The sequence below is a fragment of the Pan troglodytes genome, chromosome 5 (assembly GCF_028858775.2).
Source record: "Pan troglodytes isolate AG18354 chromosome 5, NHGRI_mPanTro3-v2.0_pri, whole genome shotgun sequence".
NCBI lineage: Eukaryota > Metazoa > Chordata > Mammalia > Primates > Hominidae > Pan > Pan troglodytes.
In genome coordinates, this window is record NC_072403.2 from 71,720,496 (window position 1) to 71,792,584 (window position 72,089).

Sequence of the window (72,089 nt, forward strand, 5' to 3'; positions counted from 1 at the left end):
TATGATGACATACAAAATGTTTAGGTATATATGTGTGTAGTACTTATGTCTGAGTTCTAAAATAATCACTCCTGGTGTTGTAGAGTTAAAATGCACAGGAAATCACAAGAGTTAGTAAACTTTGCAAGGGCCTTAAATGTTACTCCATTTTTTACATCTCTGTATCCTCGTCCCCTCATTCATGTCTTTTTATTTTTTGCCATTCTCAATGCTTTCCACTTAGTATAATTTAAAGGTGCTAAAATGATAGTTTATGTGTTATCTTTCATCACCTGGACACTTACACCCCAAGTAGCTCACTCTTTGGACTTCACTCCTTTAGAGATTTATTCCCCTCCTACCCTTTGACATAATTGTCATATTTGGCAATTTATTTAACACTCGCAGCAAAGATACTCACTCTTTTGATTTTATAGCTGATAAAATTGAGATAACAGAGAATCTATGTTAACTATGCTGATTGCTGTGATTTTGACATATAACATTAAGCCTTTGAATGGAATTACATCTAGTATAATTAACAGTAATTAAGAATTAAGTATAGTACATTTTTATGCCATAGTGAGTTTTGATGACATTAAAAAGTTTATTTAATAACGTGAATTAGAAAGCTTCGATTTTGCCCAAGTATTAAATGTATAAAGAAAATATTGTATGGTAGAGGGATAAAAAATATTTTGCAGTAAATACAACAGACCACAAAATAATGATATGGTTCGTATTTAATAAAGTATGGTGGGGAGTCAAACATTTTCATTATTACATACAGGTAGCTAAAATATGTCAAAATGTCAGGGCCATAAGAGACTTTTATGTTACTTTACCTGAACCCCGCATTGAGGGTGGACTCTATACATCTGCACATATACTCACAGCTGTGGTAAATAGTTATCTAGCAAATTTCCAGATAATTTTTTAATGAATATCACTACTTCCTAAGGTCATCTCACTTATTTGTTGCACAGATTTAATTATCAGACATTAGAAATGGTACATATTTGAAAGAGAGCATAATCTTTTCTTCAAAGCTCTGGCATTATAGCAAAGGTCTTCATTCTTTTTAGTGTTAGCACATAATTTTTTTATGAATATCATAGTTCAATATATGTTAAGGAGAATATTTTGTAGACAGAAAATGAAGTCAACTATGAAATAAGCTTAAGAACTGAAATAAAAATGACATGGATAGGTTCGAAAATGATTTTAAAAAAGTTATCAGTGAAGAAAAGTAGTCATATGACAAGTAGGAAAGCAGAAAATATGAAGAGAATTAAGAGGATTACTAAATGAAGCTGAGTTTATAAAAGGCTAAAGTGACAACAAGCCAAAAATTGGTAAAGAATCCTACAATTCATGTAAGGATCAGTAGTGTTCTACTATATTCAGCTTGTGTCTACCCATAGCTACTAGCTCAATTTTAACTGTAAATAGTTAATTCATGTATGATTATTTTGTTATAAACTCAAACTTTCTGTGATTTTCATCAAATGCAGGAATAATGATATCTATTTCAATTATCTTTATATACTGCTAAAAATCTTGGATCATGATTCAACCCTCACTTAATTATAGTTTAGGTGATAAGATTATATCAACATTTAGTTGGGTTTTAATCTTAGAGTTCTATCTCTATATATAATAGCGTAGTATGGCAGGTCATTCAAGTTAAGTTAATTTCTGCTTTGATAGTCAAGTAGGTAATTATCAGCACTTGTAAAACATTCTAGATATTTTAGCCTCCACTTATGAGTGAGAATATGAGGTATTAGTCTTTCTTTGCCTGGCTTATCTTAACATAATGTCCTTCAATTCCATCCATGTTGCTGGGAATGACATGATTTTATTTGTTATGGTCAAATAGTATTACACACACCATACATATGTGTGTGTATACATATACACACACACTATACACTGTACATATATATTCACATATACACATATATTTTCTTTATCCATTTTTCTATTATATACACATACACAAACAACGTTTTCTTTATCAGTTTATCTGTTGATGGACACTTGGGTTGATTGCATTATCTCTGCTATTGTGAATAGTGCTGCAATAAACATATGAGTACAGGTATTATTTTTATATATTTATTTTGGATAGATACCCAGTAGTGGGATTGCTGGGGATCAAATGGTAGTTCTATTTTTAGTTTTTTGGAAAATCTTCATACTTTTTTTCAAAATGGTTACACATTGCCCCCAACAGTGTGTAAGATTTCTCTTTTCTCTGCATCCTAACCAGCATCTGTTATTTTTTTATATATATATATTTACAAATAGCTATTCTGATTGGGGAGAAATTATATTTTATTGGTTTTATTAAATTTGCATTTCCGCAGTGATTAGTGGTGTTGAGAAAACCTTCATATACACCTATTGGCCATTTGTAAGTATTCTTTTCAGAAATGCCTACTCATGTTATTTGCCCATTTATTAATGGAATTATTTGTCTTTTTTGTTGTTTAGTTGTTTGAGTTCCTTGTAAATTCAGCATGTTAGTCCTCTGTCAGATAAGCAATTTGCAAATAGTTTCTTTCATTCAACAGGTAGTCATTTCACTCTGTTGATTGTTTCTTCTGCTGTGCAGAATTTTTTAGCTTAGTATGGTCCCATTTATCTATTTTCGTTTTTGTTGCCTGTGGTTTTGAGGTCGTAGACATAAAATCTTCACCTAGACAAATGTCGTGAAGAATTTGTGCTACGTTTTTTTCTTGTAGTTTTACAGGTTGGGTATTACCGTTAAGTCTTTATTACATATTGAATTGATTTGTTGTATATAGTGAGAGATAAGCATCCAGTTTTATTTTTCTGCATATGGTTATCCAATTTTCCCAAAACCATTTATTGAATAGGGTGTCCACCAGTGTATGTTATTGATGACTTTGTTGAAGTTCAGTTTTCTGTAAATATGTGGATTTATTTCTGTGTTTTCTATTCTGTTTTTTGGTCTATGTGTCTACTTTTATGCCAGTACCATGCTTTTTACATTACTGTAGCCCTGTAATAACGTTTTAAGTCAGGTTGTGTGATGACTCCTTTTGTTCTTTCTGCTCAAGTTTGCTTTGGCTATTCAGACTCTTTTTTGGTCCCATATGAATTTTAGAATGGCTTTTTCTATTTCTATAAAAATGACATTTTTATTTTGATAGGGATTGCTTTAAATTTATTAATTTTAGGGGGGCAGTGTGTCATCTTAAGATTATCATGTTCTCCAATTCATGAGCATGGAATGTCTTTCTATTTGTGCCTTCTTCAGTTTCTTTTGCCAGTGTTTTGCAGTTTTCCTCATAGAGAGCTTTCACCTCTTTGGATACATTTATTCCTACGTATTTTACTTTTGTAGTGATTGTAAATGGAATTGTCTTCTTGATTTCTTTTTTGGCTACTTTATTACTGGTGTATTGAAATGTTACTGATTTTTGTATTTTGGATTTGTGTCTTGAAATTTTACCAAATTTGTTTTTCTGTTCTAAGAGTTTTTTGGTGGAGTATTTTTTTTTTTAAGATAGAAGACATAGTGTTTGCAAAGAAAGAAAATTTGGCTTCCTCTTTTCCAAATCAGATGGCTTTTCTTTCTTTCTCTTGCCTGATTGCTCTGGTTAGGACTTCCCCTACTATGTTAAATAGGAGTGGTGATAATGGACATCCTTGTCTTCTTCCTATTCTTAGAAAAAAGGCTTTCAGATTTTTCTCCATTCAGAATGATTTTAGCTATGGGTTTGTCATGTATGGATTTATTATTTTGAGGTATGTTCCTTCTATGACTACTTTCTTGAGAGTTTTTGTCATGAATGATTGTTAAATTTGCTAAATTATTTTTCTGTATGTATTGATTAACATATGCTTTTTGTCCTTCATTATATTGATGCAGTGTATCGTGTTTATTGATAATTTGCATATATTGTACCATCCTTGAATCATTAGGCTAAATCCCTCTTGATAGTGGTATATTATTTTTTATGTGCTATTGGATTCAGTGTTGTTGAATATTTTTGTGGCTATGTTTATCTGATATTTTATCTGATAAAACTCTGCGGCGATCTTTTGTATTTCTGTATATCAGTTGTAATGTCTCCTTTTTCACTTTTTTTCTTCATTAGTCCAGTTAGCCATTTATGAATTATATTTATCTTTTCAAAGAAACAACTTTATATTTGATAGATCCTTTGTGGGTTTTTAAGCCTCTATTTCATTTAGTTCTGTCCTGATCTTTATTATTTCTCTTTTTTTCTGCTAATTTGGGGTTTGGTCTGTTCTTGCTTTTCTAGTTCCTTGAGGTACATCATTACATTATTTATATTAATTGTTTTTAGTTTTTGATGTAAGCATTTATTGCTATGAACTTCCCCCTTAGCAGTATTTTTTCTGTGTCCCACAGATTTTGGTATGTTGTATTTTCATTTTCATTTGTTTCAAGAAACTTTTTTATTTTCATCTTAAGTTTATTTATTAACTCAATGGGCTTTCAGGAGCATGTTGTTTAATTTCTGTGTATTTGTATTGTTTCCAAAATTCTTCTTGGTATTGATTTCTAATTTTATCCCATTGTAATCTGGAAAGATATGTGATGAGATTTTGATTTCTTAAAATTTCTTGAGACTTGTTTTATGACCCTAACGTATGCTCAATCTTGGAGAATGTTTCATGTGCCAACGAGAAAAAAAAATGTATTCTGAAGTTGGATAAAATGTTCTGTAAATGTCTGTCATGTCCATTTGGTTTAAAGTCCAGTATAAGTACAATGTTTCTTTGCAGATTTCCTGCCTTAGTGATCAGTCTGATGCTGAGAGTGGGTGTTGTGAGAGTCCCCCATTATAACCATATTGTGATATGTAATCTAAATAATAATTAGTTTTTCTTTAGATATAATAATATTGGCTTTATGAATCTGGGCACTCCAGAGTTGGAAGCCTATCTATTTAGAATTGTTATATCCTCTTGCTGATTTCTTTATCATTATATAATGACTATCTTTATCTTCTTTTTTCCATTAAAGTCTGTTTTTATCTGATACAAGTATTGTTACTCCTGCTCACTTTTGGTTTCCATTTGCATAGAATATCATTTTCCATCCCTTTACTTTCGATCTAGTTATATCTTTTCAGATGAAGTGTATTTTTTGTAGGTAGCATATTGTTGGATCATATTTTTAAATCCGCTCACTGAGTTTATATTTTAAGCCACTTACATTCAAGGTCATTATTGATATTTAAGGTTTTGTTCTCTTCATGTTGTTTTCTGGCTGGTGTGCATATTCTTTCCTTCTTTCTTTTTCTTATTGACTCTCCTTGTGGTTTGCTGATTTTCTGTGGTGGTACCATTTGAGTCTTTTCTTCATTTGTGTGTTTGAAATACCAGTGAGTTTTATTTTGTGTGTGTGTTTTCTTGGTAAATGTCATCCTTTTGCTTCTAGGTTTAGAGCTCCCTTAAGCATTTCTTGTAAAACCAGAATTCCCCTATCATTTGCTTGTCTGAGAAAGACTAAATTTTGCCCTCCTTTATGAAGGATAATTTTGCTGAATATGGTGTTCTTGACTGGATTTTTTTTCTATCTGCATTTTGAATATATCATCCCATTTTATCCTGGCCTGTAAGGTTTCTGCTAAGAAGTCTGCTGTTCGGGGCTCTTATGGTGACAAGATGTTTTTCTCTTGCTGCTTTTAGAATTTTCTCCTTATCATTGACTTTAGATATTTTCACTATAATATTTCCTGAAGAAGGCCTTTTGGCATTGCATCTGTTTGAGTATTGTCGGGCCCCGTATCTGAATGTCTAAATCTGTTGCTAGACTTGGAAAAATTTTATCTATTATTTAATTAATTAAATTTTGAAAACTTTTCATTGAATAGATTTTGAACCTGTATCATTAAATGGAGTTTGAAAATTCTTTGCCTACAGGCCTATTTTGTATTTTATTCAAGGAGTTCTTCAACTCCAGAATTTCTGTTTGGTTCTTTTTTTTTTACGATATCTATCTCTTTGGTAAATTTCTCATTTATATCCTTATATGATTTTCTGATTTTTGTATTTTTTAATACTCTGGGATTTCATGAATTTCTTTGAGATTAGGATCTGTTGCTAGAGAATTATTTTGTTCATTTGGAGGTGTCATATTTCCTTACTTTATTTATGCCTCCTGTGTCTTCATGTTGATATCTGCACATCTGGTGTAATAGTCACTTCTTTTAATTTTTGAATTTACTTTCATAGAGGAAGACTTTTTTCATGAGGATATATTTATAATATTCGTTGAGTGGGGCCCTTTGACTTTCCTTCTGAGTGTGTTCAGTAGTGCAGCCTATGTATGATTTATTCAACTGTAAACAGCATAAGTAGTATATGCAATTTCCTTGGTGGTTTACGGTTTGGTTATTAGCAGAGGCTATGGTGAAGTTTTGCTTGGAAAATGGATCCCTGGTTGGCCAGTTTTGGGGCACCAGTGGTGGCATCAATGGACTTAGTGTGCCTGTTCTTGGGCCCCAGGGTGGTTTATGCTGGCACTGGTGTTAACAGGATTCAGTGGGCAAATTCTTGGGACTCTGGATTGCCTCATGGGATGCTGGTAATGGCAGTGTTGGGACAGGCAGAGCGGGTTCTTGGGTCCCTAGGCAGCTGGTGTAATGTGGGTAATGGGAGTTGTAGTGGTGAGATGATCCTTTGGATCCTGAGTCATGTATGCTACTGTCTGCGGTAGCAATGCAGGGTGTTGTCACTCACATCCCCATAAACACAGTTTTCAGACTTGTCTGCTCTTGATGGCAGTAGCACTACAGCACTGCACAGATAGAGGAGGGACCCCGCTGTTCACACACAAGCCAAGCATAAGGATCACACCACCAATGAAGGCATAGTCACCACTTACAGCCCCAGTCAGCCCTCTAGCTCACCCACCTCAGCCTTTGTCAGCAGCAGCAGAAACTATGCCTGCAGTGGTGTGCAAATGTGCAGAAGAAGTCCCGTTCTCTCCACGTGAGTCTGAGCCCAGAGGCTGCTATGCCCATGCGAGGGGATCTCACTCTCTGCTTGTGAGGCTTAGCACAGAGTTTGTGTTGCTGCTGAGCATGGGACCACTTCTCACAGACCCCGACAGGGAGCACTCAGGCTCTGGGAAGCATATGTTTTAGTTTTCATTGTCTCAGTTTCCAAATTTTTTAATACATTGTGTTGTCCTTTCCCCAGAGAGTAGTACTCTCTGTGGGCTAGAGTACTGGGGACTCCACAGCACCTTTTGTCCAGCCAGTGCTGTGCCACTGTAGCCCTCTATGTAGACACTAGGGGTTGTTAGTGAGGAATTTTGGGATGTGGAGATATGGAAGCTGTGGTTTCCAGGTCAGGATGCAGCCCCATTATGGCTATACTCTCACAATGGTGCTTTATTTCAGATGCTTAGGTCTTGGGAGTGTAAATGCCCTAGCACGTGTTGCCTGTCTGGTACAATGCACTCTTGGGAATTTCAAATCACTACCCATGCTAGTGTCAGGGACTGTGTGGGCAGTGGAGCTCTCTCATGGTTCTGATTACAGCAGCCCAGAGCGGGGAAGTGGAACACTGAAGTTCTCTCTCTTACCCTTTCCCCGTAATAGTGAATCCCTCAAGGCTCTCAGACTGTCGTGGGTGAGTTGACCATTTATTTCCTTCTCTTTCTATGCCTCAGTGTATCCCCATAACTTCTCTGTTTCACTCTAGTGTTCTCTCCTAGTGTTCTCTCCTAGTTTGAGGAGTAATTATCTATTTGTAATTTGGGTTTTTCTTTCTGGAGAGGATGACTGTTCAATTTCTCTAGGCAGCCATCTGGAGCCAGGATCTAGTTTTCCATTTATGTACATCATATTATTTAAAATAAAACCACAATCACATTTTTAGTATTATACTACAACACAACTGCAGCTGTAATACATATTCATATTTTATAAAAGTGTTATATTATTGTACATTTATTTCACGTTTGTAATTTAATAAAATTTATTTTGTAATAATTTTGCATTTTTTCAGATATCATAGATATAATGTAGAGGTTCTTGCATACTCTTCAACCAGCTTCCCCTAATGTTAATATTTAATGGTTCATTTGTCAAATCTTAGAAATTAACATTAGTCTAATATGATTAATTAAACTAGAGACTGCAAATTTCACTAGTGTTTCCATTAATGCTATTTTTCTGTCCTGGAATGTATTCTAGGATACCACATTGTGTTAGATACATTAGGATGTCAAGTTCCTTTTAGTTTTTATGAAGTTCTAGTCAAATTTTACGGTCTGAGTTTATGAACTAAACCTTCTCTAGGTCACGTTAAATTTTGTATTTGTTCCATAGTGCTTGAAATTCCTATGAACTTTACTCATGTTTGAAGCTCCTGATAAGTGATAAATATGATTTTTCTATGCCATTGATATAAACATATTTAATATATATTTTTTAGATAATATGCCTGTAGTTTTCCCATTGAGTTTTTTATTTTTAAAACTGCTTTATGTAAGAATACACTGAGGTACTTGAAGTCAAAGATTGTTCAATTTATATGAGATTATTTTCCCTTTTCTCTGGACATTTAAGAGTTCTCTGGGGAGAAATAATTTAATTCGGTGATATTAAATAGCTTTAATGACATAGGAAAAAACAGTCTTCCCTGTTCACAATTTGTAAACCCCTCACCAACCTCCACATTCCCCTATCATCTCAGACAAGCTTTTCTCATATTCTTATTTGCTGTTTTTGGAATCAGTGTTGACACATTCGTTGAAATACAAACACATTCAGTCATTCCAATTATCCTTGATTCCTTTTTCCAACATTGGTCTTTGCTTCATATCTGTAGTTAGTTATTTGTGATTCTAGTTCAAAGTCTTATATCCATCTAAACATTTATCTCCTATATTACTTATCGTGCCTCAGTTCAGGCCCTCCTTGCAACTTACCTCGATGAGCTTAACAAACTTCTGCTCTGATTTTCTGACATTAAATCCTTTAGCTCCTAATTTTATAATTTTTAGAGTGAAGAAGATGAAGCAATGTGAAAAGAGTGTGAAATAGGGTTGATATTTCATTTGAGACAAGCAATAAAGACTTCTCTGATGAGATAATATTTAAAAAAATCTGAAAGAACAGAAATAAAATCTCTATATTCATATGGAAAAATGAATTCTAGGTATAGAGTTTAGCATTCTACAACAACCTCAGAGACTTACTGGGCATTTAAAGAAATCACAAGTGTCTGTGTGACTAAAAACAAATGAACATGAAGAGTATTAGAAAATTGAACTAAGAGGGTGGGGAGTAGGGCATGGAAGCAACAAATTACCAAAATACTGAAGGAGAAGGTAAGAGTTTGAGGTTTTGCTTTGAGTGATATTGGAAGCCATAATAAAGATTTGGGTATAAAATGACATGTTATATATCCGTACAATCACTATAGCTCTTATTTATACTGCAGGCAGATGTGAGTGGAAGTAGGGAGATTAAATTGAATAAATTATGGGAAATTTTCTGATTTTATTTCTCTAAATATACAATGATTTTGCTTGGAAAATAACATTTGTGTGAGATCTTGATAATCATCTTACTAACTTTTACATGAGTGAAGTTTTCAGGGGAGAATGGCTATAGATATGTCTTAGAATAGTTAAAATAATACTTAGAATATGGTATGTCAAAGGATAAGATGTGAATAAATCCCCAATGGAGTTAAGTCCAAAGAGTGAGCCATTTCAGGTGTAAGTGTCCAGGTGATGAAAGATAAGTTAGAAATATTGCTGTTGCTATGGTGACTGTTGTAAGCACAATGGTGGGGCTGATGGGATTAGCATTGTTGGCACTTAATGCAAATTGTGATTTTGAACTTGTGAGTAGTAGTGAGGCAGCATGGATTATGGAATGGTCTTACCAGAAGCATAGAGTTTGAAAAATTCCTCTGGGAGTTTGCTAAAGGCCATGTAGAGGTCAGTGGTAAGTTTGCCTCGCTAGAACATGAGGGCTTTTGTGGGTCATTCCAATAGAACTCCCAAGAGCAATGACAAGACTGGTTAAATAGCTGGCTTAGGGTTCTCTGAGCCTCCCTAACCTCGTACTTCCTATTCAGTTTACTTTCTAGGCTCTATTTTGTACTTTTGTTTTTCTAGTCCCAGCAGTTCCTTAAAGTTCTGTTTTATTGTCATATTCTCCACACTATCTTTATGATACTATATTTGTTTCCTTGGCCTCATCTGTCACCTCTATGTTTAGAACACTCGCCCTGTGTCTTTAAATTTTTTTATTAATTTGATCCTATGTCTTAATGGTGATGACGCACAATGCTGCAAAGTAAGTGTGTTTAAAAATAAACTCCTTCCTGAAAACTCATAAATAAAAAGACAGAAAATAGCTGATGGAAATGAACAAAACATTTAAACATACATACAATGATAAAGGTGAATAAATATGTAAAAAAATTCAAAACTTTATTTTTCCAAAAAATTCAAATTAACACCACATTTGGAAAAATTATACAAGTGTATCAGAATAACAAAAATGGAAAAAATAGAAAATTCCAAATATAAGTAAGAAAACAAAGCAATTGGTACTCTCATGAAGTGCTGGGAGCAGTTTCAGTGGCACAACTGTACTTGGGAACTGTTTATTAATATTCTCAGAAGATGACTATATGCTGTCTTCCAACCTAGAAATTTTACTCTTTGGTATATACCCAATGGAAATATGGCATATATTCCCAGAAAGTATTGAAATGCATATTTAAACATTTGAAATAGCTCTGAAATGGAAAATTGTCAAATGTCCATGAAGATAAAAATGAATAATTAAATTAGGAAATATCTTTATGATAGGTTACTGTATAGTAACTATAACTATATACAACAACTTGGGAGACTTTCATAAGAAAACTTGGATTAAAAAAATCAGATATAAAAAGATGCACTTGTCATATGGTTTCAGTGCTATACAGCACAAAACAGCTAAAATGAGTATATAATTTTAAAGTCAAGATAGTAGTTACTCTCTGGGAGTCATGACTAGAAAGGGACATGATTAGTTTTTGGGGTGCTTGTAATATTCTGTTCCTTGACAAAATGTAGCTGGAATAAGATCTTGGTTTTCTAATAATGGTGTATATTTACCAGTGTTCCACAATGTTTTTGTGTGTGTTATCAGCTACATTTTAGATTAGGCTTAAAAACAAGCTTCAAGGACAGGATTACAAAAAACAACTCTGAACACAGAAGAACATCATTAAAAGAGAAGTACAAAAGAATAGAATCTTTTGAGTAAAATAAAAACTGTGTAACAAATGAATTCTTCACAAAAAAATGTATACACCAAAACAGATTAGGTCTATCAAACCTGGCAACTGCTGAAAAAGAACAAAAGCCTTAATTTTTAAATACTCAAATAAGCTAAGGTTTCAGCAGCCTCAAAAGTAAAGGAAATCTCAAAGCAAAAAATATGTATGGTTTATCTTTGAAAGTAATCTATTTATATGCTGAATAAATTATAGTTAAACCTGTTTGCCTAGAAAACCAATGAAAGCTCTGCAGATGTAGTTTCCTTTTGGCATGAAGTGCCTTTGAAGTTAACCATAGTTTAACATGCTGAGTGTGAAATAAACATCAGGGTAATGCAGGCTCATTACAGATACAAAATCTAAAAATAAGCTTACAAAAATGAGAGAAAAAGGCTTTTTCCTAAATATATGAGTATATATAATAAAACTCATTGGAAAACCTCAATATCTGTAGACTGCTTAGGCATGTTCAAAGGATGGCATACATATTGTGAGTATGAGAACTGTGGTTTTCTAAAATTTACATGGGCCTGGAGCTAAGCTTTTGTGTAGCGTCTTGATTTATTCTTCACTTGTTCCCTTGTCATTTTTAATCAGTGTCATGGATTTTCAGACTATCCATACACCAATAAATGCTCAAATGTGTGCTTAAATGTAGGTATCTCCAAATTAACATGGCCCACTGCTGTCTCAGCATAACTACCTGGGAATCTAACAGGCATCTCAAACTCATCGCATAAAAAACAAACACCTGTTCATCCTCCCCACCTTCATACTCATCTAAGAAAAATAAGCTTAAATTTTTACTTCTTCAGGTTAAATGGCTTTGTGTCAACGCTGATATTTCTCTCATACCACATATTCAGTGTGACAGAGTGACAGAGCCTTTGACATTTTAACCCACTCCACTTGTCGGTGAGGATTGAACTCTTTGAGAAGGGATAGCCAAAATTTCATCAGATCCAAATTATTATACTTTCACCTAAATTCCCATACTGTCATTTATTATTTAATTTAGTATATTTTCTTCTATTAACTCTAAGTTTTAAATTGATTGGCATTCCTCTTCTAAGAGCCAAGCACCCTGCCAACGTCCCAAATGAGAATCTGCATTTAATAATGTAGTTCACAATTGGGACTGAAGGAACTTGCTAAGCATAATTTCATGGTTTAGTAACAAGGAGGTTCTAATATTTTAAAAACCCTTTGCATATTCGATAATTTTTTACGTTTATAGTTTTTAGGGGTACATAGTAGGTGTGTATATTTATGGGGTACATGAGATATTTTGATACAGGCATACAATATGTTATAATCATATCAGAATAAATGAGGTATCCATCACCTCAAGCATTTATTATTTGTATTACAAACATTCCAATTATACTCTTTAGTTATTTTTCACTGTACGATAAATTATTATTAACTATAGTCACCCTGTTATGCTAATAATACGTCTTATTCATTCCATCTAACTATATTTTTGTACCCATTAACCATCCCCACTTCCCACCCCAATTTCCACTACTCTTCTCTGCTTCTGGTAATCATCATTCTACTCTCTATCTCCATGAGTTCGGTGGTTTTAATTTGTAGCTTCCACAAATGAGTGGAGAAAGGGGAGTCTTCACACATGGTTGGTGGAAATGTAAATTAGTACAACCACTGTGGAGAAGAGCATGAAGTTTCCTCAAAAAACAAAAAAATAGAGCGACCATATCGTCCAGCAGTCTTACTGCTAGGTATGTACCCCGAAGAAAGGAAATAAGTATATTGAAGAGATATTTGCACTTTTATGGTTATTGTAACACTATTTAAAATAGCCAAGATTTAGAATCAACCTAAGTGTCCATCAACAGATGAATGGATATAGAAAATGTAATACAGAAACACAGTGGAGTACTATGCAGACTATAAAAAAAGAACTATAAAAGGAATGAGATCCTGCCATTTGCAACAACATGGCTAGATGATGATTTTTTTAAACCTTTGGCTTATCTAATAAGATAAAAAAAAATCCTCCAAGATCAATCCAAAACTGAATCATGAATACTGAAAGGCAAGCACACCCTGAAACTGGGTCATGTCCTAAGGGAATGCTGATCCTAGATAAAACAGAGCTTTTTGAAGACAATTGTTTTGTTTTAGAGAAGTTTTATGTTCATCACAAAACTGTTACGGTATAGAGATTTCCTATATCCCTTCTATCCCCAGGCAAGCATAGCCACTCATATTATTAACATCCCACACAAGAGTGGCACATGCTACAATTTATGAAAGTATGTTGACACATCAAAATCACTCAAAGTCCATTGTTTCATTAGGGTTCTCTTTTGATGTTGTATAGTCTATGGGTTTGGATAAATTTATAATGACAGTTGCTCATCAGTATGGCAATACAGAGTATTTTCACTGTCGTAAAAGTCGTCCGTATCTTTTTGACTCTCCCCACGTTGGCCCTAACCTCAGGCAACCACTGATCTTCTTACTGTCTCCATAGTTTTGTCCTTTCCAAAATGTCCTATTTTTGAAATAATAAATTATATTGACTTTTTAGATTGGCTTTTATTCACTTATTAATATGCGTTTAAGTTTATGTATTTGTAAGACTTGGTAGCTAGTTTCTTTTAGTGCTGAATAATATTTCATTGTCTGGCTGTACCACAATTTATTTATTCATTTACCTAGTGAAGAATACTGTGATTGTTTGATTTCAAGTATTTGCAGTTATGAACAAATCTCCTATAAACATCTGTGTAAAATTTTGCTATAATTGCTGGAGAGAATACATATGTAAAGGTTAGAGCCCTTGAAAAGTGAGAGAAAGCTCAGCAACTTTCTGGAAGGAACACCAAAAATCCAACACCTATAAGCTAAAGAATAAAGTGATATTAAGTACCTCAATGGATGATAGAGAGAAAAATATATTCTTTAAAAATTCATAATCACAATCTAACCTTCATAAATACATCAGATTCAGATTAAAAGTAACCAATTTCAATCTATTTCTTGGGCATTTAACTTATGAGAAATTACCAAAGTATGTAAGAACACTGAAAGCATCAATAAATATCACTGCCTGTTCAACATTATAAATATCTAAAAATAAACACTGGAATCAACCTCAATGTTTCTTAATTTGTTTGCAGATTTTTTGAATAAATGACAATAAAAATGAAATATGACACTGTTTTGCTGAAAGAGGAATTAGATTGAATTTCGCCTTTCCAGAAAAAAAGGTAGTCTAGAAAGATTGAAAGAAAGATTCTGATGGGTCCTAAAGTTAAAGGGACTGTGTCTGCTTCTGGACAGTTTCATTACAGAGTAGCATAATTTCTGGAAATTAAAAATATCTAGTTGATGTGGTGTGTCTATATTAAATGAGATAAAGGATATATATATATGGATATATATATGGATATATATATGGATATATATATATGGATATATATATGGATATATATATATGGATATATATATGGATATATATATATGGATATATATATGGATATATATATGGATATATATATGGATATATATATGGATATATGTAGGATATATATAGGATATATATGTAGGATATATATAGGATATATATAGGATATATATATGATATATAGGATATATATATGGATATATATATGATATATATATATGGATATATATATGTTGCCTGTAGGCCATGCTTGGCATATATCTATGGATGTATCTATGGATATATGCCAAGCATGGCCTACAGGCAACATAAGATGGAGCAGAACAAGAGAATGAAGATAATGAATGTCTTCATGCTAGCTTATAAGTACACCAGCGACTGAGAATATCTAGATGTCCCCTATATCTAGGATGCTTAAACTGTGACATGCATTTAACTTAAGATATAAGCCCTTACTTATTGGAGAGATTCTAACTATAATGAATGTGAAGCTTATAATCAGAAAAGTGTACTATTATACATGTATGTATATACGTGAATATTTCAATAAATTTTACTTTACATAAACCTATTATATATGTTTATATAGAAGTTATATACCTGTAGGCTATTTAATCCATACCTCAGATTGCAGATTGAAGTTTATACCATGCAGCTACACACACACACATATGTAGTTGCATATATGTTTATACGATGCAGCTACATATATGTGTGTGTATGTGGCTGCATTGTATAAACACAATGGAGTACTATTCAGCCATAAAAAATAATGAACTGAAAGTATATATATATATATATATATACACACACACACACACAAACATATATATATGTAGCAGCATAGTATAAACTGTATAAATATATAACGATATGTAAAACAAAATATATAGCTAGAAATATGTGTGTGTATATATATATATATATAATGTCTTATTGGTATAAAAAATCTAGTCTCAGATTAATACATGTGGTATGATAACATTTAGTGGGAGTCTTGATTAGGATTTTCCTCAAAGCAAACCCAGAGGCAAAAAGTTGACTGCAGATAGATTATTTAGAAGATTATCCTAGAAAACACCTGTCAGAGTCCCTCTGAAATAGTTTGAATTGTGTCTCATAAGGTTCCACTGGAGGACAGAGAGAAAATTGTAGGTATTTATCCATAGACTTCTGTTCTTCATGTTGTAAGAATCCTCACCTCCCTACCCTGTGATTTCTAATGTCTTGGCTACACAAACTTTCATGATGCTAACACTGCCTCTAAGGCCCCAAAGAAGAAAGACTTAGATGATTCAAGTGAGAAGTTGTCAATGTGCTGTAGAAAGTACTGCAATACCTGCCAAGGAATGCAGGTTGCCTATGGACTATGGTGACTATGGGGACCCTGGGGCATCAAGGGCATCTGCTGTGGGGAGGAATGGAGAAATTAGAATACCTATATGAGTAATTGAGTTTGAAGCTGTTTTAATTGGCATGGAAAATTGTGTGGAAGAATATATTTAAAATTTTTAACCTGTCAGCTGGAGAAGGGCTAGCAGGATTGCATTGTTTGATTTGTTGTCATGTCTATATATTATTTTTGATATTAAATATAATAGTTACCAAGCAACCCATTATAAGCGAATATTCTATTACACTGGTAGTCCATTCATTAAACAAATTTAGTAGTTATAAGCTTTGATTTCTGGAATTCACTGAGTTAATTAGCGAAGCTCATTTTATAGGAAGAGATTTAACAAGGAAATTCAAAAAGGCATTCTTTGGCAGATGATTCTGTTACAGAAATATAGTGAAGATAATGAGTAACCAAAATCTCATTTCCGTATTTGGGGGTTTTCTCATTTCTCAAACTCCATTCATGTGTTCAATTGTTTAAAAATATTAATTAAAATACTCTAATCTTTATGATTGAGACAAAAATAAAAAAAAATTCAGAGGATAGTGATTAGGTAGTTTCCTTCTTCACTTAAAAGCTGAAATCTAAGTTGGGTTTTGCTAAGCACACAACTTATATATGACAGAGAGGCAACAAAAATATGTTGAAAAATGATGCCTACATTGATTAATACTTGGTTGACTGAATGAATGAATGATTCAATCTGTTAATCAGTTTTCTAGATGCAAAGATCTGGAAATATAAAAACAACTGTAATGTATTATAAAATTCATAAATCATCACTTTTTACCGTAATGAAAATCTACGTATTAGGAAAAGGTAAATCTGTTTAACCCCAAAATCTCAGTGGCAAACCACAAAATTTTTTTCTTGCTCACATAAATTATCAGTTAAGATCAGGCATCTTTCTCTGGAACATTCTTCCAATCAGTGACTTAAGAAAGTGGACTCTTTCAATGATGTTACTTTAGTGTTTTGAAATCCCTTGTTTCCAGCCAGGTGGAAAAGGGAGAAAGACATCATAAAACATAGCTCAGATTTATTCTTTTTTTGTCCAGGCTTGCAAGTGACTATCACTTCTGCATACATTTTATTAGCCAGAATCAACTTTGTCCCAATCCAAGTTCAAATGAAGCTGAAAATTGTTGAACATCTAGGTAGTCTTCATCATACCTACTACAGTTTCCCTACTACCTTCCCAATAGCAAATATATTAAATGATTTAGTAAAGACAGAATTATACCTATATGTAATTAAATATGAATTAGAATATAGCATTATTCTTTAACATATTTTACGTGAATAATTTAGTTCACATTAATGTCAAAGTCTTAATATACTCAAATAGGTATGGGTGATTAACAGTAGATATGAAGAAGACATTTCTAACAAAGGGAAAAACCTAAATATGTATTTATAGTGAGGTCATAGAACCAAAGAGTGTTTTTGGTAGTCATCTGGGAAGATTTAGTTACATGTTTTTCTAAAGGAAAGAGAATACTACAGGCTGGATGAACTTTAGTAATCTCTACTGGCTATATAAGTCTGTGACATTTCCTTTGGCTCTCTAAATTATATTCAATTAGGATGACATTATATATGCTTTATAGTATATGGAAAAAAGTTGCCCCTGGCCTGGCCTTATTAAGTAAAATTCAAAAACACGATAATATATGCCTCAAAGTCTGCAGTATAAACCTGCCAGTGGGTGAAAAGTGGTTGGGGGAATATCTAGACCTCACACTCCCTCCTTTTTAAAAATTAGTAAAAATCTCATTGTACCATAGCTTTCCCGAAAATTTCAAAATGATTTCACAATGATTTTGGGAGTGTCTGTATAGTTAAGAAAAACGGTTTGCATCCATGGCCACTTACTGTACTGATGACTGTTTTATGTATAAAATCAACTCTAAGTAAGCAAACACAAAAAAGATAAGTTGAAAAAAATTTGCCTAGATGATACTATGTTGTACTCAGAACCTCCTCTTCCATTTTAAGATTAATGTTGTTTTTTTAGGTCAAGGTTTTAGAGTCTGTTTCTTTATCCCATAGAAAAATTCATTCAAGCAATACTCAGTGGTTTCTTGCCAAACTTAACCTCTCCAGATCAATCTAAAAGATCTTTACATTCAAGTGGCAAACCTTTATGCATTATAATTGACATAATTGGTTCTTGTTATCTATTGTTACATAACAAATTATCACACATTTTAAGACGTAAAACAACATTTATTAACTCATAGTTTCCACGAATTAGGAGCCAGACATCAGTTAACTACAGCCTCTTCTCAGGGTCTTACCAGCTGAAATCAAGGTAACGACCCAGGCTGCTATCTCTTCTGAAGCTTGGGTCCTCTTCTACTTTCACATTGTTGGCAGAGCACAATTCCTTGCGGTAGTAAGTTTGAAGTCTCCGTTTTTCTTGCTAGCTGTTGGCTAGCAACCTCACAGAGCACCCTTATGCCCTTGCCATGCAGTCCCCTTCATAACTGCTTTCATAATATAGCAACCTAGTTCTTCAAGACTGGCAGAAAAAGTTCTGTCTAGGCTGCTAGTCTGCTCTAACATAATTATAGGAATAACTATTTCAACATTGGTGTCTTACAACTTGAACAAATCAAGAAAGTGTCTATCCCATCAGAATACAGGTTTGGCCCAACTCAAAAGAGGCAATTATTGAACATGTATATACCAGTAGCAGAAATTCTGAGTGCTAAGAATTCCGTTCACTACATAATTCTTTCAATATTAGAAATAATTTCTAAGAGTGATTTTACAACTGATACTAACTGGAATTTTTTCTCCTGATTTAAATTACTTCTGAAACATTATTTTAGTTTTAGTCAATAAATGTGACATGGATTAATAAATGACTTTCTAACAAAGATTTAAACTGTTTTTAAAAATGCATAAATATAGAAAAATAAGATTCACTTATATTAGTAATAAAAATGAAGAAGGAACAATTTTGCCACGTAAAGATTATACTTTGAGATTTTTATTTGGATGATTTGGACAAATCTGTAAGACATAACCCTTACCCCCCTCAACAACAACTTTAAGAAGTTTTGTTTCAACATTGGAAAGGGCTTTTGAGAAAATCATTTCTCATTTCATTTTTTCCTCTTATTAGCATATCTTTTATATTTATCTTTTCACTTTTTTGGTTTAGTAGTCGCCTTAGAGTTTTCACTGTATATTTCACAAGTAATCAAAGTACACTTTCAAATAACGGTACACCACTTCATGCCTAGTTTAAGTATCCTACAATAAGAAACTATTCTGAATCCCTTTCTTTTATCCCTTATATCATTTTTGTCATTCATAAGCATGCACATGTAATCACCTACATTATTTTTATTATCATTTGGAACAGAATGTTGTCTGTTAGATTAAGAAAGAATAAGACAATAAAAGCTTTTATTTTATCTTTACTTATTTGTTTTCGAATGCTTTTGTTTTATTTATGTAGATCAGAGTTTCTGGCCTATATTATTTCTTCTCTCTGAAGAAGTTCTTTTACCATTTAGTAAAAGGCAAGTCTATTGGCAACAATTTTTTTCAATTTTTATTTGTCTTTATTTCCCCTTCACTTTTTTAGGAAATTTCAGAGTATAGAATTCTAGGATGGTGGTTTTTTTCCTTTCAACATTTTAAATATTTAACTCAACTCTCTTCTTGTTGGCATAGTATTTGAAAAGTCAGATGTAATTCTTATCTTTGCTCTCTGGTAGGTAAGGTATTTTTCCCTCTGGCTTATTTCAAGATATTTTTCCTTATCTTAGACTTTCTGAAGTTTGAATATTACATACCTTGGTGTAATTATTTTTGTCATTTATCTTGCTTGGTGTTCTCTGACATTTCTGGATCTGTGGTTTGGTGCCTGAACTAATTTTAAAAATTATGTTATTATTGCTTTAAATGTTGCTTTAAATGTTGCTTCAGTTTTTTTTTCTTCTGTCTTCTTTCTTTGGCTTTTCATTATGCATAAGTTATTCCTTTTGTGGTTGTTCCACAGTTCTTAGCCCACTTTTTTTTTTTCAGGCTTTTTCTGTTTGCTTTTCAGTTTAGAAAGTTTCTATTGTCATATTTACAAGCTTAGAGATTTTTTTTCTCAGTCACATGCAGTTTACTACTCAGCTACAGAGGAATTTTCATTTCTTTCACAATGTTTTTGATCTCTAGCTTTTTTGATCTAGTTTTTCTGAGATTTCTATCTCGTAGCTTACATTATATTTTTGTTCTTACATGTTATGTATTTCTTCCTTTAAAACCCTTAGTGGCCAGATGTGGTGGTTCGCACCTGTAATCCCAGCACTTTGGGAAACTGAGGCAAGTGGATCACCTGAGGTCAGGAGTTCGAGACCAGCCTGGCCAAAATGGTGAAACCCCATCTCTACTAAAAATACAAAAATTAGCCTGGCGGGGTGGTGGGCACCTATAGTCCCAGCTACTCAGGAGGCTGAGGCAGAAAAATCACTTGAACCCAGGAAGCGGAGGTTGCAGTGAGCCAAGATCATGCCACAGCACTCCAGCCTGGGTGACAGAGTGAGATTCCATCAAAAAACAAACAAACAACAACAAAAAAACAAAAAACAAAACAAAACAAAAAACTCTTAGCATATTAGTCATGGTTGTTTTAAATTCCTGGTCTGATAATTTCAGCATCCCTATCATATCTGATATTGGTTTTGATGCTTGTTAAGTCTCTGAAAGATGTGGGTTTTGTTTGTTTGTTTTTGTTTTTGCCTTTTAGAATTTCTTGTAACTTTTTTTTTTTAAATCTGAACATAATGTACTGGGTGAAAGGAAGTTAGGTAAATAGACCTTTTGCTGTGTGATGGTGAGCCTTGGAGGAAAGAGAAGCATTCTATGGCCCTATGATTCGGTCTCAGTCCTTTGGGTGATACTGTGTTCTTGGTCTGTGAACTTCACCAGTTCTTCAAGACTGTTTCCCCCCTTAGGTAGGCCAGAAGGGCTGGAGGGGTTGGAAAGTTGTGATTTTCCTTTCGCCAGTTGGTTAGACTGATAAAACCTAACCAGGTTAGGCTCTACTAAAATAGCTTCTCCCGCAGGCAAACCTTTTAAGAACAGAATGCTGTAATGCATTTCAAAATCGTTATTTTACCTCTTCTGCCACAAGCACACAGGATTTTTCTGATATTTTCTGTGAGGACCTGCAAGAGCTCCTTGAGATAAGACTCACTAAGGAGTGGGATCCTTAACATAACAGGGGTCTGCCTTGAGTATCTAACTCTCAGACTCATCCTCACTGAGCCTCTAGCAACGTATCAATTACAGTTAAGCTTTTCCTGCCCTGGTACTGGCTTCCATGGAGGTTTCTGCTCATAGGTTTCTGCTGTGGTAAGATGTGATTCTCTGTAATTGCTTGTCTTTCTCTCTGATTTTTGGGTCAGGGGTTTTCCTCATGTTCTTACTTCTCTGACAGATCTAAGAGAAGTTGCTGATTTTTCAGTTTGTTCAGCGTTTTACTTATTGTTAGGGTGAGTGGGAACTTCTAAAGCCCTTACATGCTGGACTGAAAACCATACGATTATCAGTTAAATTTTAATTTCAACTAAGCAGAAAATTCATCCCTCCAGATTTGAATCCACAGGCACGAGTAACAATTCTCTCAAATGATTAACACTTAATAATTACCACTAACTCAGGCCGGGCGCGGTCGCTCACACCTGTAATCCCAGCACTTTGGGAGGCCAAGGCGAGCGGATCACCTGAGGTCGGGAGTTTGAGACCAGCCTGGCTAACATGGTGAAACCCCATCTCTACTAAAAATACAAAAATTAGCTGGATGTGGTGGCACACACCTGTAATCCCAGCTACTGAGAAGGCTGAGGCAGGGGAATCGCCTGAACCCAGGAGGTGGAGGTGGTAGTGAACCAAGATCTCACCACCACACTCCAGCCTGGGCAACAGAGTGAGACTCTACCTCAAAAAATAAAAATAAAATTGCATCTAACTCATATTCTCACGTTCTGGAATTAGAATGTTTTCAAAACGAAGCAAACATAGCCATTTTGAGTTGTATAGACTGAAAATATTTTTCTGTTATGTCCAGAACATTCTTATAACTATTCTTGAGGAGAAAGTTCTAATGATTATATTTACAATTTTGAGTCTTTATTTAATAAACCAGTGTTTGTCTATATATCTTCGTATCAGATATAAAAATATATGCACATGCACACAAAGCTTAACTCTACATCACCTTTGACTGTACATATGCAAAAATCAACCCAAAATATTTTATTCTGAGCAGTAAACTGAAAATATTAAATAGGATTAAATTACAAAGGTTTAAAAATATATATGAATTAGTAATTATTTATCTTAACAACTGTAAAAATATTACCAAGATTTTTAGAGAAAAGTAAAAGAAAATGAACAGTAATAAAGGATTACAAACTCATAATCAACAAAACATCATTTAATGTGGGATGAAATTTTGAAGAATAATTTTATTTTTAATCTACTTATCTATTTTTATATATTAAGCTTTTATCCAACTCAAACAATTTCATGACTATTTTCTAAAATCTTTAATCTTTAACTCAGAAAACTAGAACATGATTATTAAAGAAAATTTACCACCATTATTTTTCCCCTTTCACATGTAAGAATGAGTGAAGAGGTAGTCATCAGTCAGGAGCATTACTCTTGTTAAACTTCCAAATTGAAACATGAAAGTAACAAGAAAATAGGTGACCCCTTTCCCCCAGTAGTGGAAGGTCAGTGAAGAAAATAATTTATGAATACTATCATTCAACCTCTACATCTCTCCTAAACTCCAACACCAGAAAACCTATTTTCTCTATCCAATTTCAAAAGCTATGCTACAATAAACTTTGGCACCACTCGGAGGAGGAAGTTTTACTTCCTTGAAACTAACGTCCTGAAAATTGAAATGACCTATGTCAACATTACTCACTATTGGGACTGAGAATATGAGACCACCTGTGTCAGCAAGACTTTGTTCTGCACAATTCTTGCCAGGTAAATAAGATTTTTAAACAATAAATAACTGCTGCTTGTTTCTAAAATTTCTGGGAAACCAATTAACCTGGGCAAACAATTTGCTCATCTTGGCTAAAAACTTTCCTATTAGGGCAACGGTTTGTTCAACTGGGTTAACCACTAGCTCACTAGATTTCTTACCCCGACATAATGACAAATCATGTCAGAGATTTTTTTCAATCTAACCTACTTTCTACCATGAAAGACTCATCATAAGCAATTTGTCCCCTAATTTATTTAAATATCTATTTTCTCTTTTAATTTATTTTCTGCTTTTTTTCCCCAGGTGAAGGTAAATGTTTCTCTTTTAAATATATTTGGAATGGGAATGTGGGGGTTCCTTCTGTCCATTACCAAATAATATTAACATAAAAAATCTCAGCACATATTTTAATAAAGACAAAATAAAGGTTGCATTTTTTAATATTTATTTTACCCGGAAATCTACCAGTTATGCAAAGACGTGAGAAAACACTGCATATGCATACACAATCTATCAATAATATTCCTCCCAGAGACAATTTGCTATATATTTATTTAAAAGAATATTTTCTGTTTAATACGTTTTTTTGATGCAGAGATAGAAATACAGATATTTGATTATCTGTAAATTCTGGCCATTTTTATTTTATCTTATTATATAATAATGTTTTTGCACATTTTTATAATTGGCATTATTCATGTAATTTTGATAAGATTACTTATTTCCAAGATGATTTCATTTGTCTGATAAACCCATAGCATGTTTGTGTTATAAATTATATTCAGAATTCTGAATTGACCATTACTTTGTTCCATTGCTGTCAGGATTACTGTATCTAAATCATTGCTCCTATCTTTTTCTTTAAATTAGACTCCTAGAACATAACTCTCAAAGGGCAAGTACAGATGTTTGGCTTTTGATAACACAGCCAAACAGCCTTTCAACTATTTGTATCATTTTATATTTTCAACAGTAATTCTAAATATGAGTGATAATTTAAAAAAGATTTCAATGTGGTGCATTAAGTATTTGGTTTTCATTTTAATTTTTAGTTAAATTTTATTAATGGTGATACACATCTTTTCATATTTGTTTTTCTCTTGTATTATAGCTTTACCTTTGTGAAATTTCTGTCTCTGTCCCAGTTCTTTGCAATTTTTTATGGAGACATTTGTGGCTTCTTCTCAAATCTAAAAACTATATATTAAAAAGATATCTGCATAAGTCAATCTTTGTTAACATTATGTAATATTGCATAATTTAAAGCATATTTTTAGGCAATGTGTGTATTTGCTTATGATGACATTTTCACTTCAAAAAATAGAACAGTATTTCACTAATTCAAAAATATAATTATTTCAATTTAGGATATTATTTAAATAAGCAAAAAAAGCAATGTGCATATGAATAAAGAATGGTGAGCCTGTATCTACCTCAAAAAATGGGTATGTGTGATGATTTTGGAGAATTAGCTAAAAAAGAAAATTATGTATAAAATTATGAATTCTATAAGAAAGACAAGTTGTTACCCCTACTGCTAGCACTGCTAGCAAACAGAACTGTAAGTGACATTAGAGAGAATTACTAAAATCTCTTGAAATACCAGGGAAAGGTATTGTACGTTATGATTATATTTGAGTCTAGAAATAGAGTGAAAAGATGCATTGGGAAGTATTGAGGGACTATCACCCATATTTATGAAAGGAATTATGTTGCTATATGAATAAGATGAATTGTTTCTCATGCCAAACCACATGGTATCACTTCAACAGCTGAGGGCAATACTGCCTCCTGATTTTGCTTAATTAATATAAAAAATGGTGAAACTATCATTTATCATCCAGTCATTGTCCCTCAGTTCCCTCAGTTTATTTCTTCTCCACAGACTCTGAGAAGAACTATTTAATAAAGAGAAGGCTGCCTTCTCTCATTGCCAAATGCTGCTAGAAACGACTAAATGTGGTATTGTGAATTTCTGAAATGAGGAATTAAATTATAAAATAGATATATATTTTATTTTTATGATGTGACAAAGCCAATAAAAAAGGTTTTTGTGATTTCAAATAATCTCCCTGGGAAATCTTGTCAATACATTGGTTTCTTTAATAGCCAAAACCATTGATCCAGAGCTTAAATTCCTGACTTTTCATATATAGGAAGCTATATGAAGATTTTAAAAAATGGCTCCATAGGCAAGGGATTATTTTTCAACATTTAATAATTTTATTTAATTTTCACAAAATAAAGGTACATTATTATGTGTATTTTAGGCCAGGTACAGTGGCTCACGCTTGTAATCCCAGCACTTTGGGAGGCCAAGGCAGGCAGATCACTATAGGTCAGGAGTTCAAGACCAGCCTGGCCAACATGGTGAAACCTCCTCTCTACTAAAAATACAAAAAAATTAGCTGGGTGTGGTGGCAGGTGCCTGTAATCCCAGCTAGCTCGGAGGCTGAGGCAGGTGAATTGCTTGGACCTGGCAGGCGGAGGTTGCAGTGAGCGGAGATCGTGCCACTGCACTCCAGCCTGGGTGACAGAGTGAGACTCTGACTACAAAATAAGTAAATAAGCAAATGAATATTATGCATGTTTTAAAACATATCCAAATGCTATATCAAAACATGATGGAATACTTACTGGAGGCAAATGTGACAGATACTCTACGATCTCACTTATATGTGGAATCTAAGAAAGTCAAACTTGAGGGAGCAGAGAGTTGAATGGTGGTTACCAGAGGCTGAAGGGATGAGTACGGGCTGGTAAAGGGAAGACATTGGTCAAGGAGTACAAAATTTCAGTTAGACAGGAGAAATACAGTCTAGTTTTGTGCTGCAAAGCACAGTACTATAGTTAATATTTATTGTATATTTCAAAATAGCTGAAGGAGAGGATTTCAAATGTTCTCACCACAAAGAAATGATAAATATTTGTGTTAAGGGATATGTTAACTAGCCTGACTTGATCATTCCACAATACATACATGTATCAAAATATCACATTGTGCCCCATAAATACATACAATTACTATTTTTCAATCAAAAGCAAGTAATAAATAAATAAATACAAAGAGAGAGTAGACTCAGAATCCATTCAGTGCTTTCTTCAAAATGAAATATTCAACCTTCCAGTTTCTGAGTATAATATTCTTTTCGATTCTTTTTGTTGTTGGCTGGAGTATAGAAATGGCCTTTAGTGAAAAAAAAAATGCTCCTTTATCTGTTGCCCTATATTCAAACCAAATATCCACTTAACTGTCTTAAAAGCTCAAAATATGATGATTCAGCAATAATAGTATCAGCATCCAGTTTTATTTCACAACATATATCAGGCAGAACATTACAAAGCTAAATGTGTTATTTTATGGAATCAAAGTTTTTTGCTCAATACAGCATTTACTTCAGGCAAATGATTTATATTTCTTTTGCTTTTTACTGAGAATTCATCATTTTATTTTTTGATAAATTCAATATTGCCATTAAAACCTTGAAGCAATTATCTTTATCACTACCATGATTGTTATTATTATCATTCCAACTTTATGGGACACTAGTAATGATCGTTAGTGCTGAGTCCTGACGTGGATCATCTCATTTAACACAACAAACCAAAGAAAGAGTACTATCATTATGTCTATTTTACAGAGAAGAATTTTGAAGCTCCAAGTTAATGAGGTCTCAGAGCAAATAAGCTAATCACCCTTGATTGGATGAGCTTGGGGAAATCTGCTTTAGTAATATATAATCTTGCAATACAACTCCTTCATTGATTGTCATATTCAGAAAGCAGTCATTTTCTTTTATTTACTTATTTTAACTTGCCATTTTAAACTAATTGCAAATTTCTTTTTATTTATTTATTTATTTATTTTTGAGACAGAATCTTGCTCTCTCGCCCAGGCTGGAGTGCAGTGGCGCGATCTCGGCTCACTGCTACCTCCGCCTCCTGGGTTCACGCCATTCTCCTGCCTCAGTCTCTCGAGTACCTGGGGCTACAGGCGCCCGCCACCACTCTCGGCTAGTTTTTTGTATTTTTAGTAGAGACCGGGTTTCACCGTGTTAGCCAGGATGGTCTCGATCTCCTGACCTTGTGATCCGCCCGCCTCGGCCTCCCAAAGTGCTGGGATTACATGTGTGAGCCATCGCGCTCGTCCACTAATTGCAAATTTCTAACACTTAATACATAGTTCCATAATAAATATAAATAGTATTTATTTATTTTAGGTTTCCAAAGCAAATTAATTTTTCTCTTATTTAATCTATTGATTTTATGCTAAGTGCATTTATGCAGGATTCATTTTTTTTTTTACAAAATATGTACAATATGACTCATAACTGTTACTTTCAGGCAGCACGATAGCACTTTACAAATGTTGGGGTCTATGTATGTTTTATTTCAAAATTTTCTCAGATCTAGTAAAGGATTTCAAAGATGATTTAGCAATGTCCCTGCACACCAAACCTCCTGACAGATTTGTTAATGTAATCATTTCAGTGGGACAGAGTGGGAGAGTTCAGAGGACAGCTGTAAATAATTAGTTTTGTTCATCACCTCTCAATTTGTTCTGCACAAGTTATTTCTCTTTGCAATTGTATAAAATAGAAAGTCATTCTTGTAGCTTTGCTGATACCTTTGGGCCACTTCTCTGAAAACAAAAATTAAAAAGTTAAACTACTTTAAGGCTAACCACTTACCTAAGATTCACTGAGGTACTAACTACTAGACTCAAATACTTAACTACCTTAACTGTTTGAGAAAGGGAACTGTATATGAGAAACTATAATTTAAAAAATGGTATTCATAGAACCTGTGACAGATGATGAAAGCATGTGATCTTCCACTGTAGATGTTCAAAGCAGAGTGATTTTTCAATTTAAAATGGGTTTTCCAATTTTGAGCCAGTAATTTTAAAATTGCATTGTATGTAAAAATACACTGAAAATATCTTGGTAAAAACACATGTAACAGGTGGTTTTGTGGGATTTTGTCTGAGGCTCCAAATGCTGGCTTAATATATTGTAAACATTCAAGATAATTAGCCCAGAACATTGCAGTGGCTAGAATGAGATGAGGAAACAGGTTGGCAGGGACCAGTTTGTTCTACATAGCTATGCTCTGTGAGAAAAGAATTGCCAAGAACTGTGGAGGGGACTGTGTTGGAGAGCATAGTCTCCACACAGAAAAGACAAAACTATTTTTTTATCCTTAGAATGTGTGAGGGAGTGCCACTGGGACTACTCACACGATTACCCCCTCAAAATGAACAGAATGAGTTGTACCCATCTGAAATCTAACAGCATGTCTAGATATGAGCTAATGTGGAGAGCAGAGAGAGACATTGTGGCATTTTAAAGCAGGTGTACTTGCACTGATTGTGGGGCAAAGACATGTAATTCAGACAATTAGATAAGAACCTCAAGGAGGCCAGGCGCGGTGGCTCACACCTGTAATCCCAGCACTTTGGGAGGCTGAGGTGGGCAGATCTCTTGAGGTCAGGAGTTCAAGACCAGCCTGGCTAACATCACAAAACCCTGTCTCTACTAAAAAATACAAAAAGCTGGGTGTGGTGGCACGTGCCTGTAATCCCAGCTACTCTGGCAGGCTGAGGCAGGAGAGTGACTCTAACCCAGGAGGCGGAGGTTGCAGTGAGCTGAGATCGTGCCACTGCTTTCCAGCCTGGGTGACAGAGCCAGACTCCGTCTTGAAAAACAATCAAACAAAACAAAACAAAACTCAAAGGATGGGTCATCTCAAAAGAGATAAGATCCCAAAAGAAATGAAGATAATTGGAAACACAGGGGCTGAGGGTGACAGGTCAGGCAGCCATATGGCAGAAATGAGTTGCTCACATCAAGGGAATTCCCATCACAGATACCAACAGAGAACCTCTGAGCACCCTGCAAAAGAAGCCATGAAAAAGCCTGCAGTTATCCATGGGGAGTGGAGGAAACACTGCATTAGATGACAATGCTTCAGACTGGCAGTATGGACCTCAACTTGTCTTTTGGGTGCTTGAAGTTTATATAATTGGGGAAACCCATTTTAATAAAAATATTACATAATTATTGTGATTATTATTTTTGAGACAGAATCTCACTCTATCGCCCAGGCTGGAGTGCAGTGGTGCAATCTCGGCTCACTGCAAGCTCCACTTCCCGGGTTCATGCCTTCTCCTGCCTCAGCCTCCTGAGTAGCTGGGACTACAGGCACGCTCGGCTAATTTTTTCTATTTTTTAGTAGAGACGGGGTTTCACCGTGTTAGCCGAGATGGTCTCGATCTCCTGATCTCGTGATTCGCCCGCCTTGGCCTCCCAAAGTGCTGGGATAGGCGTGAGCCACCCTGCTTGGCCCATAATTCTTAATATAAAGTTAAGTACAAGATGAGTATCTGTTTAGAATGAATTAAAATGTAAAATAAAATATAGTTCTGCACACTTTCTCTTTAACCACCTGTTAAATATGTTTTTAAGAAGATTCCCAAAGAATCCCTATATGTATTACTATTTTAAATTGCTGACTCAGAATAACAAAATGCAACTTTAACTGAAAAGTTACTATACTTTAGAATACAGGATGTGGAAGTCCACATCCTTTCATTGTTTTTCTTTTTCCATCTTCCTGAGCCTAAGAAAAATAGGCCAAAAATAAATATTAGTGATTGGTATAAAGTTTCTCTACTAAAGTTCTTTTTTCTTGAATATTTCCAGCTGGCAGTATTAGATTATAGAAGTTAGGAGTTAGGTGCTTCTTAAGGGCCTAGACTTAACTGTTGATATATTTGATCAGTGACTCAAAATGCCCAAGCACAGCACTACCTCTGAAAAGTGATGCCTTATTTAAATTTCTAATTTGATAAGTAACACAATATATTGTGATATTCTATTATTTGCTTTAAATGTGTTGCTCAAAAAATGCAAAGGAAACATTTATTAAATAAAAAATTAAAATCATTTTGCCTAAGTTGAAAGAAACTTATAAAAGAAGAAATGAGTTTAAATTAAGATGTAACACAAGTAAATTTCATTTTGAAATTAAAATAATTTTTTCGTTTTGTAACTTTTATTTTTTAAAGTTTTATGAGTACATAGTAGGTATATGTATTTATGAGGTACATATTTTGATATAGGCATATGATGTGTAATAATCCTATCAGGGTAAAGGAGGTATCCATCACCTCAAACATTTACCCTTTGTGTTACAAACAATCCAATTATATTCTTTTAGTTATTTTAAAATGTGCAATTAAATCATATTTACTATAGTCACCCTGTGCTGTTATCAGCTACTAGTTCTTATTCTTTCTTTTTAATTATTTTTTGGTATCCATTTAACAGTCCCAGTTTGGTCCAACCCCTCTAATACATTTCCCAGACTTTGGTAACCTTCCTTCTACACTCTCTCTCTCTCAGTGCATTTGTTGCAGTTTTTAGCTCTCACAAATAAGCGAGAACATGCAATATTGGTCTTTCTGTGCCTGGCTTACTTCACTTAACATAATCATCTCCACTTCCATCCATGTGGTTGCAAATGACAGGATCTCATTATTTTTTAATGGTTAAATAGTACTTCATTGTGTATATGTTCCACATTTTCTTTATCTATTCATCCGTTGATGGACAATTAGGTTGCTTCCAAATCTTGGCGATTGTGAATAGTGCTGAAAAAAAACATGGGAGTGCAGACATTTCTCTGATGTACTGATATTCTTTCTTTTGAATCTACACCTACCAGTAAAATTGCTGGATCATATGGTAGCTCAATTCTTAGTTTTTTGAGGAACCTCCAAACTGTTCTCCATAGTGGTTGTATTAACTTTCATTCCCACCAACAGTGTGTGAGTTCCCCTCTCTTCACATCCTTGCCAGCATGTTATTGCCTGTGTTTTGGATAAAAGTCATTATAACTGGGGTGAGATCATATATTATTGTAGTTTTGATTGGGATGTCTTTGATAATCAGTGATGTTGAGTACCTTGTCATATACCTGTTTGGCATTTTTATGTATCTTCTTTTGAAAAATGTGTATTCAAATCTTCTGCTCATTTAAAAATTGGACTATTAGATCTTTTTCCTATAAAGCTGTTTGAGCTCCTTATATATTCTGGATATTAATCCTTCCTCAGATGATGATACATTTTGGATGGTGTCCCTGCCCAAATCTCATGTTGATATGTAAACCTCAGTGTCAGAGGTGGGGCCTGGTGGGAGGTGATTGGATCATGGGGACATGTCTCATAAATGGTTTAGTACCACCTCTTGGTACTGTCCTTACAACAGTGAGTTCTTGTGTGATTTGGTTGTTTAAAAGTGTGTGGCACCTCTCCTCCCTCTTTCCATCCTGCTCCCACTATGTGAGATGCCTGCACCCTGTTAGTCTTCCATCATGATTGTAAGATTTCTGAGGCCACCCCAGAAGCTGATCAGATGCCAGGATCATGCTTCCTGTACAACCTGCAGAAACATTAGCCAATTAAACCTCCTTCCGCAGTCTCAGTTTTATTATAGCAATGCGAGAACAACCTAACACAGATTGGTAGTTTGGAAATATATCCTTACATTCTGTGGGTTATCTCTTAAATTTGTTGATGGTTTCCTTTGCTGTGCAGAAACCTTTTAACTTGAGGTGATGCTATTTGTCTATTTTTGTTTTGGTTGCCTCGGCTTGTGGGGTATTACTCAAGAAATATTTACCCACTTTAATGTCTTGGAGAGTTTCCCCAAAAGTTTTATTTTAGAAGTTTCATAGCTTGAGGTCTTAGATTTAAGTCTTTAACCCATTTTGATTTGACTTTTTATATGGAGATAGAGGTCGAGTTTCATTCTTCTGTAAATAATTATCCAGTTTTCCCAGAAACATTAATTGGAGAGACTATCCTGTCACCAATATATGTTCTTGGCACTGTTGCTGAAAATGAGGTCACTTCTAATGTAATTTGTTTCCTGTTTCTTTATTCTGTTTTATTGGTTTGTGTGCCTGTTTTTATGCCAGTACCATGCTGTTTTGGTTACTCTAGCTATGTAATATAATCTGAAGTCAGGTAAAGTGTTGCTTTCTGTTTTGTTTGTTTTGCTTAGAATATCTTTTGCTATTCTGTGTCTTTTGTGGTTCCATATAGATTTTAGAATTTTTTTTTTCTATTTCTGTGAAAATATTGGTATTTTGAGAGATTCCATTGAATCTGCCGATAACTTTGAATAGTATGGACATTTTAGTGATATTGATTCTTCCAATCCAGGGACATGGAATATTTTTCCATTTCTTGGTGTCCTTTTCAGTTTCTTTTATCAATGTTTCATAGTTTTCATTATAGAGGCCTTTCACTTCTTTGGTTGAGTTAATTCCTAGGTATTTTATTTTATTTACAGCTATTGTAAATGGGATTGTTTTCTTGATTTCTTTATCAGATTGTTCACTGTTGGCATATAGAAATGTTACTGATGTTGGTGTGTTAATTTTGTATCCTGAAACTTCACTAAATTTGGTTATCAGTTCTAAGAGTTTTTTGGTGGAGTCTTTAGGTTTTTGCAAATACAAGATTATATCATCTGCAAATAAAAATTATTTGATTTATTTCTTTCCAGTTTGGATGGCTTTCTTTCATCTGATTGCTCTAGCTAAGACTTTCAGTACTATGTTGAATAACTGGTGACAGTGGGCATCCCTGTTGTACCGTCAACCTTAGAGGAAAGACTTTCAGTATTTAGCTGTTTAGTATGATACTTACTATGTTGAGATATGTTCCCTCTATACCCAGCTTTTGGAGGATATTTTTTATCATGGTGAATTTTATGAAATGATTTTTCAGCATCAATTAAATTTATTACATGGATTTTGGCCTTTGTTCTGCTGATATGATGTATCACATTGATTGATTTGAATGTATTAAATTATCCTGGCATCCCAGGAATAAATCCCACTTGGCCATGATAAATGATCTTTTTATAATAATGTGTTGTTGAATTTGGTTTGCTAGCATTTTGTTGAGGATTTTCACATTAATATTTATCAGGGATATTGGCCTTTGGTTTTCTTTTGTTGGTGTTTCTTTGTCTAGTTATGGTATCGACATAATGTTGGCTTTGAAAAATGAGTTTGGAAGTATTCCCTTCTCTATTTTTTAGAATAGTTTAAGTAAGATTTGTATTAAATGTTCTTTAAATGTGTGGTAGAATTCAGTAGTGAAGCCATCAGGATCTGGGAATTTTTTTTTTTTTTACTACACTTTTGATTATGATTTCAATATATTTACTTGTTATTGGTTCTTTTAGGTTTTAGATTTCTTCATGGTTCAAACTTGGTAGGTTGTATATATCTATGAGTTTATCTATTTCTTTTGGATTTTCCAATTTATTGTAATATTTGCTCACAGGAACCACTAAAGATCCTTTGAATTTCTCTGATATTGGTTGTAGTATCTTTTTTTCAACTCTGATTTTATTTATTTGTGTATTCTCTCTTTTCCTCTTAGTCTGGCTCAAGTTTGTCAATTTTGTTTATCTTTTCAAGAAACAAACTTTTCATTTTATTCAATTTTTGTATTTTCTTCATTTCAATTTTATTTTTATTTCTGCTCTAATATTTTTAATATATTTACTTCCATTAATTGTCGCTTTAGTTTGCTCTTGCTTTTCCATTCCCTTAAAGTGAATTTGCTGTTAAAGTGAATAAAGGTTGTTTATTTGAAATTTTTTTTTTTGATGTTGGCTCTTATGGCTGTAAATTTCCCTCTTAGAACTGCTTTCACTCTATCTCATAGGTTTTGGTATGTTTTGTTTGTATTATTATTTGTTTTCAGAAATTTTTCATTTTCCTTCTTTATTTCTTCATTGACCCATTGGTCATACAGGTGCACATTGTTTAATTTTTATGTGTTTGTATGGTTTCCAAAATTCTTCTTGTTATAGATTTCTAGTTTTATTCCATTTTGGTCAGAGAAAATGCTTGATACTATTTTAATTTTTTGAAGTGTTGTAAGACTTGTTTTGTGACCTAAAATATGCTCTATACTTGAGAACAATTCATGTGCTGAGGAGAAGAATGTGTATTCTATAGCCATGGGATAAAATATTCTGTAATTATCTAATAGGTTCCGTATTAGTTCATTCTTGCATGGCTATAGAGAAATACCTGAGACTGGGTAGTTAGTAAAGAAGAGGCTTAATTGGCTCATGGCTCCATAGACTTGTACAGGATGCATTATCCTGGCATCTGCTAAGCTTCTGGGGAGGCCTTAGGAAACTTACAATCATGGTAGATATCAAAAAAAGAGTGGGGCATCTCACATGTTGAGATCAGTTGCAAAAGAGAGAAGTGGGGGAGTGTTATACACTTTAAAATAACCAGAACTCATGAGAACTCACTGTTGCAAGAACAGGAGCAAGGAGATGGTGCTAAACCACTCATGAGAAATCCACCCTCATGATCCAGTCACCTCCAACAAGCATCACCTCCAACATTTCGGGAATTATAATTTGCTATTTGAGTGAGGACACAGATCTAAGCCATATCATTTTATTCCTGGTGACTTCCAAATCTCATGTGCTTCTTACATTTCAGAATACAGCCATGCCTTCCCAACAGTCTTTCAAAGTCATAATTCATTCCAGCATTAACTCAACTGTCAAAAGACCAAAGGCTTACTGGAGAAAAGGCAAGTCTCTTCTATCTATCAGCCTGTAAAATAGAATATAACTTAGTTACTCCCAAGATAAAATTTGGGTATAGCCATTGGGTAAATACTCCCATTCCTAAAGGGAGAAATAGGCCATAACAAAGGAATTCCAAACCTCATGTAAATGTGAAACCCAGCAGGGCAATTATTACATCTTAAAACTTTAAAATAATCTACTTTGACCCTGTATCCCACATCAAGGGCACACTGCTGCAAGGGGTTGGGCTACCAAGGCCTTGGGCAGCTCCACTCCTGTGGCTTTACATGGTTCAGCTCCCACAGTTGCTTTTCTTGGACTGGCATTGAGTGCCTACAGCATTTCCAGGCACATAGTGCAAGCTGTAAGTGGCTCTACCTTTCTGGGATCTGGAAGATAATGGCCCTCTTCTCAAAGCTTCATTAGGCATTGCCTCAGTGGGGACTCTGTATGGGGGCTCCAACCCCACATTTCCTTTCTGAACCGCTTTAGTAGAGGTTCTCTGTGAGGGTTTTACCCCTGCATCAGGCTTCAGCCTCGACATCCAGGCTTTTCTATGCATCCTCTGAAATCTAGGCAGAGGCTTCCAAGCCTCAACTCTTGCATTCGGCACATCTTCAGGCTTACCACCACTTGGAATCTGCTAAGTCTATGGCTTGCATCCTCTGGAGCAGTGGCCTGAGCTGTACCTGGGACCTTTGGAGTCACAGCTTGAGCTAGAGTGGCTGGAAGTAGTTTCCCAAGGCTGTGCTGTGGAGTGAGGTCCTGGGCCTGGCTCATGAAACCATTCAGTCCTCCTAGGCTTCCGGGCCTATGATGAGAGGGGCTGCCTTGATGGTCTCTGAAATGCCTTCAAGGCCTTCTCCCCCTTGTCTTGGTGACTTGCACTTGGCTCCTTTCTGTTTATGCAAATTTATGCAACCTTTTAAAATTTCTCCCTTGAAAACTGGCTTTTTCTTCTTTTTTTTTGCCACATGGGAAGGAACACCAAATTTAACAACTTTCTATACACACAAGCACCTCATAAGAACCAAAAATCAGGTGAGCAATCACAGCACCTGATTTTAACTTCATATTACTGAAAGAAGCACTGCAGAAGATGGGAAGGACAATCTTGAATTATCAATACCACCCCTCTCCCATCTCCTGGCAGCAGCCATATAGTGTGGAGAATCTGTTCACTTGGGAGAGGGAAGTGCCATGATTGTAAGACCCTGCTTTGAACTCAGTGCTGCCCTGTCACAGTGGAAAGCAAACCCAGGCTAAACTCAGCTGATTCCCACACACTGAGAGAGTGTATAGACATGCCCTAGCCAAAGAGGACTCACTCATCCCAGTGGTCAGAATATGAGCTTCAGTAAGCCTCACTACTGCAGGCTAATGTACTCTGGAGTCCAAACAAACTTGAAAGGCAACCAAATCTAGTCCAAAAGGCAAGTCGTAGTGCTGTTCTGGGCTGGGGAGCAGTAGACGTGGGCGGCACATGACCTAGTAAGACACCAGTCAGGGTGGCTAAGGGAGTACTTCTGTCACCTCTCTCCCAGCTTCCAATAGTACAACTTGCAACAGTAAAAGTGACTCTTTCCTTCTGCTTGAGGAGAAGAGAGCAAAGAGTAAAGAGGATTTGTTTTACCTCTTGGATGTCAGATCAGCCACACTAGAATATGATAGGACACAGTCATGAGGCCCCCATTTCAGGCATTAGCTCCTGGTCAATGTAAGCTATAAATAAAATTATTCAATTGGACTAACCTGTAAACTCACTGGTTAATTTTAAAATAGCATTTGAAATTATCATAAAATATCAGCTAAATTCAAGATCGTGTCTTTGTTTTTTCTTCTTTACTCTTTCTTTCATATAAATTTTACATACAATTATGAAAAAAACTACATAGAGGAATCTCAAGTAAATTTTAACCACCTTGGAGCAATGGTAATATCTTGTCTAAATGTAGTATAATATCACAAACAAAAAATTTCCATTGCCACAAGAAGCTTTCATATTGTTCTTTAGTTGCGGCACTCACTGCTTTTCAGGACCTACCTCCTCCTTTATCTATGAAAACACTCATTTTTATACATATTGCGAATTGTATTTGCTAATATTTTGTCAAGATTTTTACATTTATAGTCATGTAGAATATTGATCTATAGTGTCTTGTACTTTCTTTGACTGGTTTTGCTTTCAGGTAATATACTATCTTAATAAAATGGAAGAGTTATCTCCTCTTCTATTTTCAGAAAACTATTATGTAGAATTGTGTTATCACTTCTATTTTCTAAAAAAGATTGTGTCAAACTCTTCATGAAATAATTGGTAGAATTCTCCAGTAAAGTTGTCTAAGTATAAAAATTTATGGCCAGGCGCAGTGGCTCACACCTGTAATCCCAGCACTTTGAGAGGCTGAGGCAGGCGGATCACGAGGTCAGGAGATCAAAACCATCCTGGCTAACACGGTGAAACCCCGTCTCTACTAAAAATACAAAAAATTAGCTAGGCATGGCGGCGGGCACCTGTAGTCCCAGCTACTCTGGAGGCTGAGGCAGGAGAATGGTGTGAACCTGGGAGGCGGAGCTTGCAGTGAGCCAAGATGCACCACTGCACTCCAGCCTGGGTGACAGAGCGAGACTCTGTCTCAAAAAAAAAAAAAAAAATTATGTTTTGGGGGGTTTTTCAATTACAAATTTATTTTATAGAGCTTTCTACATATATGAAGATGCCTGTGTAACTGAGTCTTCATATTTATTACATGCTCATTGTTTCCCATTAATAATTTTATAGTGAAAAAAATAAGTGTCTTAGTTTTAAGATTACTTCAATAATTAATACGCTTGGATATTTTGTATGTCAGTTGATCGCTTTTATTACTTTCTACTAATTTTCTATTAATTTTCTTTATCCATTTTACCAATGTAATAGTAAATATTTACCTAATGGATTTATATATACCCCAAATTATAATTTTTTGTCTATATAAATATTTATATATTTTCATGTGCCTTTTAATTAATATTAATTATTTCTTACATAAATAAACATTTACTGTTTGTTTAAATTTATATATTTATATATTTCTTTAAAAATTGATTTTATATTTTAAAAGAAGGTAAATTACTCATATGAGAAAGAGTATGGATGAACCTAAAAAATATATGATGACTGAAAGAAGCCAGATACACAAAAGTACATGTCTGAGTCCATTCATATGAGATTTTATATAAGAAAAATTAAACTGCAGTGACAGAGAGCAGTCGTTCCCTGAATCTGAGGAGAAACCATAAGAAATCACTGTGAAGGGTAATAAAAGAAAGCAGTGGGGTGAAAAAAATGTTCTGTACATTTATTATAGTAGTGATTACACAGATTTATAGATTTGACAAAACAGATCTAACTGTGAGCATTTTGTTGTACACAAATTATGCCCCAATAAGCTTGATTTTTAAAAGGTGAAGAAAATTTATTATAAAGAAGCTAGGGGTTCTATAAATATAGCATACATTCTAATACTTTTTAATCTACTGATGTTTTATTTAAGGTTTAGAATTAAGATAAAATTTCTCTTTTTCTTCAAATAGCCGAATTTCTGATTAATTCTTATTGAATTATCAATCTCATAGCTATTAGGGTTTAATATGTGGCTTATCATTATATTGATCTATGGCAACTTAATTTATAAATTATTTATGGATTCTCTAACATTAAATAAAATCTTTATTGTATAAAGTTTTTCTGAGCAGGGGCCGTAGGAGTGGGTATGTCTTTCTTCAAAATTATAGCAACTTTGTAACATATAAAATATTAACATCTACTGATGTATAGGTGTGTCTTCGTCCATTTTGTGTTGATATGACAGGATAACAAAGACTTAGTGATTTATAAACAATAGACATTTACTTGGCTCATGATTCAAGGAGTTGGGAGGTCCAAGAGCAGGGAACCAGCATCTGGAGAGGATCTTCTTGCTGTGTCATCTCATAGCTGAAGGCAGAAGATAAAGATAAGGCAAGGTAGCCAAGGAGCAAGAGAAGGCTGAACATACCTTTACAAAAACTCACTCTCATGGTAACAAACCCACTCCCACAATAATAACATTAATATATTCATATGGGCAAAACTATTTTGGCCTAATCACCTGTTAATGGTCCCACCACTTATACTGTCACAATGGTAATTAAATTTCAACACACATTTTTGAGGGGACATTCAAACCATACCAAAGTGATATGATGATAACTGATAGGTATTATGTGTTTTTTAATGACAATAACATGTAATGCCTTACTGACACTACTAACCTGTGGAATTTGTGTTATTTTAACCACTGTGTCTATACATACAGTTTGTACAAATTTTAATAAAAACTCACCACTATCATTTGAATGCACTCTCTAAAACTCATGTGACATATCATTGCCATTGTAACGAGTATTAAGATATGGGGACTTCAAGAGGTGATTAGGTCATGAAAGCACTATCCTTATGAATAGATTAATGAAATTATTTTTGCTGTAGTTTAGTTATAAAAGAGGGAAGTTTGGTGCCCTTTTCTTTCTGTATGAAGAGGTCATTCTCACATTGCCAGATGTGGTGCTATACCCTAGGACTTCCCAGTCTTTATGAATATGAGCCAAATAAACTTCTGTTCTTTATAAATTACCCAATCTGATATTCTGTTACATCAACAAAAACTAAGAAACTCACATATTATTGGAAAATGTATCCTTCAACAAAATATTTAATAAAAAGAATTAAACATAAAATATATGTTTTAATCAGAGAGATTCCTGAATTAGTATGGACACTAAGAATAAATAACTTATTTTTATTCTGCATATTAATCAATAAAAGACATCCCTTGCCAGTACCAACAATGCTGAGGTTGATTTAGTAGACATTTCCCCATATATATCACTCTAAAGTAATGCCCATATGAATGAAATCTGTGTTCATATGAAAGAATTTGAAGAGAACTGCCTTGCCCTCTTTTGCCATATGAGGACACAGCAAGAAGGCATCATTTATCTATGGGAAAAAGCTCCTCACCGGAAACCAAATCTACTATTGCCTTGATTTTGGGCTCCCCAGTCTCCAGGACTATTAGCAATTTATTTTTATTACCTATACATTACCCAGTCAAAAGTATTTTGTTATTGCCACCCAAAAAATACTAAGATGGCAATTTGTACTGATAAATGGGTTGCTGCTATAACAAATACCCCAAAATTAGGAAGCAGCTTTGAAACTGGGAATGGGCAGAGGGTGGAAGAGTTTGAAGGCAAACGCTAGAAAAAGCCTATATTGCCCTTAACCACGAAGGCTGATTTTGATGAGGGCTTGGAAGAAGAGAGCTGTAGAGAGAGGCTCAGTCTTCTTATAGGTTACCTAAGTGGTTATGATTAGAATGTTGGTAGAATTGTAAATATCTGTAAAGCCCATTCTGATGAGATCTCAGATGGAAGTGTGAAACATGCTATTGAAACCCAAAGGAAAGGCCACCATTGTTATAAATTGGTAAACAACTTTCCTAAATAGTGTTGATATCTTAGTTCTTTGTGAACGTTATGACTTGTGAGCAGTGAAATGGATATTCGGTGGAGGAAATCTCTAAGTGTCGAGTGTGTGGGATGGTTTTTCTTGACTGCTTATAGTAAAATGTGAGACGAGAGAAACAAATCAAAGATAGAATTAATAACAGAATAGAAGGAGAACTTCAATTTGGAAATGTTTTAGCCTAGCCATGTTCTAAAATAAAAAAGCATGGTCAGGAGAGAACACCAAGAGTGTGGCCAAGGGACCAGCTGATGGTGATATTAGTATGGGTGGGCAGAAGCCTGGTGCTATTCATCAAGACAATAGAAGAAATCTTAAAGGTGTTTCAGAGATCTTTGGGACTTTCCTAGCCATCACAGTTCCAGACTGCTGGAGACTTGGGAACTGAACAATCTCAAGGCTCCGCTGCCTCCATTCTGGTGCAGTGCTACTTGGCTGCCGCAGCTGAGGTTCAAGTGAGCCCAAGTGTAGTTCGTGCTGCCTCTCTGAAAGGTTCAAGTTATAAAGCTTGGCTGCATCTTTGTGGTGCGATCTCTATCACGATGCAGTATACACAAGTTGTAAGAATCTGGCTCCCTCCACCTAGATGACAAAGGATGTACCAGAGAGTCTTGGGGCTCAGGCAGAGAACTGCTGAAATGGTGTACATACCACAATATTCCTCTACTACAGCAATGTTCAGTAGAGCCCTGGAGTTAGGACTACCACAGGCAGTACCCACTAGGGTGATGCTTAATGGAGCTATGAGAGTAGGGCCAACCCTATGAACTCAGACTGGTAGAGCCACCAACATACAGTCCAGCTCAGCATGCGCCTCTACCCAACCAGTGAGAACTGAGGTATGTACTCCCAACAGAGCCATGTGAGTGAGATCCTCTAAAGCCTTGGAGACTGAGCTTCTGATCCAGTGTGCCAGAAGGTATATCTTTCAGTCAAAAAAGATTACTCTGGAGTATTAAAATTTAATGTTTCCTCTGTTGGGTTTTGGATTTGGTTGGGACCTATTACCTTTTTCTTCTTTCCTATTTTCCTCTTTTGTAATGGGACCATCTATTCTATTCCTGTTCCACCATTGTATTTTGAAAGTACACGACATTTTTTGTTTTGCATATTAATACCTGAAGAGTGATTTGCCTAAGGATAATCTGTACCCTGAGTCTCACCCATATCTGATTTAGGTATTCAGATGTGACTCTGGGCCAGGAGTGGTGGCTCACGCCTGTAATCCCAACACTTTCGGAGGCCAAGGCGAGTGGATCATCTGAGGTCAGGAGTTAGAGACCAGCCTGCCAACATGGTGAAACCTCGTCTCTAGTAAAAATACAAAAATTAGCTGGGCGTGGTGGCCCGTGCCTGTAGTCCCAGCTACTCGGGAGGCTGAGGCAGGAGAATCGCTTGAACCCAGGAGGTGGAGGTTGATGTGTGCTGAGATCATGCCATTGCACTCTAGACTGGGCAATAGCATGAGACTCTGTCTCAAAAAAAAAAAAAGAAAATTTGACTCTGGACTTTAGACATGTAAAGTGGTGCTGTAACAAAACTTTGGGAGCTATTGTAATAAAATGAATGCATTTTGCATATGATAATAATATAAATTTGGGGGAGCCAGGAGCAGAATGCTATGGTTGGAATGTTGGCATAACCCCCAAATTCATATGTTGGATCATAATACCCAATGTAGTAGTATTAAAAGGTAAGGCCTTTGGGGAAATGATTAAGCCGTGAGGACTCTGCCCTCATGTTTGGGATTAATGGCTTTATAAAAGAGGTTGAAAGGAGATGCCTTGCTCTCACCCTTCTACTATGTGAAGATACAGTAAGAAGGTGCCATCTATCTATGAGAAATGGCTCCTCACCAGAGACATCTAGTCTGCTGGTGCATTGATCTCAGACAACTGTGGGCAATAAATTTCTGTTGTTTATAATTTACCCAGTCTTAGATATGTTGCTATAGCAGCCTGAACAAAGTAAGAGAGATTCTAAACCTTAAAAATTCAGGTTTCACTTGAAAATGTGAAAATAACAAACTCACTTCCCTTCTAACCACAATGCATGTCATCTAGTAAATGCTCAATACATTTTATGCCAAATTTTTAATTTCTTCTATTTTCTTTCTTCTAGAATTTGGAGGAATTAATTAATGTGAACTGTATTGTTGCTTATTTGAAAACACATTATACCTAAAAAGGCACATCTTTGCATCTCAAGGAGAAAGGTTATTTTTTATTATTTTATTTTTTTGGGTTCTTTTTAAAATTGAATTTGGTGATAATCCTCCCCACCATACTTTCATACCACCTGATTGTAAGATAAAAATGTAATACATATTTGTATAAGATATGGTTTATTTTATGCAAAGTTCATAATAAATGTTGGTTTAATATGTAATTTGAAGATATTGGGCCTTGTAAATGTTAAAAGAAATTATAATTGCATAGAATTATCTAAAATTTAAAATACTGTCTGTCAACATTTAATAACGTAGAAAAATTCACTAATGCCTAAATAAAGTTTTTAAAAATATGCTATTTTGTGTCTTACAAGACAGCAAGACAAAAATGACTGTTTATATAATACTCCATTATACTGTTAAATTAAATTTGGTCTAAAGCTGCTTTTGTATGTAGCAAACTGTAATATAACTTAGTATGTAAACAAACTGCAACATAACTAAAATTGTATTTTTGTAATATGTAGCTGAGTTTCAGCCAATCACAGCAGCCAAACTTCAACCAATCACAGGCTGCACACTAATCACACTAGATTCATATAAGGCGATTATTAAGCTGTAACCTATCAAGCTCTTTCTATATGTCTCTTCCTTTTTCTGTCTGTAAATACTGCCTGCCCACATTGCTGGATGGAAATTTCTGAACGTCTCCTTGTTCTGAGGGCTGCCTAATTCATGAATTTTTCTTTGCTCAAATATACTCTGCTAAATTTAACTCATCTAAAGTTTTTATTTTAATAATACTTGAGTCTTTAATAAAACATTATTTCTGTTTGAGTATTTCCCTGTTCTGTTTCTTAAGATTTTGTATTATATAATTTTTCCTCTATGAAGTATTCTGTAGTTTAATTTTTAAATTAATGGAACATATGGAAAACTCTGTTAGCAGAATCTGCATATGGACATTGTCAGAAATGATTACCACATATTTATATAGACTTGTTTGGGCTAAAACTAATTATTGAATTTTATGTTTAATGTTTTAATTTTTCATGTTGTTTTGGTATGTTGTTAAATGGTATCTTTTTCACCGTTAGAAAAGCATTAACTAGCACAGTATTTAAAATAATAGAAGTGTTCAATAAATACTTGTTAAATGAATAACCAAAAGATAAAATGATTAGATGGATGAATAAATATTCTTTAAAGCTGACAAAAAAATAATAGTTTTATTATCTGTCAACATAAGGTTTAAACCACTGGATAAAACTTTTTTTATTGTTTTTAGCCAGAGTAAAATATCTGCATGTTCAGATGCCCTCTCTCTCTCTCTCTGTCTCTCTTTCTCTCTCTCTGACTGTCCATACTACTAAGAAAGAGAAATGAAAATAGTACTTTCTCTTTTTGCCTCTGTCCTATTTCTGACCACAAAAACTGTCAGTGATCTATTAACATTGTGGATTTTTTCTTTAGTTCAAATGACAAGGCTGCTATTTTTGAAATAAGTTCTATCTTTTTGTTACAGGCACAATGAATGATTAAAGGTTTCAGCACTGAAAATTACTAAACCTTTGTCTAAAAATATAGGCATTCTTAAAGTTGACTTACTGTGATAAGAAGAAGAAGTAGAAATTTCACCTCATCTGTCTACTCAATGTACAAGATATAATATGATGGGTCATAATGAAAGACAGAGGTTATTTTTTTCTACTTTCAGTAGAAATTTCTTTTATGGAACAGATAAGTGCATCTTCCTAAGTCTAACTCTTGAGAAGGAAGAGGATAAATTTAGTGAAGGAGTACAGTGTTGTGGTCTTGTCTCATATCAAACTTCTAAATATGTCTATTTATGTCTATTTTCCTTTTGCTTTATTGTTCATAGCTGAGGTTAAAACAAAAATAACTATCTTACAACATACTAATTATGTTATCAATAAAACAAATTTGCTTTGTTTTGACCTTCTTTTGTTTTGACATAGAGAAGTCATCACATTTTTTAAACGATGTGGCAAACAATTTTAAAATTAACGGCACCTTGTCACATAATATAGTGATTAAAATAATTTTAGGTTAATTTATAAGTACAAAAACTATCATTTTAAAACAGCAAATATATTTAAAAGTTTCTATTTTATTGAAAATATTGTTACTCTTAGTCAACCTCAAGGATGATATCAAATATTAATGTTGGTATTAGTTATGCAACAGGTAAAATCCTAGTTTTGTAATAAACAATTTCATAATACTGTATGTCTCTATGTAAATTTAAGTAGATTCATAGCTTTGTGCACAGTGTCATTCTGAAAACATGACCTGTAGTTGAATATGAGAGATCTGAACAACAGGTTTACTTTTTAAGTAAGGGTTCTATTTACAATCCCAAATATCTAAAATGTTATAAACCATATAAAGTCATAGAAGAATGTACAAAGTTCTTTAAACAAAAAGGAGTAGAATTATTTTTCCAAATAAAATATTACCCAGATGCTCAATACATAAAGATAAAGTTGAGCTGCTAGACAGTAGAATGTGGAAGAATTGGTGGGGGGTGAGGGTTAGCTTCATGTGCTTCTTCCCAACCTCTCCTCTCATCTTTATATCAAGGGACTTCTGAAAAACAACCTAAAAATCATTGGAATAACTTATTCAAAGTACTATACATCAATTGTGACTAAAAAAGAGGAACTCTAAAAATTTATCTATCAGGAATGTAATCATTTTATGTGGTAACTCATATGAGCAATCTTTTTTACTCAAGTATTCATTGTCAGCACCCCGCTATGTAATTTGTAATTTAATTTTATGGGAAAATAAACAATCAAATCTAGGTTTATTTCTACTCCCTTTGAATCTGGACTGACCTATGCATTATTGCTTGACCAATAGAAAAAGCTTACAATAAATGACCACTTAAAGAAAGAGGCCCAGCTATCCCAGCTGAGCCAGGTCTTCAGCTCACCCACCCGCTAAATGCAGAAGCATGGCAGAGCCTAGGTAGGGTGATCAGGCTCTCACTTTGCACATGAATGACTGATTTCCTGAGATGTTGGCTGGGCAGGCGCGCAGAAACCTTTTGAGTACTTGACCTGTGTCTCTATCAGGATGAGTCAGAGATCCCGATCTGGTATTACTCAAAAGTACCAGAGTATTATTATTTCTGGAGTAGTCAAGGTCTCAAATTGTTGATAAAACCAAACTGGTATTCATAACTGGTCATATCTATGTGTCTGGACTGCTCAGTTTAATCAGATTGTCAGCATACCAGTAAAAGACATTTGTTTACCCAAAACAGAAACTTTGACTCATGCTGGCTTAAATAAGGACAGATTTTAATAAGGAAAATAATTTACTTATATAAGTATGTATCCAAAGTTAGGACAGACATCAGGATTCACAGATTCAGTCATTAATCAATGTAACTCTAGAAGTTTCTGTCCTGCTTCTTTCTAAACTATCATGCAGAATATTTCTTTCTATGGCTGATTGTCTCATGGTCATAACATGGCTGCCAGAGCAATTGGCACTAAGACTTCTTCACAATCTGGATTGAATTACTCCTGGAAACAAACAGACAAAAAAATTAGAAACTTTTCAGAAAATATTTTGTCTCATTAAGTCGATTGCACTATAAGTCCACTCCTAAACCTTTCACCAGCAAAATGTGGAATTGCTACTATAACAGTTCTTAATCAGGATCAAGCCCTGAAGCTCAAATTCAGCAGCTTCCCTTGAATTACACAGGTTGCCTAAACAGAAGGTGGAGGCTGAAGGACAACAAGGATAATGACTGTTGGGCAGTAAAATGATGTTCACAGTAGTCCATTTTGTTTAGGGTCTCAAAGGGTCTACCATAGTCAGTGCTTCAAGCATGTCAGTCTATGTAAATACAGTGGTCAGTCTGTCCAGTTTATTATTACGTCTAGATTGTTTAGTCTGTCTGGGCCTGTTTTCCACTGCTATATTCTTGAACATAGATAAAGCCTTATGAGTGGATTTTGAGAAGAATGTAAAGGTGAAAGAAATATCTTACAATCATTTTAAAATACAAGCTTCTTTACCTAGCATTCCCCTTCAATATTGGGAACTCCTTTTATTGGTCAGCTCCTTTAACCTTACTTAATCTAGTTCTGCACCAAGGTTCTGATGGGAATGGTGAGTTGTTCCAGCCATGGGGCATGAATTAAACCTGCTCTCCTATTCTCCTAGCATGGGTATTCTCATCCTATGCTTCAGGAAATCTGAGTATCAGTGCTTCCCCCACAAGCAGCCTCATCCACGCTTATAATCTCAACAAAGACCTTCTGTTTTTGCCAAAGTATCCCAGATTCTATGGCCTGCGTATATCTACTCTTCCCAACCACCCTAGGTTTGGATAGTGAAGCACATTATGAGGAATTATTGTAAGGCTTAGAATGAGATTGACTTCACGTAAGCCTCTGTCTGCCGGTTCTGCACCCCTTGGAAAATCATTTAACCTCTTTAAACCTCACTTTGCTTTTCTGTAAATATTGAATTAATAATAGCACCTAGTCATCATTTTTGTTTGAAGTTGAGTGAGTTCATGAGTCGATGTATATTAAGCCATATTAAAACAGTGCTTAGCAGAGATAAATGGTTGGGTACAGTCTATTAATGTGCTGTACTTCACACACATCTCACACACACACACACACACACACACACACACAGTTACACATATGCAGAATATTTAGATATATTTTCCAAGGTTCAGATTTACATTTTTTCTGTGATATCAGTGTGTGACATGTTTATTGATTGGATTGATTGAGTGAAAACCCCACTCAGCTGAATCCTAGGAAACATCATAAAAACTACGACCAGCTGAGTCTCAGGGAAACATGCCTAAGCACTTTATATAGAGAGATAACACCACAATTTGTTCAGTCAACTAGATTCGAAACCTCAGAGTAATTGTTTACCATTCCCTCTTCTCCACAACCAATTAATTCGCAAATCTCACAGATTTTCATTCTGTAAACTCTTCCCCATCTGTCCCTGCTCTTTGATTTCCAATTCTATCTTCCTGATGCTTATCTATATTAATTCCTTCCCAACCTAACGTATTGTGTCTCCACTTTTAAAAAAATTCCAGCTTATTCTACAGATCATCATTAATGCCACTGCCTCTTGCTATTTGACAGAGTCCTTATGTAGTGAGGATAACATGTATTTTTAGACAACTAAGGACGGTTTGGCTGGCTGAATTTTTGGAGTTATTCTTAATGTTTCTACTTTGGGAAAATGGGTATAGATGTCTCTGCTTAGGTCCTAATTTGATTTTCTGGACAAGAATTTTTAATAAAGAGGAAAACAGCTGCATTCATTCATAGCTCTGTGTCACGACACTCACAATGTAAGCTCCTCTGAATACAGTAAAAGCTAACATCTTATGATGGAGGTGGGAGGGGACATTACCTGTTAACTTAGAAGTAACTTGACACTGGGAAATTTACATGGCACAGAAGTATTATTTTGACTTGAATCTGAACTCATGTCTTTGAACAGGAATTACTTTTTAATCTACTACTAAAGAGATCAGATAAATACTCAGAACTACACAGGTATTGCACACAAGCTAGGAGAAAGTAAAGCAATCAAAGGCCAGGGAAGTGTATGTTATAACCAAGGAGTTGTCAGTGAGACACAAGAAAATTCACATTAATTGACTCCACTATTGTTTATTTCTTGAGAAGTTATGACCACAATTTATATGATGAGCTCAAAGTTGCTTCCACAATTTGATACAAACCTTTTCCAATTTACTGTCCATTAGTCGTAGCATTGCATATAAACCAAGATGCCTATCACTGTACCATTCAATACTAATTTTTCCTCTTTGAATTAAATAAAACTATTAGATTTCCTTCAAACAGATACGAAACTTTTCAGTATCATAGCTTTGGCTTATTATTCTGTTTCTTCATAAATTCTTTCTTTCTTTAGCATCCAGGATTTCTTTTCATGATCCAAAGCCAAACTCAAATCTTACTTCTTTCCACTAACTTAACTTAATGCCTTCAGGCTGTGTTCTTTCTATGCATAAGCTTACATCATCATCTTAGTATGAAAAATTCAACAAGAAAAACAAAAATTAATCGTAATCTAATTAATCAAAGATGGTCAAGATCAATAATCTGTATACTTCTTTTTGCTATTTTCTGTAAAAATATTATGTTAATATACATGTATATACACTATTTTTTATATAGACAAGCTTTAAGAACACGAATTCGAGGGATCCAGCTCATGGCCCAAAACCTGTGTGATTTTTCAGGCCTGACCATAGGCAAACAAGTACATCACAGGGAAGTTGCCCTCCCAACACCAGACCTGGTGCAGAGCCAATGCATTGCAGTTTGTGAAGGCAGATGCAGTCAGGAACTCACTTTCCCTGGCCAGCTACCTTCTTATGCATATCTGTATTGCTAGCTCTGGGACCCAGAATTTATTAGTTGAGTGACATTGTAGAAATTACTAAAGCTTCTCTATGTTTCTTTTCTTTGTCAATCATAATAAAGATGATATTACTAACTAGTTCATAGGTTGTTTTGTGAGAACTAAATGAGATTATGAATAAAAATTAAGTTAGAATACCTAGCATATAATAATTTTAAAAATATGTTACTGCTTATTATACTCAATTTATTTGGACCAATTATAAGAAGAAAATTTACTGGCTCTGAGGGAACAAACATTTTAAGGTTACTATTGCGTTATTTTAAATTTTCTTCAGAATACTTTAAACCTATTCTCTTGTTGTTACATTATCTGATTCCTGTAATAGAGACTTCCAATGTCCTGCTCTTTTCTCCTTTATCGTATTGACCTTTTGGCTGTTGAGCAGGCCTGTGTGATTAGTTTCAGCTAGTATATTCTGATACAAGGGCTTTGCCTTACTTCCAGGTAAATTGATTGTTCCTTCGTTTCTCTACTCTTTTCCTGACAAGGGAAACTATTAAATATTGTTTTCATTTGGCAGTGTTACAGATTCTGTAGAACAACTGTGAGGAAAAGAGGTCTATCACTGTATTGCCTTAGACATGAACAAGAAGTAAACTTTTAGACCATGATTTCAGCATAATTTATTCCCCCATAATTACTATAGTACCCCTTTACTGCACCACTGTCAACCCTAGGTACTCAGAGAGATATGAAAGTGGCGATACAGATAACTGATAGCTAAAATTTGATCTTTGCCAATTTATAATGAAAATATCATTAAAGTGACATCCCTTCAATATTGGAAAAGTGAAAGGTTTTAATATTTTTAATTTATATTTATTATAGTAATAAGTACAAGACTATAGAAGAAATAGAAATATAATAATATACACCTTTAAATAATAAATTTCCATTTATGATTTTGCCCTTTTCATATTTTGTATTGATTTTTATACAATTATCTGCATTGTAAATCAGTTGCCTTCCATTTATGTTAGATGTTGTCCATTTCTTCATTCAGTTTTTAATTTTATTTATTGTAGGCATTTACTATAAATAATTTTTAAATATTTATACAGTCAAAATATTCTCATTTCTATTTTCTTTTTCATTAATCAGTGTACCTGTGCTCAGGCTGCCAACAAAATACCATAGGCTGGGTGGTTTAAACAGCAGAGGTTTATCTTCTCACAGTTCTGGAGGCTCAATGTCTCAGAGCAAGGTCTCACTATGGTTGGTTTTTGGTCAGGCTTTTCTCCTGTGACTTGCAGATGACACCTTCTTGTTGTGTCCTCACATGGCCTTTTCTCTGTTAGCATACACACACACATGCATACATACATAGAGAGAGAGAGAGAGAGAGAGAGAGAGAAGAGCCCAAGAGTGCACTTGTTCTGATGTCTCTTCCTCTTCTTACAAGGACACCAGTCTTACAGGATGAGGGCTCCATTTTTTTTTTTTTTTTACCTCATTTACTCTTAATTATCTCCTTAAAGGCCCTATCTCCAAATATAGTTACCCTGATGTTTAAAACTTCAACATATCAATTTGGATGAGACATAATTAAGTCCATGGCACTCATGCTTGAAGTTTTTCCCTATTTGAATATCAGTAACCTACTCATTCATAATTTTTGAAGATATCCCATCCATGACTTTAAATGTAAATTACATTTGTATTAATGCTATGTTGTGGCAACATTTATTTTTCTTTCTTTTCTTTTTATTTTTTTGAGGCAGGGTCTTGCTCTGTCACCGGGACTGGAGTGCAGTGGCGTGATTACAGCTCACTGCAGACTCAACCACGTGGGCCCAAATGATCTTCCTGCCTCAGCCTCCTGAGTAGCTGGGAACACAGGTATGCACCACCATGTCTGGCTAATTTTTGTATTTTTTTGTAGCAATGGGATTTTGCCATGTTGCCTAGGCTAACAATTCTTAAGCATTAGTGTTTTAATAAGTAAATACATCAGCCTATGAATTATAAGGAAAATGTAGTAAATATACAAAATGAAATACTATTTAGCCATAAAAAAGGAAATTTTGTCCGTTATGACAACATGGATGAACCTAGAGGACATTATATTAAATGAAATAACCCAGGCACAAAAGCACCAATACTACATGATTTCATTGATACAATCAAAAAAAGTTGATCTCCTAGAAGTAGAGAGTAGAATGGTGGCTACCAGGACCTGGAGTGATGAGGTAGGGTGTTGGGGAGATTCTGGTCAAATGTTACAGAATTTAGTTAAATAGGAAGAACAAGCTCAAGAGATTTCTTGTACAACATAGTGACTATAGTTAATAAAAAATGTATTGTTGACAAATGACAAATGCTAGCAGAGTAGAATTTAAGTATCCTTATCATGAAAACGACAACTATGTGAGGTAATACATGTATAAATTAGTTTGACTTAGCCATTTCACAATGCCATAAACATATTTCAAAACATGATGTTGTACATGATCAATTTATTCACTATTATCTATCAATTAAACATTTAAAAATGAAAAACAATTTGGAAATCTTACTTTTCATTTTTTTTCTCAAACTTTTATTTTGGTTTTCAAAGCTATGCAAGGTCTTTCTCATTCTCTCAGAGACAACAAAGCTATAAGATTCTGCACTAGCTCTGAAATGTTTCAGCCTGAGAGAAACAATGTCATGCCACCTCTACAAAAGGTTGAAAATATAGGTGTTAAGTAGTAAATGACAGTGCCACATTTTTTTGATTATGAAAGAATATAAATTATATTTATAAAATACAGAATGAAGAATATTAAGATTAAAAAAATACCAATAGTTTTCGTTTACCAATTGATAATACATTATGCAGTTCAATTATTCTCAAACAATGTTGATTATAACTAATAGCAGCAACATTTTACTGGCTTATATCTACAAGAGATAGATATTAATATTGTATTCTATAAGTTAAATAATATTAGAACTATTATGTTAATTTTAAACCATAGACAACAATCCAAATTTTAAAAGGTTAAAATATAATTAAATAGAAGCTCTATTTTGCCTTCGCTGACATTAAAGAATGCCCCAAGACTCTAAGGGGCATTCTTTTAATGAAAATCAAATGCAAAAAGGCAAAGGTTTGCTGACAGTCCCCTTCCATTTATGGCTGAGTCATCCAGGAAGTCTCTGTCTCTCAATATTTTCAAAAAGAAAATTGTTCTTGATCAAGAAAAGACAATGATGCTGGCTGCCTCACATGCCAAATTTAAAAAGATGCAACAAACCCTCTGGCATTGGCAGCTCCACACCCCAGAGGTGGAAGTGATCATTGAAGGTGAGTCAAACTGTCACTACACCATCTTTGGATCCATGTGTTCTTTTCAGGTTCAGGAAGACTGCATGTAAGCCAAGGTGTTGCAAAAAATCTACAAAGGATCTGGAGATTCACATTAAGCCCATTTTGTTTCTGCAAATAAAAGCATTGGTGACAGCTTCTCTACCAGTCTCTGCCCTATTCCTTCCAATGATTTTGTAAGGTTCTATCTCAATATGCAAAAATAAAGCTGGTAGTTTAGAAAGACTCACTTTGAAGCTTCAGTAAACTCCACATCTGTTCACTTGTCTCCCCATCTCCAGAAAATAACATGTCTTTCTTTTTCATTTTTCAGATATCTACAAAGCATTCCTATCATTAGATTCTAATCCAGAACCACATGGTAAATAAAATTCTGAAAAAAGTAAAAAATTACTTGTAATGACGTATGAGTGCTACTAAGTTAAAATAGATAATCCAACAGAAGCATCGTGTGAGAGAGAGTGGGTGTCTGCTTTTTTCAATGATTTGTTCACAGAAGATACCTAGTAGAAGTTGTTTTTTTTTTTCCAGATTCACCTTGTATGGCTGTTTCTGTGGATGTTTGTTAAATAAGAATATTGAGAGCCAAGGAATTCTATCAAGCAAAGATGTTCTACTCAGGTTTATGAACAGTTTTCCCCCTGTATGGCTGTACTGTTTATTCCACTGAGCCTGGCTGCATCCTTCTGCTTTGATTTATAGGGAAGGCAGAAGTCAACACCTAAAAGATGTGACTTTTAAAACAGGTGAATTTATTCTTCCAAAAATATTTCTGAAAATAGATATTTCATTGCTAAATAAGGATAAATAGGTAAATTGTTTACTTCTCACTGGTGCAATATTTTATGATTCCATTATTCAGAAAAGAATTAATTTAGAGTAGATTGCATGATTGTATTTTAAAATACAAAAATTAACTTTAATACTCATCTCAATAGGAGGGATACTAACTTTCAGTTCTAATTCACAGTTGCCTGTAATTTCAACTCGACTTTCTATTACCAAAACACATACTGCTGTGAATCCTTATTATCAAGCGGCAATTGAACATCACAAAATGGCCAGCAGATAAATAGGTAACATTAAGGAGGACTTAATAAGTCATTCAAACATTTTAATATATATACACTTTATAAGAAAAATATTCAAATTAATTTTCTCTCCAGGAGCCTAACAGAATATACTATCTAAAACATAAAGTGATGGTGAAAAGAATTTGCATGCTTCTCTATGGTCAGCACTGTCGTATACAAGTTGTAAAGAGCCCTCAAGAATATATTAAAGGGAATGTAAATAAATCACAGTGTTTCTAGTGTGACGTAATTAATCTGTGCAACAGGTAGGTCATATATAAACTTTATGGCTTTCTTTTTATAAGAACGTATTTGTATGCACTGCCTATTAAGTTTGTCAAAGACAAAATTCTGTAGTAAAACAGTCTCAAATTATCTATGAAGTTCATGCAGAAATTTTTAAATGAATTGTTTATAAACTAGTCTTACTATATAAAAGAGGTCTACTGCCTGAATTTTCTAGATTGGCTCCATGCAGATGTATCCATACACTTGCAACAAGATTTTACTTCCACCTAATACAGTATCTGGATTTTACATCAATGATTTAGAATTCGATTAAGATAAGTCTGCTTTCTTAAAGTAAAATACTATATTATTAAAAACCTCTTAATATATAGTTTATTAAAAACTAAACTCTCTATTTTGCCAATATACCAGTTCAGGTTTTATTTACTTACTAAAATAGTAAGATAATACTTCTAATAATAGCATAAAAACCTTTTTAAAAGTCAAATGAAGTAGTTAAATTAAGTAGTGACCAGGAAAGTTAATGCTCTCTGCCAATCATACTATATTTCCCTTGTCCATTATTCTCTAACCCCTCTAAAACATGACCACGTGCCTTCTCTTCTCTTCTCAAATGCTCAGTAATTTCATTTCAACAATCACCCCAAGTGCATTCTTTCTACTCTCCTGTGGACCTGAAGCAATCAGAAGAGGATTTACTCAAAATACCACCACCATATCCAATACCCACCAGTCTCCTTAATCATGTCTTCTGTCCTGTTTCTTTAACTAAACTGTGCTAAATTTCATCCTTGTTAACTCTTTTAAAAGCCACTATGCCAGCAATTTTACCATCTTATTTATTTGTCATCAAATTTTTCTTTTCTCTGGACCATTTTTATGAGTTTATAAGCATGCTGTATTACTCCCATCTTATTATACTCACTGACTCCAATTTGGTTAGTGGTCACCTTTTCTCCTCCCCATCTTTCAGCAACACTTTTCAAGATATTAAAGGGAATATACTTTTGTCTCCTATTGCTCAATATCATTGTCTCTTGAATCAACTCCAATCAGAATTTTGCCTTCATATTATTCTGTAGAGGGTTCTGGAAATACGACCTCCAAAGTCCAGTGGTCAAAGCTGAAGTATGTATGTAGTAATTTATGTCTTCAATTTTTTTCATAGTAAGCCCAACCAGAGGCTTATCAACTTCATTTAAATTTTGTGGAATCAGACTTTGAATTTGCTGGTTCTTTTAAATGTTTTCCTTTTTCTAAATTAATTGATTAATATTTTAAGTTTTATCATCTTTGATTTTGCTTGGTTTATGCTTAAATTGCTATAAGGTAGAATCTAAACTTGATTTTAGGTCTTTATTATTTTCTAATATGGGCATTTAATAGTATAAATTTCCCTCTATGCACTGCTTTTATTTATCTCTTTCATGTTGAGTAAGTTGATTTTAATTTCCATTTACCTTAAAATGAAAAATTTTAAATATTTAAAATTTTTTCTTGAGATAACTTCTTCGACTTGTGATTTATTTAGAAATATATTGTTTAATTTCCAGATATTTGGAAAATTTTCAGCTAACTTTATGTTATTGAGATCTAGTTTAATTCTGTTGTAGCCTAAGAAGAAACTTTGTATTATTTATATTTCAAAAAATACTTATGTATTATAGCACACAATGTGGTCTATTTTGGTTAATGTTATATATGTGCTTGAGGAGGATGTATATTGTGCTGTTGTTGGATAGAGTATTCCATATATTTATGGTATTATAGATCAAGTTGATTAATAGTTCTATTGAGATTATCTCAATCTGACTGATTTTCTGCATGCTTGACATTAGTTACTAACGGAGGGGTGTTAAAGTCTCCACCTATCATAATAAATATATGTATTTTTCCTTTTAATTCTATCAGTTTTAAACTCATTAATTTTTGACACTCTGATGTTAGTACATACAAATTTAATGTTGCTGTGTCTTGGAGAATTGACCACTTAAATATTACACAATGCTCAACTTTATCAGTGACAGATTTCCCTGTAGAAAGCAGAAATTAATATAACTAGTCCAACTTTTTTGATTACTCAGCAAGGTGTATCTGAGTTTATAAAAGTATGACATTTATTTATAAATACCATATTTATAAAATTTATAAAATACGGTTCTATGTTTCAATTTGGTTTCTTATAGGCAATGTATAGTTGTGTCTGTTTTTAAATCATCCCTTATAATACCTGTTAACTGGTGTATTTAGAACATTCATTGAAAAAGTGGTTGTGACACAGATTTATAACTTTCATGTTTTAGTCATTTCTATTTGTTGTGTTTCTTTTTCTCCTTTTGTTACCTCATTTTCTGCCTCTGGCTTTTCCATTTTATCTCTCTTCTTAGCATATTGATTATATTCTTTTTAAATTTTTTAGTTTTTGCCCTAGATTTTTCGGTGTGCATACACAATTAATGTTAATTTACCTTCAAATAACACTGTGTCATTTCACATATAGTGCCGTGACCTCTTAACAGAGTATTCCAATTTCTCCCTCCAGTTACTTATGATATTGCTCTCATTCATTTTATTTACAATATGTGCTATAATCATCCAGTACATTTGCTACAGGTTGACTATCCCTTATCTGAAATTCTTGAGACCAGAAATGTTTCAGATTTTGGAATATGTGCATATACATAATGAGATGTCTATGGGGTGGAACCCAAGTGTGAACATTAAAGTATGTTTCATTTACACCTTATACACAACCTGGAGATAATTTTATTCAATACTTTAGATAATTTTGTGCCTGGAACAATGTTTTGACTGCATTTTCACTGCAGCCTATCATGTGGGATCGAATGTGGAGTTTTCCACTTGTGACATCATGTCGGAACTCAAAAAATTTTAGATTTTAGAGCATTTTGGATTTCAGATTTTCAAATTAAGGATGCTCAATATGTACTATAATTAGTTTAAACAAACAGTTGTCTCTTAGATCAATTAGGCATAAAAATAGTTTTCTAAACTAATAAAAAATAGTTTTACTTTACCTTCATGTATTCCTTCTCTTCCCTTTTCTATATAGATCTGAATGTCTTACCTATATGATTTTCCTTCTCCCTGAAGAAGTTACTTTCATATGTCTTTCAGAGCCTGGGATAGTCTTTATTTCTCCCTTTCTGTTGAAGTCCAGTTTCTCAGTTTATGGCTTCTGCTCCAGGTAAGCAGATCTTGTCTTTGACTCTGCAGATTCATCTGTCTTTCCACATTTTCGTATGGCAGTTTGCCCTCCAAACTTAGTTTTCTGATTAGTGAAAGAAAAATGAATTTCAGTTTTTTTAGGATTGTTTTTATCATAAGAAAGTGACTGTTTGCAAACTCTTTTCATGCTGGATTTGAAACCAGAAGTAAAATAATACTTTTTAATATCTGTCCTTACAGTCTATACATTTTTATTAATGACTTGTGCCTTTTAGCAATATAGCTTCCATCTAAAGAAAGTCAGTTGCGATCTTCTGATAACAATATTTTGACACTTAAATTCTTTTATGAAAAAAATGAAACAATTGTTGGTAGCTTCCTGTAGTATTACTGTGTTATCATTTTTATGTTTATTTCTTACTGGCTTGTGAAGAATTCCCTGATATTTATTTTTATTCATGCTCTGATGTGTCTTAGCATATTTCTAATTTATTTAAATTGCAGGTTAGTGAAATAATAAGTTTTAAAGTGGTTTCATTCTGTAAAAATCTGTGGAACAATAGATTGAAAGCATAAAATAGAGTGAAGAGAATCATGCCATGTTCTACGGGGAGATATGTTTTACCCTTTAGCAGCATATTAGAAATGCACGCTTTAGAAATGGAGGCAAACTACACTGTACATCCTCCCACAAGACACATTTCTCAGCCTTGGGCAGAATTTTCCTCTTGGCAGAGAACTTTTTTGTGACGGGAAAGCTCACGAGTTTAATCTATTTATTATTTTTCGTACTAACAGAAATCAGCACACAGAATTTTAAAGTACATTAAAAGAATAAGCCATTTGCTTTTCAGAATGGTTTTATTTGGCCAAGATATGTCATAGTTCTCCATAAAGTTTGTCAATATGTTTCATTAGAATTTAAAAACAAACTAAATGTACACCTAGAATGGTTTTGTTTGGCCAAGATACATCATATTTCTTCAAGAAGTTTGCCAATATGTTTCATTAGAATTTAAAAACAAACTAAATGTACACCTAGACTTATCTAAAAAATTGGAATATACAATACTAAATATGAAGCGAGTTTCAAAGATTTGTTAAAAACGCAATAAAAAAGTATTTTATCTTGAACTATAACAGCCAAGTATTAATTATACTTTTGACTTTTGAAATATTCAGTGATATTTCTTAACAACATGAAGATATACTTTTTAAAAATCAAGCAAGACAATACATTTCAAGAGGTTATCAGAAAAACATTCTCACTGTATCAGGTGAGAATGTAGACACAAAAGTTTTACTATTTTTTGCTTTGTTCAGGCACCTGGCAAGTAGAAAAATTGCTACATACATATTAAATTATATGAAGTTAATGTGTTTATAATTAATATATTCAATATATATTTCTTTTGCTAACTTCTTCCATTGTCCTCTTCACTTTTTATACATGGAAACTTCTTTAAAGCATCACAAATGATCAGAAAATTACAATATAATTTGCATGTGCTATTCTTTTTGAGATTGCTACATCTCTTTTAGACAGAAAGTGTCCTTGAGTTATCAACATTGGAAAGTAGCCTCAAGTTTTTCCTTAATATTATTAAAAATCATAAATTTATAGCGCTACCGTGAAAACACCTTAGCTCTTCAGAGTAGAACAGACAAGCTGTACGTCAAGGGAGACCTGTCAGCTATTAAACTCCATGGAAGTCATCATGAGGCTCAAACATGGAATTTACAGTTATCTCCAAAAGAATCAGTTAGAAAATGCACAAGTGCCTCAAATGAACTACTTCAACATAGCATCAATACTTATATCCTTGGCACTGAAGCACAGACCAAACTTTGAAGATTTTAAACAACTTAGTGTTGAATTAGGAGTCTCTTAAGGTGAACTATCCCCCAAAATACCAGGAGTACCTTGAAATCTGGGACTACAAAACAAACAAAGAAAGAAACAAAAAAGATATAAAGAAAGGTAATTCTTGTATTGACACAGCTTTATTTTTAAATAATTGTTTCAGAAAAGCATGGGGATTTCTTTCCTGGTTTAATTTTACCAGTGTATAAGAAAATTATTCACTTAAATGATATTAGATGATAATTTTTCTTTAATTCACTTCAAATATTGTTATTTTAATTCATACGATAATACCGTAATAACTAGCAGATTTCAGTGGATTTCTCAAAAAAATGAAATTATTGTTTTTAATCTATTGTTTAAAAAGGTTTATCAATTATATGGTGGAGTTAATTCTATAAGAAGATTTTTTAAAACATATTGACTCAGTGACGAATGTTTGAACCTTCATTTGGGAAGATTTACTGACAGGAGAGCTTTTCATATAATGTAATAATCATTTATCTTTTATGAAACTAGTAAGAGTGTCAAATAAAAAATAAGGTTGAAACAAATTTTACTAAAAGATTCTTGGAAATTTTTATCTTAGTTATTATGCAATAATCAAAATAACTATGAGAATCTCTTAAACAGAACAGAAACATTTTTAAAAACAAGAACATAAAAGAAAGATTCTTACATTAAAAATAATTGTGCTCACCTATTTAGTCTTTAAGGGCATAAAATGTGTCACCTGTATTCCTACTACAATTTCTTGCATGTATTAGGCATTCAACAAATAACTGATAAAAAGCTAAATGATTGACTCTAACCTGGATATGTACAATCACGACTCAGTAATTATTTTCATGTAGATGATGACAATCCTTGTGAAGCTGGGACAAAATTGCAAAGTATAAGCCCAACAGCTATTGTATAAGTTGACATAAGAGTTGGTAGTGTGTTTTAATGGTGAAATTATTGAGAAGTAGTTGAATTCAGTTAAATGTTTGGCTGAAAAGTTTATTGAGCCCTCGGATGAGAAATTTGGGGCGTGTGAAACTCTAGAGCAAAGATGACTTTAAGAAAGTTTTTGTTAGTACTGCCTGAATCGTAGTGTTTCTTAATGAAATGGGCAGCAAATGTAAAAGATGTATTTGGTAAGGGAAAACCCAGAATTCAAATGGGGGCATGTTATTTTTGAACCTTTTATTAGATATACAAGTGGTGATGTAAAGATGGTCAAATATAGAAATCTGGAGATAAGAAAATGAGTGTAGCTGAAAAAAGTTAATTTATATCTCCCACAAGAAAAATAATATTATAAGTGAGGGAGTGGATATAGCTTTTTAAAGAGGAAAAGAGCAATATTGTGTTAACAGATAGAGGGAAGTCTGTTATAAATATTTTGGGAATTAACCCCTGGAGATGGCACCAGGTAGGCTCTGTGACTTTTACAAGAGTGGTTTTATTGGAATTGTAGGGTAAAATTTATTTGTGTATATTTTCCACCTCGTTAAATTTTAAATATCTTGATGGCAAGGTCAATGATTTTTATCATGGTGTTGTACACGGCAAATTGCATAGTGTTTTCCAAATGAACACTTAATAAATATTTTGGAAAAATTTATTGAGTGATGTCAAGAAGGAAGACCAGCTCTTCATTTTGAAACTGTTTGATTTATTAAGTTGCCTATTTTAACTTGGTCTATATTTTTTGGAGAAATACAGGATGTCAAAATAATTCACTTTGCACTTTTTTAATACTCTTATTGAATGATTATGCTTTTTAACAAGAACAAATAAAAAATGTATTTAATACTAAAGAACAAAACTGTTGCAGCCTTTAAGGGTATTTGCAAATATGTATTCTCCTTCTCAGCAACGTCTTGGATTGAGTGTAACTTTACTGGTCAAAGAATTTTTAAGTAGTGTTTTATTTCTAGACCAGTATAGTTATTTGGCAATTTAAGACCTTTATTTTTCCTTTGTTACAACCAGTACATTCCAAATAGCAGCCCAGGTCCTGGAGCGAGGCCAGCAGTAATGTTTAAAAGGCTCCCTAAATGACCTTCAATTAAATGAATAAGAAAAAAAACAAAACAAAAATGTTCGTTGTTTGAAACCACAAAGTTTGGAGAGTATTTGCTACGTCAGTGTAACCTAACTTATTTTGATTGATACAAGCACAAACACAAAGCAAGATTGCTAAAAGCACTTATGTAGTTAAACTTACGACTGGATGATATTTTGAATTAATAACATCCTATTTCTCTCAATATATTTAACTTCCCTGTACCTGCACTCAAGCAGTGGGAAAGTTATATCTTTTACTTCTGTATACAAAGTACAATGTAGGGAAGAAATGAGAAATAGAATCAAGCCATTCTATTTTTTGTATCCTAAATGCTTAATATACTGGGAAGTCAGATAATGAAAAGGATAGAAGTGAAGGAAGATATTTGAAGTCATACAAATACTATGTTGGGGAAGAATCTATATGTGTGCAGCTTTTCCTCTAAAACAAGAAAAGAATTTCCCTGGAAAACTGGAAGAAAATGTTCACTATGTGGTGGTGAACAGGGTTAAGCTTCTGGCAGTTTGAGGAGGAGGCAGTAAGTTGAGAGAGTCTGGGCCGCATAAAATATTTAGGCAGATGAGATGATAAGCAACTTTTGAAAAATAGTTAAATATTCTGAATATCTCAGAAAACTATGAAAACTCATTGAACTTGACGGATACCTTCAAGGCAGTCATGAGAGATGGGTTTGCAGTAACATATGTGAGCTGAGTATCTGCCCTGCTGTCTTCAAATGTTTACATTCTGTAACAAACAGAATTGTGACTCAATCTCTAGGGATGGGTTGTATGTGTGGAAACAAGATTATCTGCCAGTTCCATGGAAGAAAATATCAGAAAATGAGCTATTGAAAATAAAGTTCTTACATACCTGAATCTGAATATTGTGATTGATATTCATAACTGCTATATTTATTTATGAGGTAAATATACAATACATTTGGTTCCTATTTGCATGTGTCCAAAACATGTTGAAACATTTTATCACACTACCAATAATTATAATGTCAGTTAAAATTTCTATTCTTTTTGGAGTTTTATAAAACCTTTTCATAAATATTATCTAATTTTTATAAAATCCTTCTAAGATGGTAACATTGCTATGTTTAATTCAATAGTTAATAAACTAAATGTACACTTCTTTTCATGTGAAACAAGAAAATGAGCTGGCGAACAGTAGTTTTCCCAAATCTATGTTTTATTCAATGTTACAATATAATTGCTAAAGTTAAAAACATGCCGCTTGAAGAAACAGTTTTATTATAAGGAACTGGAATGATCAATAAGAACCTAACAGATGTGATGAATCAATTTAGTTCTCATAAAAAGTCTGAGTCTGAGGGTGTTCCTTAATTTGGAAGACTAATAGAGATTTAATATTCTAGCTTGAAAAATTCACAACAGAGAGGGAACTTCCAACATTATTTCCTTACCTCTTTTTCTCTGTCTACTCCATATTTACCTTTTTGTTTTCAGAGAAAATGTTGCTATTTCTATTGCTCAGTATGTAGGATACTTAAAACCCTGGACACTCTTCTGTTGAAGTTAGGACACATAAGTGGACTTCTTTACACCCCTCTGCTTTCTAGGGTAGAGTCTGTACGGCATCTCTCCTTGCAAGCATGTTACTTATTCAGCAACCCTGAATCTCAAAGGTTTAAGTAGATGCAGAGTTTTTTAGGGTGATCAGCTATCTATAATGGTGAGAGAAGAGAAAGCCTTACTTAAACTTATCATCTAAGATTTATTCTCTAAATATTTAGAACACTGTGCATTTGAGTAGATTGTGTGCATGTTCAGCTGTTAAAATTGTACTAGGCTCGTGATTCTGTTATCAGTCCTTTTGTGTACAGCCGCAAGAGTTTGAAACACTAAAGGAGGCTGAGGCAATGATAAATATGAGCTCCAAGCCTCCACCCTAAACTCTGAATATATTGTTTTAGTGTACTTTCCTTTATCACTTAAGGACTAAGTTCTGTTCCTGTAATGAAACTATATGTTGTATTGGAATTTAGCTGAAATAGTACAAATAAATAATGTGTTTTCCTCAGAGTTTACATGAATAAAATGGATTGCTTTAATGCTATTTAGATAGCATTTTGCTAAATCTCTTCCAGAGGGTGAGATCAAATGGATCCCACTTTAGTAAGTTATAATCACTCTTGAATTCCTAGTAACTGTAGAAAGAACTGGTCCCCAAAACACTTTTTAAAATAATATTATAACTAAGTGAAAATAATTGGACTAATTAAGACTTTTACATTAGAAATTAAAGGCCTTAAAATACTTAGCAGCTATGAAGAATCTTGGAAAAGGATTGACCAATTTCTCCCATTTAGAATGAGTGTATTTATGCAGTAAAATTTCATAGTGAATTTATATAAAAAGTATAAAGTACTAGATAATTATTCATATTCAATGAAATATTAATTTTTTATTTAAAGAGCCCACACATTGCTTTTCTAAAAATGAAAGATTATAGTAAATTATCTTCATATTAAATATGAATTTAATTCATATGAATTAAATATAATTATGTGGTATGAATAAGAAAAGCCATTAATGATACTGAAGATATTTTCTAGTATACATGAAGACAAAAAGTTACAAATAAAAAAGGCAGTTGTTCATGGAAAAAGAAAATCTGTAAATTAAAAGGCACAATTAAACTGACATGTCTTCTAGCATCTTTCTGACAGGTAATCTCACTGATCTGAATGCTGATATTTCCAAATATGGAAGCCCCAAGTTTGAGAACTATGGATAATAATAATAACAACTTTAGAATAAATGTTTGTCTGACAATGACATTAGTATATTAATTTCTGGAAAGAGATACACACAAATATAAAATATAAAATTTCATTAAATTTGGAATATTATGAAGACATTTAAATGGGTTATGTTACAACCCCCTTGTAAGACAGCATATAGTTGTTGAAATAATTTTTTTCAAGGTGTCTGTGATAATATGCTGACATGGTCTGGCTCTGTGTCCCCACTCAAATCTCATCTTGAATTATAATCTGAATGGTAATTCCCACATGTTGGGGGAGGGACCTCATGGGAGGTGATTGGATCATGGGGGCACTTCCTTTATGCTGTTCTCAAGACAGTAAGTGCATTCAGAAATGATGGTTTTGTGAGGGGCTTTTCCCCTCTTTGTTCTGCAATTCTCTCATTCTTCTCCTTTCTGCTGCCACGTAAGGAAGGATGTGTTTGCTTCCTCTTCCGCCGTGATTATAAGTTTTCTGAGGCCTCCCAAGCCATGCTGAGCTGTGAGTCAATTAAACCTCTTTCCCTTATAAATCACCCAGTCTTAGGTCTGTCTTTATCAGCAGCATGAGAATGAACTAATACAGTAAATTGGTACTAGTAGAGTGGGGTGCTGCTATAAGAATACTCAAAAATATGGAAGCAACCTTGGAACTAGGTAATAGGCAGACATTGGAACAGTTTGGAGGACTCAGAAGTCAAGAAAAACGTGAGAAAGTTTGGAACATCCCAGAGACTTGTTGAATGGCTCAGAATGAAATGATGGTAGTGATATGGACAATAAGGTCCAGGCTGAAGTGGCTTCAAATGGAGATGAGTAACTTGTTGGGAACTGGAGTAAAGGTCACTCTTGCTATGAAAAGAGCCTGGTGGCATTTTACCCCAGCCCTTGAGATCTGTGGAACTTTGATCTTGAGAGAAATGATTTAGGGTATCTATTGGAAGAAATTTCTAAGTGGCAAAGTGTTCAAGAGGAAGCAGAGCATAAAAGTGTGGAAAATTTGCAACCTGACAATGCAGAAGAAAAGAAAACCCCATTTTCTGAAGAGAAATTCAAGCCTGCTGCAGAAATTTGCATAAGCACAAAAGGAACAGAATATTAATCACCAAGATAATGGGGAAAATGTCTCCAGGGCATTTCAGAGATATTCACTGGAGCCCCTTTCATGCCAGGGCAAGGCCCAGGGACCCCCTGCTGTGTGCAGCCTAGAGATTTGGTGCCCTGCTTCCTAGCCACTCCATCCATGGCTAAAAGGGGCCAAGGTACAGCTCAGGCCATTGCTTCAGAAGATGTGCTTCAGAAGATGTGAGCCCCAAGCCTTGGCAGCTTCCATGTGCTGTAGGTCTTGTGGATGCACAGAACTCAAGAATTAATGTATAGGAACCTCCACCTAGATTTCAGAGGTTGTATAGATGTCCAGGCAGAGGTTTGCTGCATGGGTGGGGTCCTCATGGAGAACTTCTGCTAGGGCAGTGCAGAAGGGAAATGTGGGGTCGGAGCCCCCACAAAGTCCCCACTAGGGCACTGCTTAGTGGAGCTGTGGAAAGAGGGCCACCATTCTGCAGACTCCAGAATGGTAGATCCACCAACAGCTTGCACCGTGTGCTTGGAAAAGCTGCAGACACTCAACACCAGCCTGTGAAAACTGCTGGGAGGGGTCTTTATCCTGCAAAGTCACAAGGCGGGAGCTGCCCAAGGCTGTGGGAGCCCATTTTTTGCATCAGCATGACCTGCATGTGAGACATGGAGTCAAAGGAGATGTTTTGGAACTTTAAGATTTAATTACTTTCTTGTTGGATTTTGAACTTGCATGGGGCCTGTAACCCCCTTTGTCTTGAACAATTTCTCCCATTTGGAATGAGTGTATTTAATGAGTATATTTAATTGAGGTACCAATGTCTGTACCTCAGTTGCATCTAGGAAGTAACTAACTTGCTTTTGATTTTACAGGCTCACAGGTGGAAGGGGCTTGTCTTGTCTCAAATGAGACTTTGAACTTGGACTTAAGAGTTAATGAGTTAAGACTTTGAGGGACTGTTGAAAAGGCATGAGTGTGTTCTGAAATGTGAAAGGGATATGAGATTTGGGAGGGGCCAGGGGTGGAATGTATGGTCTGGCTCTGTGTAGCCACTCAAATCTCATTTTGAATTATAATCCAAGTTGTAATCCCCACATGTTGGGAGAGGGACCCCATGGGAGGTGATTGAAAAATGGGGACAATTCCCTCATGCTGTCCTTGTGATAGTGAGTGAGTTCTAATGAGATGTGATAGTTTTGTAAGGGGATTTTCCCCCCTTAGCACTGAAGTTCTCTCAGTCTTCCACTTCCTGCAGTCATGTGAAGAAGGACATGTTTGCTTCCACTTCTGCCATGATTGTAAGTTTCCTGAGGCCTCCCCAGCCATGCTGAACTGTGAGTCAACTAAACCTCTTTCTTTATAAATTACCCAGTCTCAGATATGTCTTTATTAGCAGCATGAGAATGGACTAACACACGTGCATAATGGGTAATAATTAAAAACTTCTTTCTTCCCTTTTTAAATACATGACTTTTATTCCGTCTCGACCAATTTGTCTCTTTACCTTGTAAGAGATTAGGATTAGGTATGAAAAAATGTGAAGATAAAGTATAATATTTAGCTGGTGACATTCAAAATTTTGGTGTAAAAATCACAAGGCTATTTTCTTGAGACATAGTCTAAGTCTGCAGGCATATCACTCTAAATACACCTGATCTCATTTGATCTCAGAAGCTAAGCAGGGTCAGGTCTGGTTAGTACTTGGGTGGGAGAAACACTCTCTAAACTATGCTTCCTACTTTAGTTTTGTGGGCTGGGCAATAGTTGTATGTAATAGTTGTATGTAATAAAACTATTCAGATAGGGAGAAGTAGATGGAAATTCCCTTTCCCTCCTGAAATTTATAGTGAATAAAGGAGAAACATATAGGTGAATCAGAATCAAATGTTTACATGCGTACTCATTTCTTTTCTGTGGATTTTGGTTTGAGGTGCAGGTGGTAGAAAGATGAAGGTATTACAGAATGCATACTCCTCTGATTAGGAGTTCTACATATACACTCTTCTGTGTCAAAATGGGGAAGTCAAAGCCTAATCAAGAATAGAAACTTGCTGGTTAGAGAGAGAGAGAAAGACAGACAGACTAGCAAGTATTCAGAAGCCTCTCCTTCTTTCAGGGCTGCACGGCCACACTAAGCTGAGAGCCAGCAAGTTTGTTATGGAGCCTACCATTATAGGACTTATTAGCTACAAAGTTGACGTTAGTGGTGGACCACTGGGCCAGGAAGCTGAAGGGAGTACATGGCAGGACCCAGGACCCACAGCCAGTAAACTCTGAGGGGGAAAATATTTGCAATTAAAAGCTGATCATGGCATCCCAGAATTTGTCCTGAGGCAAATAAAGAATGTATTCAGCAGTTGCAGATGTCAGCATCAGAGGCCAGCAAGACACTATGTGTCTGGGCTGTGACTTTAATGCTCCAAAATATTTATTTGATTTGACTTTTTATATAACTACCCCTTGTGCTTACTTAATCACACTCTTCAATGCGTGTCCTTTTTAATGTTAACCCACCCAGCATTTTTCCCCAACATTTCCCACCTCTTGTCTCCAGTTCCTGGTAACCACAGTTCTGTGTTTCTGTGAGTTCAATATTATTACATCCCACATATCACTGAGATCAGGCGGTATTTATTTGTCTTTCTGTACTTGGCTTATTTCACTTAATGGAATGTCCTCTAGGTTCATTTATTTTGTAAATGACAAGATTTTCTTCATTTTTATGGCTGAATAGTATTCTATTGTGTATATATGCCACATTTGGTTCATCTGTTAATATGTCGATGAACAGTTAGACTAATTCCATCTCGGCTATGTTGAAGAATGGTGAAATGAACATGGGAGTCTAGACAACTCTTCAACATACTCACTTCATTTCATTTTGATACATATCTAGTAGCAGAATTGCTGGGTCATATGGTAATTCTGTTTTTTATTTTTTGAGGAACCCCCACTGCTTTTAAACATTAGAAATAAAAGTAATATAATTGGTTCTTGCAAGTTTTCTCTGCTACTGGAAAGACGGACTCTAAGTTGGAAGCAGTAGAAGGGGAGAAAACAGGAACATAATCAACCCTTAAAAACTATTCGCCACTCTCAATATGTTGGATCTCCTGTCATCTATGTCTAGCCTTGTCTTTGAAAAAGTAAAAATGTGTGCAAAAACCATTTACTGCAGGCTGAATACTGACCTGTCTTTGGGCTCACAGTCTCTTTTCTGTGTTAGTTTCTTTTTTCAAACCATTTTAATCTTTTTAAAAATGCATTTTAGAAATGATTTTTATCTGATTTTATTTTTCTTCCCCTCTTTTTCTTATATTTCCTTTTCTCTTTTGATGCTACTTATATCTGATTTTAGTATAATTAGATGTTCATGTTTGAAAATTCAGAAACTACCAAGTTACACATATCAAAAGAAATAAAATCACAGGATAAAATTATTAATTTTTTAAATTTCAGCTCTTATTTTAGATACAGAGCATACATGTGCAGGTTTGTTGCATGGAAATATTGCATGATGTCGAGGTTTGGGATACGGATCCCGCGTCCAGGCACTAAGCATAGTTCCCAACAAGTGGTTTTCCAACCCAGGACTTCATCTCTCCTCCCCGCTCTAGCAGTCTACAGTGTACATTGTCCCCATGTTTATGTCCATGTGTGCTCAGTGTTTAGCTCCCACTTATAAATAAGAACATGTAGGCTTTGGTTTTCTATTCCTGTGTTCTTTTAGGATTATGGCCTTCAACTGCAAAATGATTAATATTTTAATGAGCTTCCATCAAGTTCTCATACTTATCTGTGTGCAGTTCTATAAACACAGGCGGTAACATATATATATTTATATATATGTTTATGTATAAATATATAAATATATAAAATAAATACATTTATTTTTATATACAGTTATACATTTATATATGTGTTTTGCATCTATGCCTAATATTTCATTATATCTATTCATGATTTTTCACATAAATTCTGAAGATGTAATTATGTAATTTGTTGAGATATTTTACATTAAAGGTTCTAAAAAAAGAAAAATGAAAACAACTCAATTGAATTCCTATTGTATGATTATCTTAAGAAGAAGGGACATAGGCATAACACCAGTTTGCTTGACTTAGCATGATGACCATTTCTTAACTTTTTAATTAAAAACCTAATAAAGTTTTATCATGTTTTAAGGTTTTTAGATAATTTCATATAGTGTGTCAATTATTCAAGGCAGTTGCTTATATGGAAAAGAAAGCAAGTTCCTTCTTGCCTACCTTTTACCCCCAACCTACTGCTAAAGGAATAAGCAATGAGAATTTTTTTTTTCAGAGTCAAGGTTTCAAAAAAAAAAAACATTTGTCAAATGCATGCTTTATAGCAGATCATTTTGTTTTCCTGCTTCTGCAATGTGACATAGAAAAATGAGTGTTGGATTAGAAAAATCCCCTGGTAATAGAATGGTCTATTTGTTTGGCTGATTAGAAGAAGGAAAAATAGATAAACTAAGAATTTAGGAAGGCAAAATGGACCTCTGATAACTGAGGTGAGATAAACACTAAAGAAAACTGCCAAAAGACAATTTTGACTCAATATAAACTAAAGAAAAAAGTGGTAACAAGAGAGACAAAACCTAACCTGGAAAAATTTAGTCTACAATAAGCTAAATTAATGATTACCAAAAGTTATTGAATAATGACCATGAGCCAGATACTAAGTCTGTCTTATCTATTGTCTGATTTAATTGCCACAGAAGCCCTATGATATAGTGACTTTTAACCTAAATTTACAGATAAGAAAATGAAGCCTGAGGGTATTTTGCCCAAAATCACTGCTAGCATTTAGCATACTGGGGTGGAAATTGAGGTTTAACTGTGTTAGTATGCAATTGTCTCAGATGCAATATTCTATTTCCCTGTGAGGAGCAATGAAGAGTTTCTATCCCAGAAATAGATAAGTTGTGATAATGGTTAAAAACAAAAGTTACCTATTTTTATTTTACCTACCCTTAAATATTAAAGCACATTTAAATATAATTGCTTAATATACATTTTGTGTTTTGAAATTTAAAAAATCTGTTCTAAAAGGCCATACATTTTCTCTTCTGAAAAGCAAGAATAATATGGCTATCTCACAGTGTTAAAGTAAAGATGGAACATGGAAATGAAGGTAAAATGCTAGCTAAGTGCAATCCTGGCTCATACACACTAAGCACTCACACAATAGTTAATGAAGGTATTGTTATACTGGCTTTGACAAAGCAATGACTTATTGCTGGAATTGTTTCTGATGTGCCTTAAATGTTTCAATTCTTAAAATGGGCCTACTCCTGAATGAATCTGTGTGACTTTTCAAATATTTCACAGTGATATATTTTTATTATATTCAATTTTTGGAAATGTTTCAGTTATGTATTTTTCTGTATGATAATTTAAGTATAAAAGCATTTTCTTGAGTAATTCTCTTGTTTTTGAAAACATACAAGTATAGCTGTGTTATGTACATATATTAATAATTTGATTTAAGAAACCGAATGCCTCTCGTATCTTTCAGGGGATGTTTACCTGATTTTTGTGGTCAGTGATAAAAGTTCTTAAATCATTAAAATGTTATTAAATATCATTAAAATATTTGTTGAGTCATCAATTAATAAAGCATTTAATCTGATTCAGGTGTTTAGTTGATTTATGGGATTTTTTTCAGGAAGAATAGATAACAAGAAGACAGCAATTGAAAATTCAAAATGAATTAAGAAAAATCCACTTAGGAAATAGAGAAATGTATAATAAAAAATAAAAAGTGGTAAAAATGTCAGAGGTTATAGTGACGAGCAAAAAAGGAAAGAATAAAAATTATGATCGCAAAAATTACTCAAAAAAAGTAATTACATAAGTCCCCATTTAAAAACGAGGTTTAGATAAAGCCAAAAAATCCTGATATTTAAAAAATAGCTCTATAAAATGAATACTTTATATGCAAGATATTGAATAGTTAACAATTATTCTAAATAAGACTTCCTTCTAGGTCTCAAATCTAAGGTTTCTGATATCTGCCAATTCTGGTTTAACTATTAATAAAAATAAATGTGTCAATTATAAATATTAATGTGTGATAATAGGTTGCTAGGTAAAATACAAGGCTCTCAGGTTAATGTAAATTTCGGATAAATAACAAATACTACTTTATTTGTTATTTCTATTTTTCCTATATTTCCTATTTGTAAATACAGGAATATGTTATTCCTATATTTACATATTCCTGTAAATATAGGAATATGTAAATTAAGACATACTTAATTAAGTGTACTTTAGTTTTATTTGTTAAGTCCAGCAACTCTATGTAGGAGTTATGCTTTACAGAATATTTAAGCATATATTCAATCCTTCACTAATAGTCAAGAATCATTTTTTTTTTTTTTTTTGAGATAGAGTTTCACTCCTGTTGCCTGGGCTGGAGTGCAATGGCATGATGTCAGCTCACTGCAACCTCCGCCTCCTGGGTTCAAGCGATTCTCCTGCCTCAGCCTCCCAAATAGCTGGGATTACAGGCGCCCGCCACCACACCTGAGCTGATTTTTGTATTCTTAGTAGAGATGGGGTTTCACCATGTTGGCCAGGCTGGTCTTGAACTCCCGACCTCAAGTGATGCATCCACCTTGGCCTCCAAAAGTGCTGGGATCACAGGCGTGAGCCACCACACCCGGACCTTATTTTTTATTTTTTGTTTATTAATTACATATTGACATTTGAAAATAAATTGAGGCACCATATGTTAAAGGCAACATATTTAAGGGCACTGAAATTTCACTTTACCATAAAATCTACATTATATTAGGAAACTGGTGTATGATACAGTTTGAAGAAACACACACTCAAAAACAGAGTTTGAAGCAAAATTAGATAAGCTGAAGTCAATAATGCTATGAATATTAAAACTCAAGTCAAGGAGGACCCATATTACAGGGAAAGCAACAGAGAAATCAAATATATGAAAAGACAATCACTGATTGTCAATATTTGAGATTCCAAACCACCCACATGTTCCAAAGGGTGCTGTGAGAAAACTGATTTACTGTATTGAAATGAAAGTTCTGCACATGTATTCCAGTACTTAAAGTATAATAAAATAAAATAAAATAATCTCTGGACAGACGCTTCTCTTCTGGCATTATAGGCTCAGATGTAAGAACCACAGGGGTCATGCAAACCTGGGGAGTATTGCTCAGGCAGTTCCTTCCTACTCATGGCTGGGCCGTCACTGCATTATTAATCAAAGCTTGTTCAATCAACGCTCTCTCCTGCCAACCTGTTTAATACAATCTGACACTTAAAAAAAAAAAAAGAAAAGTTCAGAGCTCAGGCAGTCGAAGCAAATGGGCAAAATCATTGCAGACCAAGAAATGGAATGAGCAGCATGAGAAACAGGAATCAAGTAAAGCCAAATCTTGAAAATTCTGGCCTGAAACCAATCTCAGGATAATAGCCAACTACACTTCCAAGTGAAAACATGAAGATAC

The 72,089-nt window shown here is 34.2% G+C and overlaps 1 long non-coding RNA gene across 5 annotated transcripts; it reads left to right on the forward strand.

The window, feature by feature from the left end:
- Positions 1–7,429: 7,429 nt before the first annotated feature.
- LOC129144266 (uncharacterized) lies at positions 7,430–57,031 on the forward strand. Of its 5 annotated transcripts, none has more exons than XR_008548539.2 (7): positions 7,430–7,626; positions 50,707–50,824; positions 52,609–52,656; positions 52,827–53,041; positions 53,266–53,371; positions 53,462–53,634; positions 56,756–57,031. It is a non-coding gene; the product is annotated as an uncharacterized LOC129144266 (long non-coding RNA). The 5 variants fall into 5 exon arrangements; XR_008548538.2 differs by lacking the exon at positions 7,430–7,626 and adding an exon at positions 9,839–9,949; XR_008548537.2 differs by lacking the exon at positions 7,430–7,626 and adding an exon at positions 9,862–9,956.
- Positions 57,032–72,089: the final 15,058 nt, after the last annotated feature.